The sequence below is a fragment of the Eubalaena glacialis genome, chromosome 2 (assembly GCF_028564815.1).
Source record: "Eubalaena glacialis isolate mEubGla1 chromosome 2, mEubGla1.1.hap2.+ XY, whole genome shotgun sequence".
Lineage (NCBI taxonomy): Eukaryota > Metazoa > Chordata > Mammalia > Artiodactyla > Balaenidae > Eubalaena > Eubalaena glacialis.
The window spans coordinates 120,406,297-120,473,120 of NC_083717.1; the positions used below are offsets into that span (position 1 = coordinate 120,406,297).

Sequence of the window (66,824 nt, forward strand, 5' to 3'; positions counted from 1 at the left end):
ATAGTAACATCGAAGATCACTGATCACAGATCACCATAACAAATAATAATGCCAAAGCTTGAAATATTTCAAGCATTACCAAAATGTGACACAAAGGCACAAAGAGAACAAATGCTGTTTGAAAATCTGGCACTGATAGACTTGCTCTGTGCAAGGTTGCTACAAACCTTCAATTTGTAAAAAATGCAATACCTGCAAAGCACAATAAAAGTATGTCTGTGAGTGATTAAAAACGAGGGAAGGAACCACGGATCTGGGTTTGCCACTTACTACTACCTACCTCACAAGGTTTTTGCGAGGATTATATTATACAATCTGTGGTGGTAGCTCTTATAAAAATGGAATCAGATCTTAGCTCCAATACCTCTTCCTCAAGAAAGCCTTATTAGACAGCCTACTCCAGATCAAGTTCCCATCATATGCTCACAAGCAGCACCTACTTCCCTTCCCAGCACTCATCTCAGCTGTAATATTACAGTAACGTGTATGATTATTTGATTATCATCATCTCTCTCTAGACTAGGAGCTCTATCTGAATAGGGACGTCTGCTCTGCTCTCCACACCGAATACAGTGCTTATCACATACAAGTTCTTCAATTTCGTTTGATAAATGAGAACTGAAACCCAAATTTTCTGATTCACTCTAAATTTGACTCTTAGGCTGGGGGAAATATGTTACAGTGATGCCAGAAGACAGAATGCGGTCACGTGGATGTTACTCAACTGATATAAAAGAATAAATTTCAAAGGACTAGAGACCGCTGCGGGGCAATGGGGGGGTGGGGGTGGGGGGAAACAGTTCAGAACGGTTAAGTCTGGGCGCACGCGACTTCCGCACGGTTGTAACCACCACTGAGAATGCATACGCTGAACGACCGTTCTCGCCCAAAAATCCCTGGAAGCAGTTTTGTCCCTCTTTTCCGTACGATGAGCCAAGATGGCGTGGCCCTTGATTGAAAACCAGATTCAAGATGGCGACTTCCGGCTTCCCGCGCAGCGTCGCGCGTGGCCACGAGGCCACGCCCACTTCCGGCTCCTACGCCTCAGCATGGCTGCTTTACGTTTAGTGCTCTCTAGTAAGCGGGTGTAGGTTCTGGGGGCTCGGGGGTTCGTGGAGGCGGGCCCGGGACGCCTGGGCTGGCTGCACGGCCTCTCTCCCAACTCTGCCCTGTTTTCCCAGCAGGTGTCCGGAGGCTGCACTGCGGCGCCGCGGCTCGGGCGGGCAGTCAGTGGCGACTCCAGTGAGTGCCGGTCTGGGGGGAACTGAGGGGCCAGAAGCTGGGCTGAGTCCTCACGGAACTGTTTTTCTCCACCCAGGCAGGGCCTTGCTGCCAACCCCTCCGACTACGGGCCCCTTACGGAGCTCCCAGACTGGTCTTACGCGGGTGAGCGCTGATCTGACAGTTAACTCTACTTCGGAGATTTTCACCCAGAGGGAACGCCCCTGGACGGAGTGGGGTGGGGGGGCGTGTCAAGGTGCGGGTTGTGTCTGAGCGGACGAAGTATTGAACTTTGTATTTGGAGTTGGGGGGAATAAATCCTATTGTTTATTTTATAAATTAAACTATGCCTATGGATAGTAAAGCTAGACAGGATCTTCTTGGCTTGTGGGGATAAGCAGAAGCTAACTCTGATGTGGGGCATCCCGCGGGAGGGACAAGACTTTATGTGTCTAAGAGGGACGTGGTTTTTTTAAAGTTACGAAGAACCGCCCTTCTGTGTGGTGAGTACATTGTTGAGAATTTGTTACCAAGTGCAGGTAGAGTTCTTTGAAAGGCTGCCTAAATGAGCGTCTCAGAGAGAGGCTTAGAAGAGTGAAGACAGAGGATGACGGGGCTCTCTTCAGAAAAGTTTCTTCCTTTACCTTAAAACAAGACAAAACAAAACGCCCTAGAAAGGAAGGACCTTAGAAAAGTTGAAGCCACTCCCCACTGCATTGGGACTCCAGTTCACAGGTGGTGAAATTGAGGCCTACAGAAGTAAATTGCTCAGGAGCACACAGCTGGATAATAGCAAAGCCAGGACTAGAACTGGGCAGAGGCCAGGCCCCCTTCAACAGCACAGAAACCTGAGTACTGGATTCTATAGAAGTATGAAGCTTCTTAATCAGATACTTGGTGGCTGAGGAGGATGGTGAAGATTTTTTTTCCTACTTGTTATTTACTGTAGGAAGCCTAGGAGCTCCTTGAAGTAGTATGGAATATTGGGAGGATTCTGGAACTGAATTTTTTTTAGTTTATTTTATTTTTACTTATTTATTTTTGGCTGCGTTGGGTCTTCGCTGCTGCGCACGGGCTTTCTTTAGTTGCCGCGAGCAGGGGCTACTCTTCATTGCGGTGCACGGGCTTATTGTGGTGGCTTCTCTTGTTGGGAGCACGGGCTCTAGGCACTTGGGCTTCAGTAGTTGTGGCACACATGCTCAGTAGTTGTGGCTCACAGGCTGTAGAGCGCAGGCTCAGTAGTTGTGGCGCACGGGCTTAGTCACTCCGTGGCATGTGGGATCTTCCCGGACCAGGGATTGAACCCGCGTCCCCTGCATTGGCAGGCGGATTCTTAACCACTGTGCCACCAGGGAAGCCCATGGAATTGATTCTTAATCCAGGCTTCTCTACTTGCTAACTTTGTGGTTAGCAAGTTACTTAATGGTATCTCTCAGTTTCCACATCTGTGAAAGAAGAATACCTATCTCCGATGGTTCTTGGAAGGATAAAATGAAACAACCAGTGTAAAGCACCTGATATACACAGTATTGGTTCCCTTTCCTGATGAATATTATCTCTTATTTGTCTTGCCTTCAAACTTTTGGACAGAGTTTTCACTGTTTCTTTCTTTCTTTGTAGAAAGTAAGTATCCTTTTAATCTCTGTTATAAACTACTTGAGATCAGATACTGCATTTTTCCAGCAAGTCAGCAGACATTTATAAGATTTTTATTATGGGCCTACACTATACTACAGTGAAAGTAAGGGATACAGTCCCTAATCCCAAGGAACTTAAAGTCTACCTGGAAAAACAAAGCATGGACATTTTAAAAATTAAGTAATAATATTTCAATGCACTGCCTCTTTCCAGAAGGATTTGAGGTGGCTAAATAAGGCTAAAAACAATCAGTAGTACAATAAATGTCCCCAGACAGAGAGATGAATATTAAATGATGGAGATGCATTTCTTTCAGAAGAGAGAGCTGACAGAGTTGAAGAGGTTAGAGAAGTATTTCTGGGACCAGTAGAGCTTGAGGTGGGCCTAAGAATGAGAATTTGGCTGGAAGGAAAGGAAAAGAGGGTGTTTCATTATAGAGTGAGACAGAACTCAGCAAGGACTCACTGGTAAGTAGAACAGTAATCAGATTGCTTGAGTGGAGGGTTTCTGAAGATAAAACAGGAGATTCAGCATTGCAAAGGACCTTGAATTCTAGGCTAATGAGGGAGGGGTAAGTAAAATAGAGTAGGAACATGCGTAGGAGCTTATTCTTGGTGGTTCTGGCATACCTCACCATTGAGGGAAGTGTTCTAGGGGAATTAAGCTACAGTGGGTGTGAAATGGAAAAGAGGAGCTCAAGATTTGTTCTTCCCTCTTTCCTATCACAGCCGCTTTCCCAGGGTCCTGCAGGCCATCTAACACTTGCCTTTTCTCTCACTTCTATCTGCAGATGGCCGCCCTGCTCCTCCAATGAAAGGCCAGCTTCGAAGAAAAGCCCAAAGGGAAAAGTTTGCAGTGAGTGGCCAGAGCCCACACAGAGCAAACTGTGTGTAATCAGGGGGAGGAAATTTAAATTGTAATTTGTCTTTAGTTGGCATCTAAGCTAACACGTACCCCTCACTCCGAGGTTTTATCCGCCAAAGGTTTTAACGGTACCGGGAGAAGGGAGGATAGAGTGGGGCACTCCTAGGGCAGGAACCAATAGTAGACACCCATTTTGCTGCCTTCCTCCTGCTTCCCAGCCCAGGACCTGGTTCCACCCCTTCCCCAGTCAGTGGTGTCATTTTCCAGCTGAAACCTCTGACTTTGATCTGTGAATGAAAGGATATATGGTGCAGAGCTCAAGCCCCAGATGTTATCCACACTGTTTTCCTGTCTGTTTCAGAGACGAGTTGTACTGCTGTCACAGGAAATGGATGCTGGATTACAGGCATGGCAGCTCAGGCAGCAAGAGAAGTTGCAGGAAGAAGAAAGGAAGCAGCAGAATGCTCTTAAACCCAAAGGGGCTCTACTGCAGAACCCACGACCAAGTCAATAAAAAGCAACTCTTGTCTCCCCCAGCCTGGCTCTGGCTTTCTTTTCTATCACCTAGATGTGTCATCCCAGCCAGAAGAAAGCCTTTATGTTCCCTATCTGTCTTCAGGGCAAAAGAGAATGGACACCAGGAAGAACAGGCTGTAAGATCACTGCCTGGAAGTGTTGGCACAGTGCCCTCACCCCAGCTCCATTACGGTTCAGCAGAATCTTGCTCAGGGGTATTGACCCCCTCTTTTGCAGGCCATAGGACTGGCCCAACTTTGCTGCTCTGCAAACATGAAAAAGAGGGCAACAGTTTTTCGTGGCTTTAGCCACACACTCAAGCCTTTAACAGCTCATACACAGTTCAGGCCTCATGCAGTTACGCATTAATAAATGTTTTGATGAAAAAGGCTTTCCAGCTGAGATCCACTTTTTGGCAAGCAACTGGTATCCGTTTTTGTAAACTTCAGATACATGGCCCTAGAGGATACTCCCACTGGGAAGGCTGACACAGGAACAGCAGACTTGGGTGTTGCATGTTCTGCTAAAGAGTGGGATCCTGAGGTTTCTGTGGTTCTGACTGAATTCCAGAGGTTGGTTGGAGAGAGGCCTGTACTTCCCAACCCCCACTTGTGTAGGGGAGCCCTGCTGTGCTCAGCCCCCAAACAGTGACCGTGGAATAGGTACCTAATAGCCACCATATACTTCCCACAGATCTGTTAGCTGCACAGGCCCCAGGGAAACCTTTCATTTTATTGATCATGGCTCCTCCCATGGATTCTGAGGGAAAAAGGACCTTTGCTCCCATTACAATACCGAGCACTGGGCTTTTCTTCCATTCTCCTGCCACAAATATGTGACAGTTCTTTTATCTCTAGGATTTCTGGAACTTCCTACCTGACATAATTTCTGTCCAGCCTCCTTTATTCCTTCCCTTGCTTTCTTTCCCTCCCTTCTTCTCCGCACCGCCCCCCCCCCCCCACCAACCTCCTTCCTCTCTTCGCTGACCAATGCAGTTCTTGGATCTTAGATTTCGCTGATGGTCGGGTTTTCTGTGTCCCACACTTTTCCTGCCTCTGTTGTGTTGCTTTTCCAGGTCTAGCCCTCAGCCTCTTATCTGTCTCCCTTTCCCACCATCAGCTCTAGCCTGCCCTCCCCCTTCCCTTCATACCTCCACCTTTTGTTCTCAGAGTCTAGTCAGCCCCTGAAGGAGGAGATTATACTCTTTAAGGGATTATCTCCTTTTCCGGTATAGAGCGGGAACTAAACCCCGTAGTCCTGACTCCCATTCTCTCTTTTCTGCAGTTTCACCAAACTTGATTTGCCTTTCCCAGGATTTCATGGCCTTGCACTCCTTTCCTCCCCAGCCAGTTCTAGTTAAAGGGGCAGCAGATTGCAAAGGACAGTAATAAAGGGGGCGCATTCATCTTTCTCCGGGGACAGGACCCCCAGATCCAGTGTGGTGGTGGGATTTGTCAGTGGGTAGTTGGGTTTTGGTATTGTTGCTTTTTTTCATTATTATTATTTTTTGTTAGGGGAGGGACAGAGGTGGCTGACAAGAATAAGGGACACAATTTTCAATACGGTTGAGCCACAGGCCCCAGCAGACAACCCCGCACACCGGGTCTCGGGGACACGGAAGATGCCCCCACCATCCCAGGCTCTGAGCTCCGTGTTTGCCCCAGGCGCTGAGCTTCCCAGTGCTTCCCACGGAGGTGAGATGAACGGTGGAAGCAGAGGAATCAAGCCACCCAAAATACGCTTAGAAGGAGAAAGTCTCCCACATCCCGTCCCTTGAGTCCCCCCAAGCCCCCCGCTCTCGGCTGTGGCCTCAACCCCTGCAGATGGCAGCCTCCACCACAGAAAGGCAACTTAGGGTTTTTTTTTTGTTTTTTTTTTTTTTACCCTGCTCTTGGCTGTAATTGGATTCAGACTGAAACAACCACGTCCGCACCGGGAAAGGAGGGCATTGGGGCGGGGGCGGAGGGAGCCTGTGGGAGAAGGGAGGGACCAGAGGAGAGAGCGAGAGAGGGCTCGCCATCCAGTTCGCAGACTAAGCAGAAGAAAGATCAAAAAACGGGAAAGTGGGGACGAGCAAACAGGCGCTTTCAAGAACAATCCCCTCATCTCCAAGCGGACAGCGCTCTAGGAATCCAAATTCAGTGCCTACGGAAGACAAAAGGCGCCCCGAGGGAGTGGCAGTGCGACCCCAGGGCTTGGGCCCCGCCGCGGAGCCCGCACGGCCCGGCTGCACGGACGGTCGCGGACCATGTCTCTCGCCCCACGACCCGCCCGCAGTCTGCTGCTCCCCCTGCTCGCGCTCGCCTCCGCGCTCGCCTCCCTCAGCTCTGCCCAAAGCAGCTTCAGCCCCGAAGTAAGTGAGCTCCTCCGGCCCTGCCCGGAGTCGCGCCCGCCGGGGAGGCGAGCCCAGGGGTCTCCGAGGGGACAGCCCCCATTCGGAGAGGAGGGCTCTCGGCGTCTCGGCTGCTCCGGCCTGCAGGGTCCCCCTTCCTTTCCTTTCCCTCCTCATCTCCAAACTTCAAAGTCGATCCAACTTTTGCCTCCTCCAACTACCACCCCCCCCACGCGCGCGCGCGCGCGCCGCCGACTTTCTTTCCCATTCCTTTCCTTGGAAGAACTTTCCAGCCGGGGCCCACTCCCCACCCCTCCCCAGTTCCCCTGGGCTCTGAGCTCAGCTCTGGAACCGGTCGGGAGCCTGATAAATATTTGGACTCCGCTCAGACCCCGTGCTGTCCTGGTTTCTTGTCATGTGCGAGAGTTTGTTGTTTCTTCGACTTTCCAGTTCGCAGGCGCTCTCCCGCCCGCGCTCGCCGGCGCTCTGCCGGCCGGGAGGGCTCCCGGGACGGCGCCCCTTGGCCCGGGCCCCCCACGCTGCGGCCGCCGCCTCGCTGGCGCTCCCGGCCCTCCTCGGACGCGTCGGCTGCCAGGTGCGGTCGGGGGTGGCCGGCGGAGTGGGCCCGACCCCCACCCCACCTCCCGCCTCCCCGAGAGGACCCTCTGTGTCCCGGCCCGGAGCTCTGGCGTCGAGGGTCGCGGCGCTGGCGCCCTGGCCCGCGTTTCCGGACACACAAAGGTCTCCTTGTGAGCCGGGGCCTCGGCCGGGCTGCCGCCTCCGCTCCCTGCTCCCCCTTCGGCGCCTTTAGGCTCTTTTTGTTAATTGCTTTTCTGTGTTAATTGCAGGGAGACTGGGGGCGTCGCACGGGGAGCGGGGTGAGGGCCTGGCCCTGGGCTCCCGCGCAGGTCTTGACTGACTCGGTTGCCCCCCACCCATTCCCCGACGCTGGCCCACCGGGCCCGGGAGGAAGCCGCGTGGGAGTTGTCTGAGGAAGTTTTTCCTCTCTCTCTCTTTTATTTTGGGGTGAAGGTGGGAGACGGATTTGATCAGCTTCTTATTTTGGGCCATCCCAACCCACTCAGCTCGGCCAGGGCCTGGGTGCGGTCGGGAGGGGCCGGGAAGGGCCCCTGAGCAGGGGGAAGGGATCAGGACTTGGCTTCCTCCCTCCTGGTCCCGGCCCTGGTCCCACCCCGGGAGGAAACATCTCCAGAAAGAACACACTCTCTCTGTCCTGAGACTGACAGGAAAAGTGTGGCCCTAGGAATGGAGGTGACCACGGAGAGTGAAAATCTGCCCAGAGGCTAAGCCTGACAAGGTCCAGGAGGAGGAGGAGGCATCCTCTTTCCAGGCCTGGAGTCTTCATCAGAGGCCTGAAGGGGAGAGCGCCTAACAAAAGGAGCCCGGGCATCTGGGGGCTTCCCGCTGCCAACTTCGCCTGCCCTGCCTTCCTTCCCTCCCCTGCCCCACTAGGTCCCCTTGGGGAGGGCCCTGGCTCTGTTTTAAGCGGGTCATGGGCAGTCCCAGTGCCAGAACCATCATTTGCTTCTGGGCCATGGAGGGGTGGGAGGCAGAGGGAGGGAGGAGCAGGCCCAGAGGCTGGGATCCAGGGCCTGCAGCAGAGCCAGAGATTCCCCCCAACCCCCTCCAGGACTCCTAGGCCGGTGAAGTGGGCCTACGAGTGGGAGGGGTTCCTTGTCCTTGACTTTCCGCTAGAGGAGTACCTTGTACCACTCAGTTTTCAGATAAAGCCAGCCGACTCAGTTCTCTGACCCTGCAGAGTTGCTCCCTCTCCAGGCAAATCTGGAGGGAGAGCTGGGGTGGCCCAGGCCTCAAACAGCCGGCCTCCTCCCACCACCTCCAGGGTCCTGCACCAGCTCCGGGACAGCCCTCTCCTCTCCTTGGCCAGTCTGGCACTTGGCCCTTCTCCCACTCAGCCGCAGACACAAGAGTCCTCTCTTCTGTGGTTCCGACCTCATAGTCTCCTCTGTGGTTCTTGCTTTGCTCGGAGCCTAGGCCTGGGAGGAGAAGAGGAATGGGGGCACTTCCTTTCCAGGACTTGTGGCTCTCTTGACTCCAGAGAAGTCCCTTTCTTGACTAAAAGTCTCCACTTTTCTCTACTGCATATGGGGTGGAGGTTGTGGGCGTGAATATTTAGACCTATCCACCTTCTTGAAAGACTCATCAGGAAGAGGGATGTACCCCAGAGCTCCCAGATGTGGATTCTCCCCATCTCTCTGCCACCCTCCCTCCTGTCATCCTGCCCTAGGAGCTTTGCCCCTAGGCAAAGGGTTGAGGGGGCCTGACCTCAGTCTTCCAGCTCCAGCAGTGGGCTGCTCCCATCCTTTCCCAAAGCTGAAGCAGCTGCTCCCCCACGAGAGGTCATAAGCCCGGGATGTGAGTACCCTACAGGTGAGGCCAGGGGCAAAGGGAGTTTCCTGCATACTTGGGCACAGGCCACAGCAGGCCTCCTGCAGGCACTAGCTGTGGCATCAGTTAGCTCAGGTCAGGGCAAGTTTAGAGCTCCCAGGAGAGCAGCCCAAGACCGGAGCCTCCTGCCCTGCTCCCCTCTGGTATAACAGAGGTTAAACTTCGCTCCCCGCCTTCTTCCCCTGAGGAGGGGCTCTCAGAGCGGGTGGTGCTAGGGTTGTTCTGGCCGGGCCTGTTGGCTGGGGAAAGGCTGTGTTGTTTACATCTCGGGCCCTAACTCCCATCATCAGCCGTAGGGGATCACTTCCCAGAACCATGTTGCAATTCTTGCCCCTGCGGGCTCAGGTCCCCAGTCAGCTGCTCCTGAATCACCCCCAGCCCCAGTGCAAGAGCACTGCACCACCGTCAAGGCCTGGGCCTTGAGGTGAAGGGCCACATGGAGAGCCATCCTAATGACCTGGAGTAAGGGATGCAGCACCACTCTGCACTCCAAGCTCCCGCCCTAGGCAACCTGCAGCGTCCTCTGGACTCCTTAAGAAGGCAAAGCTGGAGCAGGGACCAGAGCCATCCGGGTAGCATCTCCCCATAGGAGGATCTGAGCATGTTCATGTTCCGTATAAAACTTGGCTCATTTTACTTTTCAGGCTTTAGGAAAAGACTCCATTTTTCTCACAATAAAGGCTGACTTTTTCCTCAACAGGGCTTTGCAATGTGGGTACCTTTCAATCAAACAAACACCAAAAACCTAACTTTACTTTAAGGCAATATGCCAGCCTTTATATTATGAACAATTCACATCATACCTAAAATAAACTACAGTCACCAAAATACTACGTAAAATACTAACCCTAATCCTAACCACCATCCCAATCTCCCACTCCCTCTACTGAGAACCTTAAATGGGTCTTTAGGTCCCAAGCCCTAGGTCAGATGCTGCTTGGATGGCGACAGTGGCAGGATCCCGACTCTGTGACTGGATCACATCCGCACCACCTCCAAACGCCCCAGCTTCCCCTATCAGCAGCCAGCCGGAGCCCTAGCTCCTTTTCTACTCTCCTTTCTGAAAAGATCTCAGCTGTGTATACGCCGGAGGCACAGCATGCCTGTCCCAGGAGAGCCTCATGCCAGGCCCCAAAGTGGAGCCCCCTCAGCCTCTCCCCTCTCCATCCACCATGGGCACACCCCAGCCTCAGGTGGGACATGCTGTATTTACAAGAACACTTGACACAGAGGAGAAAAGCGCTAGAAGGAATCTCAGCTCTGAGAAGACATTCTAGAACTCAATTAAACCACCAGGGCTCCCATCAAAAGAGTTACAGCCAAAGCCCAGCACTGTGGCTCCCCACCCCTCCAAGAGGATCAGCCATACTAGGACCCGGGCCAGAGTTTGGGTCCAGCCTGGGAGTTCCTCCAGACCCACTGCCAGAGCCAGGCTGGGAGCTCACTGCCCTTTCCACACCAAGCCAAGGGTGCATTCCAGGTGCCGTGAGGAAACAGAGGCTCCCCTCGGGCCAGGTGGGGATGCTCCAAGCCACATCCCTTTCCCTACAGGCCTGGCTGCAGCAGTATGGCTACCTGCCCCCTGGGGACCTGCGTACCCACACACAGCGCTCGCCTCAGTCACTCTCAGCTGCCATCGCTGCCATGCAGAGGTTCTACGGTCTGCGAGTGACAGGCAAGGCTGATGCAGACACCATGAAGTAAGTGCTAGACCCTGGCAGGAATTCTGCCCAGCACCCACCGACACAACACTGAGTACCAGAGAGGCTGCCACCTGAATGCCCGATTCCACCCCCGTACCTCATCCCCACAAGCTGATCCCGACCCTCTCCTGTTCATCCAGACCTCATGACCTTGTCTCTTCCCCACACTCCCCCTGGGGCCGGACAGTCCCCCTCTCCTCTGAAGACCTTTCTCTTTCATACGCTCTCCTGACCACAATCCTCACACCCCAGGGCCATGAGGCGCCCCCGCTGTGGTGTTCCAGACAAGTTTGGGGCTGAGATCAAGGCCAATGTTCGAAGGAAGCGCTATGCCATCCAGGGCCTCAAATGGCAGCATAACGAGATCACTTTCTGGTGAGTCCAACAGGCAAATGGCCTTTCTCACATCAGGTCACCCTTCCCTAACAGTGGTGCTTAGAGACCCTGAGGCTCCCTTCGCTACTCACCCCTGTTCCTGAGAAGCATCCTCGGGGGTAGGGAGGAAAATGGCTCTCATCCTGGAGAGGGGTGCAGCCGGTGGAGGGTATATCCCAGGGCCAGAAAGCCCTCAGTTCTTGGGACAGAGGCATCGTGAGGCGGCAGGAAGAGCTGGGTCAGACAAAGGTGGCTGGACAGCTCAGTCAGACCTGGGAGAGTACAGGGAAGGAGTTCTGCCCCTTGTTGTCCTAACACACTCCCATCCTCTCCCCACGTGGCTGGACCTCAGCATCCAGAACTACACCCCCAAGGTGGGGGAGTATGCCACATTCGAGGCCATCCGCAAGGCATTCCGTGTGTGGGAGAGTGCCACGCCGCTGCGCTTCCGAGAGGTACCCTATGCCTACATCCGTGAGGGCCACGAGAAGCAGGCCGACATCATGATCTTCTTTGCTGAGGGTTTCCACGGTGACAGCACGCCTTTCGATGGCGAGGGCGGCTTCCTGGCCCATGCCTACTTCCCAGGCCCCAACATTGGAGGGGACACCCACTTTGACTCTGCTGAGCCCTGGACTGTCCGGAACGAGGATCTGAATGGTGAGCGAGGTAGCCTGGGGACTCTTATCCCTGGAAGAGTCAAGAGTCATTTGTATGAGGGTTCTCCAGCTTCCTCCCCAAGCCTCAGACCCCCAAATCTCAGGGCTTTGGGGGACCACAAACATCTCCCGGTCTGACTTCCAGTGAAAGCAGGAATCCTGTTTTGAGCTATTTACATCTGGTCCCTTCTCTCGCCCAATATTGACTTCCCAGTCAAAGGCTTCAAAGCATCTGCATCACTCACTTTTCCAGGCAAATGTCATGTCTGGCTCCTGGGAGAAACTGAGGCCCAGATAGGACCTCAGCTTCCCAATCCTTGCTGGGATTTGGATCCAGCCCCCAGAACAGTCTCTCGCCTCTACCCAGAAGAGTTGCTGGCCGGCTTTTGCCTCCTCTGCCAAATATGAGGCTGGAACTCAGGATTTGGTCACTTTGGGTGGAAAATATGGCAGGCGGGCTTCGTTGTGAACCTGAAGCTTCTGATGGGGAAGCAGGGAGTCTGAGGGAAGGGACCCAGGCTGCCATCATAATCATCCCCATCCCTCCAGGGAATGACATCTTTCTGGTGGCTGTGCACGAGCTGGGCCATGCCCTGGGCCTTGAGCATTCCAATGATCCCTCGGCCATCATGGCACCCTTTTACCAGTGGATGGACACAGAGAACTTTGTGCTGCCCGATGATGACCGCCGGGGCATCCAGCAACTTTATGGCAAGTAATCTATGCCCACATCTGCTCCTTCCTCTCTGCTCCTTATCCTCTCCTGTTCTCCCTGGCCTGTGCATTTTCCCCTCCCTCATGCCCTACAGTCTCCCCCCGCCCCCCACCTGGCCCTGCCTCCATCCGCTCCCACTTTTAAAAGACCCCACCTTTTCTGTCCTTCCCCAGCTGATTGCTTCAGCCTCCCGCAAAGGCCCAACCACACCTCTCCAAAGGTGTTATCTGCCCATATGTCTGTCCTTTCCTCCTACTCTGCCACCAAGTCTGAAGTGCCCCTCGTGTTCTCTGCCCCAGGGAGCGAGTCAGGGTCCCCCACCAAGATGCCCCCTCAACCCAGGACCACCTCCAGGCCCTCTGTCCCTGATAAGCCCAAAAACCCCACCTATGGGCCCAACATCTGTGATGGGAACTTTGACACCGTGGCCATGCTCCGAGGGGAGATGTTTGTCTTCAAGGTGAGAGGAAGAAGTGGGCTGGTGTGGGGGACAAAAGGGCTCCATGACCGGGAGGCTGGGTGGAAACAGCAGCAGGAGGACTAAATACTGAAACTGAGGCAGTGGGGGAGCTTTGGGGACTGAGCTGGAGGACAAAGCTGAAGATGTAATGAACTGCCTCCCAGGAGCGCTGGTTCTGGCGAGTGAGGAAAAACCAGGTGATGGATGGATACCCCATGCCCATCGGCCAATTCTGGCGGGGCCTGCCCGCATCCATCAACACTGCCTACGAGAGGAAGGATGGCAAGTTTGTCTTCTTCAAAGGTAACCGGACATTCTGCCACTGTCTTTGGGTGTGGGGAGGGTCTCCCTGGAGGAGCAAATTCCACCTGACTCCTCCAAAGACCGCAGAGCCCAGGTGGAATCAGATCCTGCCCTTCCCTCTCCTCCCCAGGAGACAAGCACTGGGTGTTTGACGAAGCTTCCCTGGAGCCTGGCTACCCCAAGCACATTAAGGAGCTGGGTCGAGGACTGCCTACCGACAAGATTGATGCTGCTCTCTTCTGGATGCCCAATGGAAAGACCTATTTCTTTCGGGGAAACAAGTAAGGCCTCAATCCCTGGGGCCCAGGCCTTCCTCCTCAGACACCACCACCAGGTTTCCTCAATTCTGGAGGAAGACCTACTTTCCCCCTGAAATGTTTCCCTGGAGAAGCTGGCTGAGCCTGTGCTGTTGCCTAGCAACGGGCAGCCTCCATGGGGTGCTGAGTGAGTGGGGTATGACCGGGTCACCATTTCAGACCTGCTCATTTGACGCCTCCTGCCCCCAGCCCTGTGCCACTGCCCCAGCTGCCAGGCACTGTCATTAAGGGCCGCTGGTGGCTCCTTGCAGCCTGGGCCCTCCCTCTCACCCCCACCTTCCACCGCTTTCAGCTGCAGGCCCTCATTACTCAAACCCCTGTCCCCCCACCCCCCGTCCACAGACACACTTTGCTCACCGGCGAATTCAGTCCCGGGTCCCACTCCCCTCGGAGGACATGCCCAGTGTCCAACCACTTCCCTTCCCTGCCTCTCCCCCAGGTACTACCGTTTCAACGAGGAGCTCAGAGCAGTGGACAGCGAGTACCCCAAAAACATCAAGGTCTGGGAAGGAATCCCTGAGTCTCCCAGAGGGTCATTCATGGGCAGCGATGAAGGTGAGAGGGGCACAGGAGGCGTCTGTGAGGGGAGGACCGGAACAGGGAGTTGAGAGAGAGCAGGAGGAAAGACGGAGAGGATCGGGGTTGAAAATAATGAGGAGGAGGACAGGGGAGCCCTTGCCCTGTGCCAGGCACTGAGTAAGTGCTTTCCACGCTTCAGACCCCTTAATCCCCACCACTCTCTCAACCTGGCGCTAGAGTTCCCTGGTTTGACAGCTGGGGAAACCGATGCTCAGGAAAGCGAAGCGATTCCCTCAGCTGGCGCGCACACTGACGGATTCTCTCCCGCTCTCCTTCTCTCTTTGGCTCGTCTCCGGACGCTGCCCGCACCTCTCATCTGCCGTGCCGCCTTCTTGCTGACCCTTGCAGTCTTCACTTACTTCTACAAGGGGAACAAATACTGGAAATTCAACAACCAGAAGCTGAAGGTCGAGCCGGGCTACCCCAAGTCAGCCCTGCGGGACTGGATGGGCTGCCCGTCGTCGGGGGGCCGGCCGGATGAGGGGACTGAGGAGGAGACGGAGGTGATCATCATCGAGGTGGACGAGGAAGGCAGCGGAGCAGTGAGCGCGGCCGCCGTGGTGCTGCCTGTGCTGCTGCTGCTGCTGGTGCTGGCGGTGGGCCTCGCCGTCTTCTTCTTCCGACGCCACGGGACCCCCAAGCGACTGCTCTATTGCCAGCGCTCCCTGCTGGACAAGGTCTGACCCCCACTGCCGCCCGCCCACTCCTCCCACGAGGACTTTGCCTCTGAAGGCCAGTGGCAGCAGGTGGTGGTGGGTGGGCTGCTCCCGCCGGTCCCGAGCCCCCTCCCCAGCCCCCCCCCACGTCCCTTCTTCTCTGTCCCATGACTGGCCTCTCCCCCCCTCCGCGCTGGCATTGCTTCTTCCCTAGATGGGTCCCCCGGAGGCTGAGCAGGGGCCGGCCTCCCAGCCCCTGCCCCTCAGGGGCCCCTGTGGCTTGGTGTGTGTTCAGCCCCATCTGAATGTCCGGGCTCTGCACTTGAAGGCAGGACCCTCAGACCTCGCTGGTAAAGGTCAAATGGGGTCATCTGCTCCTTTTCCATTCCCTGACATACCTTTAACCTCTGAACTCTGACCTCAGGGGTCTCTGGGCACGCTAGCCCCGCGAGCCCCCGGGGGTACCCAATTGGCAGCCTCCCACCACTCTTTCTGGCTGAAAGAAATCTAATCTTGTGAGGGGGAGACCCTGAGAGAGTGAGGGGGTGAGGGCCGCTCAGCTTCCCTAAGACCTTGGGAGGAAAGCTCAGAGAGGGTCAGTCCTCTCCACCGAGATCCGCCTCTGCCCCACCTGCCCCTGAGAACTTCCACGGAAGGAGCCTGAGCCATTAAGGACTAACCTGGGGCTGCAGAAACCCTTGACAGCCCTACCCTCCCAAACGTTAGCCTCGGATGGGGATGTCAAGGTTGGAAGAGCTGAGACCAGGGGGTGCAGCTACCGGGGTGGGCCCCAGGAGTCCTGGGGGTGAGCCTGGGGGCCACAGAGAAAGAACCTCACTCAAATGCAGGCAGCTGGGGTAGGGACCCAGGGGCAGAGCAGTCAGAGAGGACAGGACAGGACCAAAAGGCAAACCAGGGAGGTGCAGCAGGAGTGGACGGCCGGGGGCCGGGCAGGCCAGGCCGGCAGGGACGCCACAGGGTGGGCTGTGGTACCCGGGGGAGGGCACGTTTTATTGGAGCTCTCAGGAAGGGCCCGAGAAAGGCACACCTGCTCCCGTTTGGTGCCCTGGCTTCAATCAGACCGCACGGAGGGGAAGGCAGGGAGCCAGAGGAAGGAGCAGAGAGGGCACGCCTGGGGGACTGGCGACCCGGGACCTCGACGAGAGCAGCCACCTAGCTAGGGAGCCGAGGATCAGCCTGCCTCCGCCAGCCTCCGGGAACGGGCGGGCGCCTGGGCCTTTTGTCAGGTTAGCCCCTCACTTCCCGACGCCCCCCCCAAGCCCTTCCTACAGGTGTCCTGCCCTCCCCTCCCCACCCGGCCCACCCATTTGAGGTCTCCTTGGGCCGCCGAAGGTGGTCCTGGTACCCGGAGACCTGGGAGAGTGAGAGACCACGTGGGGGCAGTGAGCGGAGAGGGATGTCAGGGGTGGGAGGAGTGCGGTGAACGGTGCTGGCAGTTCGGCTAAAGTTGTCTTGTTTGGGTTTTTTGTTTTGTTTAATGTATATTTTTATTATAATTATTATATATGAATTCCCTTCAAATCGTTCCTTTTTGTTAACAAGGGGCATGGGGAGGGGTGGGGGTGGGGCAGAGGCGTCCGACCCCAGGAACCTGCAGGGCGGGGCTGGGTCAGTGCCCTCTAAGGACATTTTCGACCTTGTTCAACCTTTCCACAAAGAATAAACAGTGTTTCACGTTCTTGGTGTGGCTGCAGTTTGTGTGCCTGGGACGTGGCTGTGAGGGGCATGGGAAGCAGGAGGGCCGTGCGGTGTTTTCCGTGAGGTGGGGTTTGGGTATTTTTCATAATGGAATATGTTTATTCTCGGTGGACGAAAGGGATCCAGGGCCCAGAGATGGGGAGGAGGGCATACTCCACGGGGGCGGAGGAGTTGTCCGCAGAGCCCAGCCAGCTCCCCTCTCCCAACCTGGCCTAAGAGGCTACCTTTGAGGCCCAGGACTGCAAAAGCAAGAGGAAGTGGCTAAGCTGAAGCCACTCGGAAAATCTTCCTAAATTGCGTTACCCTGTCGTGTGATCCAGCCGCAGACCCTCTGTTTGCTCAGGCCTCGAGCGGCTGCTGGGGGATTCCCCCATCACAGTCAGCCTCGGGCTTGGGGGGGGAAGCGGGGGACAGGCCCTTCTCCCCAGCCCTCAGGATCTCAGCTTCTCCCAGGCCTGGGGCTCCCCTGCAGGGGCAGAAGGAACAGAGGGGAAAGAAAGAGGTTGCCCCGTGGCCAGTGAGGAGCAGCCTATCTCTGGCAAAACAGGGGTCTCACCCCAATTGCCCAGGAGAGGCAGGATGGTCGGGTTGGAAGGGCAGAATGACAGGGCTTTGTTTCCTCTTTCCTTAGAAACTGCTGCCCCAGACAGGGTTCCCAGGCTGTCGACCCACCCTTCCTCCAAACCAGCCTGGAGGGAGCAATCGCTCAGTTGCTGAGTCAGCTCAGCTGAAGGGAGCAGCCCTCTTTCTCCCCTCCTTCCCTTCCTGCCTCAGCCCGGCCCTCGCTACCTCCCGGGCTCCAGCCCAGGCCCCCTCCACGGCCTGCCTCCAAGAGCCCTGGCCCCGCCTAGGCCAGGCGTTTGATGCAGCTGCTAGTCAGAGCTGGCTGGTGTGATTGCTTTGGCAGAAGGGGTACCCCCCCTTCCTGCCAGCCAGGAACCCTGACCTTATGCCTGGCCTCCTGCGCCTCTCCTGCCCAACAGCTGTTTGGCAGGGCCTGTGTGTCTCAGTGGAGTTGGACACCACCTCCCCGCCACCCTCACCGGAGGGGATGGGGACCCTGAGAAGTCAGGGGCGTCTGGGGGTGGTAGGGCCCGAGCGTGTGGCAAGGAGCTCAGAATGAGCTCATGGCCCTTTTGTGTTTTTGTGGCCCACATCTGGAGGCAATTACAGATGTTATCCAGTGGGAGTTCTACAAAACACAGCTGGAGCCAGTGGAGGAGCATGGGGAGGGGGGACTGCCAGAGGGAAGAGGAGGGGGAGCCTAGGGCTCTGGCGTCTGGAGTGTGGTTTCCCCATCACGAGGAAATTGTTTGGCCCTGGTTCTGGAATCACAAGATTCTCTCTGAAGCCAAGGGGGAGAGATGGGAATGGAGGACCAGAGACAAAGGGGGAAGAGGTGGAAGAGGCTTCACAAGCTGGGAGAATTGCAGGGTGAAGGCTGCAAGGTCCCGTGCTTCTGACGTGCCTTGGGTCTGAGGGATCCAGCCCAGTGAGGCTGCCCCGGGGACCCCACCGGGCCCCAGCTGAGTGAACCACCAGGTCAGGCTGGGTGAGGGGAGAGCAGAAGGCCCCGGGAGACCTGCAAATATTGCTTTCACTGGCCCTACCCTGCTTTGTCCATTGGGCCTGACCCAGTTTCTATGGTTCCAAGTTCCTTTATTCGAAAGCAGCAAATGTGAGTTAGAGCAGCCAGGAGGGAGCCAAGGGGAATCTGCAAGGAGGTTTGGGCAGAACCCAGGGAAGCAGGCTCTCAGGAGATAGGACTGTACTCTGCCCATCACTGCACCCCACACGTTTGGGGGGAGCCATGGACGCCCTTGACATCGACTCCCTTTTCGGGGCTCCTGCCACCAGCTGGGCCCATGCCTGCAAGGCTGCCAGCCAGGTGCTGGGTCCACGGGATAGGAAGGGAGGGGAAGATCTAAGAGGAGCTGGACTCTCTACAGGAGAGGGGACTGAGCAGAGTGACCCCCACGTACAATCTGGCCAGCTCTGCTGGTCCTTCCCTGTCCTTCTCCCAGGCCCCATCTCCCCACAATCTGACAGCCTTCCCAGTCCTTTGTTTACCCTCTGTATTCCCACTTCCCTTTCCAGCTAAGGGGAGGTGGTGGGAAACCACAAACATTGCCCCATTTTACAGATGCAGAAACTGAGGCCCAGATAAGACTTGCTCAAGCTCACAGCTTGGTAGTCCAAAATTAAAACCCGGGTCTGTCTGACTTTTTTTCCTGTACAGGCAGATTCTGACCATGTCTCTTGGGTGTCTCTTCCATTGTGGACTCCATGTAGCTGGGTGTCTGCATGGCAGTGTGTGTTCTGTGGAATCTGTCAGCATGTGTGTGCTTGCCTGCTGTGCTGTGTCGCAGGAGCAGGAGCACAGGGGAGAAGGGCTCTTCCTCAGGAGTCCACTTTGCCAGGAGTCACCTTCCTTCTTGGGGGCAGGAACAGGTATTCTGAGGGGATGGAGGAGGCATAGGACTCAGAAGCCAGAGGAAGTGAATGGGACAAAGGCAGCAGCTGGGGGAGGGATGGGGGTGGTGAACGTCTGAGGCAGGGGCCTGGTGGGAGGGGGAGGCTTTCAGGGCAGTTCCCATTCCTTAAGGCCCCGGGGAACCCCAGGTGAGGTTGCTCCATTGTTCTGCAGTCCCTGTACCCCCATCCAACCCACCGCCCAAACCTGAATTCACCTCCTTTAGGAGAGCAACTCCCGTCAGTCACCTAGCCTGTGGGTCTCTGCCTTCCTCACTCAGACAGTCTTGGGAGACTGGGGAGACCCAGAGGCAGCCTTCTTCGAGGGGGCTGGGCAGCCAAGGCCTGGAAAGGAGGCAGGCCTGACTGGCCAGAAGCCACCTTCCAAATGAGCTCACACACATACTTTCCACCCTGGCCCTGGGCCGCGGCTGGGTGCCTTCCAGGCCAGCCTTCCCCAGCCAGGCCCAGCCCCCTCTGTCCTCCCCTGTCCCTCAGCAGGCCTGGACCCCGGGGTTCCACGACAGGATCAATTGGGCACCCCAGGCCAGGGCTGTCACCACACCCCAAGGGAGCAGCTTTCCCTGCCTCCAGGCTGAGACCAGGTCTCCGCAGGGTCCCTTATTCCTCCAATGGGCCTTCATGGCTTAGAGGAGGAGGAGACCAGTTTCCTGCACCCAAAGACCCACACCTGGATAGGGAGGGGCAGTAGAGGGGAAAGCAGAGGTGTCCACATTGTAGTGACTTGGAGGAAGCACTTCCTCAGAGAGCCTGAAGTAGCTCATTGACTCAGGGACTGGGCCAGGTCTGGGAGCTGCCTCACCATGGGTCACATCCTGCCCACTCACTTGATTTCCCGCTAGGGGCACTTCCCCGATTTGGGGTAGGATGGGGTCTGGGTGGGGCAAGGCCAGGCTGACCACAAAGCGGGGGAAAGACGGGTGCCTCTGAAGGGCCCAGCGGATTCACACACACGTGACTGGCTTCAGCTCATTTTGATCCAGCCTGTGGTCAAAGACTTCACCCTTCGCCCAGCTTCCAGAGACATGTAGCACCAGGCCAGAGAGCAAGATCAATTCCCCAAAACGCTCTCCTTGGCCACTCTGTGCCTGGCTCTGTGCTAGGAGCGAGGCTGCCCTGACCCAACATCCTGGATCCAATGATATCTTCCTGAGGTTCCATGAGTTTGTATATTCAGACACATCAGACAATTGCTCCCATTTTGGATTCCAAAAATATGGGCACTGCAGGTAGATCACACAGGCAGCCGTTGCCCTCCAAGTCACGGGTGGTATAGTTCTGTCGAAGAATGACTATGATTCATAATACCACTGACCCCATCACAGCCACCAGCCGAACGTTCTGTCCTCACTTCCTTACAAAAGAGTAGGATGGTGCTAGGCACACAGGAGCCCCTTAATAAATGTTCACTGACTTGAATTGCCAGTGAGAGCTGTGATATACATACATTAACAGCTGTAGTTGTGAATACAGAAGTATTCTATACACGTGTAATAAGTATGCGTATACATAGTAAATTTATAGGTTAAAAAAATCACTGAGCTGTACACTTAAGTTTAGTACATTTTTTGAATTTTACTTTATATTTCACCTCAATCTTTAAAAGGTTCAAAGAAGAATGAAAATATGTCGAGGGAAGAGGTTCACAACTCCAGAACAATGGCTTTGTCCCTACAGACCTCCTCCTTATGTGCCAGCCCTATCCCAGAGCCTGCCCTTAATCAGGGAATGGTTGGTATTGGGTTGTGTTGGCCTACCTCTTCTGGAAATACCAATCCTCCAGGCTGCACTCCCAGGACAGCATGCACCTGGACCCTGGAGCACCCAGCAGGAAGGTCTCTCTCCCTTCACTCCTCTAAGCTCCATGCCAGGTGTCCCCAGAGTCTCTCCTCCACTCTACTGGTCTGTGCTCCAGAGGTCCCCCCCACCCCACCCCATGCCTGCACAAAACTGCACATAAGTTCTGGGTGGAGGAAAGCTGGAGAAGGGGCCCAGAGCAACGCCCACCCCATCCTCTCTGTCTGGGCGCAGCCCCTTCTGCAGCAGAGACCGCTGGGGAGGGTTTGCAGGGTGGTAGCGCCCCCTCGTGCTCGGTGTTGGCACTGCAAGCCAAGCCCGGAGAACCGAGAGGTAGCGGCAAAGCCAGCAACGCTCAGGGCCAAGCACACCGCCGGCCTGTCCCTTCCCCCTTTCCACTTTCCACGCTTCCACCCAGGACACCTGTACTTAAAGGGGTGGGACTATGGGCGCGACAGGATGAAAAGCCTTAGTCTTCCAGCTGCAGAGAGGGAGAAGTCAGTTTCCGTCGTCTGTGCCTGTGCTGGGGGTTGGCGAACAGTCCTCGAATAACTCCAGGAAGGAAGTGGGAGTGGAAGGGGTGCAGGACAGAGGGTCTGCGGGAGGAAGTAAAGGGGGAACTGGAGTCCTGTCCTCTGAGTTGCCACACTGCCCTCCGGTGGACGCCTCAGACACTGATCGCTCCAGGATGCCTGTCCCCTGGGCTTGTCCAGGTGGGTCTGCACATCCTGGACCTCAGAATGCTAGAACAGAGCTCCCTCTGGCCAAGGCAAGCGGGCCTCTGCGACTCCTGTATCTAAGAATGGGACATTTCTGTGCCACTTCTCTGAGGCCTTTGTAGGTCATGCCCAAGCCTCCTGGGGGGACTCTCACTTGCACCCATCCTCCTAAAGTCATCTGCACCGTGGGGCCGGGAGCCTCCTTTAATCCCAGTCTTACATTTATAAAATTCTTAAATTTTGTAGTTCATAAAAATGCCTGTAGGTGTTTTGTGACTATCACTATATTATTGCCTATTTATGCTAAAAGTTTTCATTTGTTAAATATAAACACTTAAAATACACCAAGTTGGGCGACTTCCCACGTGGCGCAGTGGTTAAGAATCCGCCTGCCAACGCAGGGCACACGGGTTCGAGCCCTGGTCCAGGAAGATCCCACACGCCGCGGAGCAACTAAGCCCGTGCACCACAACTACTGAGCTTGTGCTCTAAGAGAGCCTGTGCTCCGCAACAAAAGAAGCCACCGCAATGAGAAGCCCACGCACCGCAACAAGAAAAGTAGCCCCCGCTTGCCGCAACTAGAGAAAGCCCAGTGCGCAGCAACAAAGACCCAACGCAGCCAAAAATAAAAAGATAAACAAATAAGTTAATTAATTAATTTTTTAAAAATACACCAAATTGGGACTTCCCTGGTGGTCCAGTGGGTAAGACTCTGCACTCCCAATGCAGGGGGCCCAGGTTGGATCCCTGGTCGGGGAATCCCGCGTGCATGCCGCAGTACCGTAACCATGAGCCTGCGTACCACAGCTAAGACCTGGTGCAGCCAAAATAAACAAATAAATATTTTTAAAAATAAATAAATAAATAATAAATAAAATACACCAAATATTTTCAAAACAGTCTTAGTATTTAATTTTTTAATACGCGAGAGGCCCCCAAAATGGACATGATTGAGGTGGCTCTCAAACCTCCAAGGGGTGTCCCTGACCCGGCATCTCATTCTTTCCAAAGCACAAGGAAACTTACTCCCGTCAACATATGGTAGAGTCTTCAATCCCCATTCCCTTCAAACACAGAGGTTTCCCCATCCTGAAAAGCTCTCCTGGATTCTGCTGCAATCTTGAATGATTTTTCTCATTTTCCCCTTTTCTCTCAAGCCAAGGTTTTCCAAAAGCTGTCTGTATTCCTTCCCCAGTCGTTTCTTTTTAACCCAACCTGTATGTCTGCATCCCAACCAGGCATTTACTGAAACTTCTCCCTAAAAGGCCCTCATGACCCCTTTCTTCCCACCCCAGGCCTCCTCTCTGCTTTCACTTTCTTTGGCCTTGTATTAGCATCTAACACAACTTGCTTTGAGAAGCTCCTTTGCCCTTGTCTTCCCGGAAGTTCTGCCATCCGACAATCCACAAGTCAGAGTTTTCAAGGAGCCCTGAAAGCCCAGGACTGGTATCCCTCTGCATCAACCCTACCTGTGCCTTCAGCTCCTGTACCCTGAGCAGGGACTATCTTTATTTGTTCCGTTAATTCCAGTTTCTGCCCTTCAGACTGTACAGAATAAATAATTCTTGTTCCACGCTACAGCTCTTCAAATATTTGGATCTAGTTTTCATATATACAAACGCTCACTACAGTTAAGCTTTTTTTAGGTGAAAAGCCTTTCTTGTTCCATAAACAGCTTTCATACGGAGCAGCTTAGAGACCCCTCACTATTCCCATCACCCTCCTCTGGATTAAATCATTTTGTCAGTCTTTTAAAATGTAGCTTCCCAGAGAAGCAGTACCACACAGTGGTTAGGACAAGGACTCTGGAGTTACACAATCTGGGTTTGGATCCAGCCTTTATGACTTATTGGTAGGGTGACCTTCAGCAACCTGTGTATCCTCCCAGAGCTTCAATTTTCTCGTCTTTAAAATGGGCTAGGGCTTCCCTGGTGGCGCAGTGGTTGAGATTCCGCCTGCCAATGCAGGGGACACGGGTTCGAGCCCTGGTCTGGGAGGATCCCACATGCCGCGGAGCAACTAGGCCCGTGAGCCACAACTACTGAGTCTGCACGTCTTGAGCCTGTGCCCCGCAACAAGAGAGGCCGTGATAGTGAAAGGCCCGCGCACCGCGATGAAGAGTGGCCCCCGCTTGCCGCAACTAGAGAAAGCCCTCGCACGAAACGAAGACCCAACACAGCCAAAAATAAATAAATAAATAAATAAAAAATCTTTCCCTCTACTTAAAAAAAAAAAAATGCATATTAAATATTTTTTTTAAAAAAAAAGGGCTAATAATTCAAAGGGTAGTTGAGTGGATTAAAAGACATAATCCACGTGATGCCTATGATTGGCAGTCACTGATTCATTCATTCATTCATTCAACAAATATTTATTTATTGTCTACTTTATGCCAGACATTGCTTTTGGCACTGGGGATTCACCAGTGAAAGAATAGATCCTTGCCCCTATGGAACTTATATTCCTGTGTGTGGTGCAGGGAATAAACATGATAAATGAGTAAAATATAGTATGTTAGATAGTGGTAAGAATTTTCCAAATTTTTAAGTTGTGCATCCTTTTTGATGAACAATTCCACCTTTGAATCATTTTTATCTTTTACTACAAGCATCCGAGAGAAACCAGGCTGCTTCTTCAACACTTTGCTTAGAAATTTCCTCAGCCAAATATCCAATTTCATTCCTCACAAGTTCTACCGTCCACGGAACACTAGGACATGAACACAATTCAACCAAGTTCTTTGCCCCTTTATAACAAAGATCGCCTTTCCTCCAGTTTCCAGCAATGTCTTCCTCATCTCCGTCTAAGACCTCATCAGAATAACCTTTACCATCCATATTTCCACCAACATCCTGTTCACTTAGGTATTCTCTGAGAGATTGAGTCTCTCTCTGTAGCTCTCTTCTTCTGAGCCCTCATAAGAACCACCCTTAACAGTCCATTCACAGCAATGCAGGCTTTCTCTAGCATGCACCTCCAGTCTTCCAGCCTCTGCCCATCACCCGGTTCTAAAGCTGCTTTCACATTCTTATGTGCTTGTTACAACAGCACCCCAACTTCTCAGTACCAAGTTTCCATCTTAGTCCATTCAGGCCACTACAACAAAATACAACCAATTGGGTAGCTTATAAACAAGGGAAATTTATTGCTCACAGTTCTGGAGGCTGGGAAGCCCAAGATCAAGGTGCCAGCATAGTCACCTTCTGGTGAGGGCCCTCTTCCTGGTTCACAGCCAGTGTTTTCTATGTTCTCACATGGTGGAAAGGGCTAGGGATCTCTCCAGAGCCTTTTTTACTAGTCCCATTCTGAGGGCTCCACCTCATGACCAAAGCATCTCCCAAAGGCCCACTTCCTAGTACTATCATCTTTGGAGGTTAGGAAGTCAAGAGATGAATTGGGGGTGGGGGGAGGGACACAAACATTCAGACCAGAGCACCTTGGCTGCTGCACATGCTAGTAGTTTGATCTTGAGCAAGTTATCTAACTTATCTGTGACTCAGTTTCCTCAATTATAAAATGAGGACAAAAATAACACCTACTTCCTGGAGGTGTGGTGAGGATTAAATGAGATGATATACGTGCAGTGCTGAGAAGAGCGCCAAACATATGGTGAGTACTCTATCAAAGTTAGATATTGGCATTTTGAAAACCAAATATCTGCCCATTTTCCAGTACTTCCACTATTTTTCACAATTTCTCAGAGTTCCAAGAACATCTCCACAGACCCATTTCTAAATGTACTTGGTCTACAGTGTGATTTATATGGGCTTGGACACTTAAAGTCACTAAACGAATTAAAGCTTAAACTAATTATAGGTTCTCTTTCATTTCTTCCTATTTTCTTTTGGCTCAAATTCACTCTTTTTTTTGCCTGCGTTGGGTCTTTATTGCTGTGCACGGGCTTTCTCTAGTTGCAGCGAGCAGGAGCTATTCTTCGTTGCGGTGCACGGGCTTCTCATTGTGGTGGCTTCTCTTGTTGCAGAGCACAGACTCTAGGCTCGTGGGCTTCAGTAGTTGTGGCACGTGGGCTCAGTAGTTGTGGCTCGAGGGTTCTAGAGCGCAGGCTCAGTAGTTGTGGCACATGGGCCTAGTTGCTCCGCGGCATGTGGGATCTTCCCGGACCAGGGCTCGAACCCGTGTCCCCTGCATTGGGAGACGGATTCTTAACCACTGCGCCACCAGGGAAGTCCCCAGCCTAGATCTTGATTTTTTTTTTTTTTTTTTTTTTTTCAAATCTTAGTTTATTCAGCATTCCAGACCATGGGCTCTCTTCCTCCTCCTCCTGCCCCTTACAACTCTTCCCATCTCACCACCACTTTTCCTGTTTTATTTCTAAATTCATTTCTAAACTCCCCACAAGCCACTCCCAAGTACTCCCCATGGCTGTCTGACTTTTTAAATTTACATATCTGACCTCTCTTCCCAACTATTCTGTAAGCTCCTTGAAGTTAAAGTGAAATCTTACAAGTTCCAGGCATCTGCTAAGTACCCAGCATAGAGAACACAGCCTGCACTCAACTAAAACTTCCATGATCGCTTTCAGGACTTAAGTATTTTTAATTTCCCCAACCTCTTTGCCCTGCTTCCCTTTATTCAACATCCTCCTCCCACATTTAGGGTTCTATTTCACCCCTCATTAATCCCAAGGGCTATAGTAGGGAACATAGAGAGACCAAGGAACCAAGTTCCCTTGGCATGGGACCAAGATCCAAGTGGCAGAAGGACTTCTTATGGCCAAGTCTATGGCTTCAGGCCCTGCTGAGGTCTCAGTTTTGAACACATCAAAACTGATGTCAACAACAAATGTCATGAACAGAAAACTGTTTGTACCATTTGTAGAGAGGAGAGAGTAGTAAGATTCTGAATGTACACTCTGTCCAAAGCCAGATGGCCTAGGTTCAAACCCTTGTTTCAGCATTTACTAGATCCATGATCTTGGGCAATACTAAACCTCTCTGTACCAGAGTTTCCTTACCTGTAACGTGGGAGTAACAATAATAACTACCTCACAAGATTGTGGAGAGGATTAAAAGAGCAAATACTTGAAAAGTGCTTCGATCTGTGCCTGAAATGTGAAAAAAAGCTCAAAAACTATTTGCTATTGTTATTGTTTACTATTATTACCTATAAGTGTCACAAGAAATCTGCAACCCCAAGCCCACATAAATTAGAAATACCTCTTGTGACTAATAATAATAATTGCTAGCAGGTATGAAACACTCTCTAGATACTCAACTTGTATTATCTCCCTAAATGTTGACAATAACCTTAAGAGGGAATTGTACATTATTAACCCCATTTTACAATTGAGAAGCACAGAGAGGTTAAACAATTTTCTCAACGTCACATAGCCAGCAAGAAGCGAAGGCACATTTATTCCTTTATTGAATTACTGTGTCTCAGCAGGAGAGAAGCCTTGTGGGTATAAAGGTAAACAGTCTAGGCCCCAGCCTACGGGAAGTTTCAGTTTCCACAGCAGGGGAGGGGCAGGGGCGGGAAAGAGTAAATAAATAGTTACAACACCGTGTGGTAATTGCTATAATAGAGGCTCACCAAAAAAAAGTGCTACCGCATCCCAGACACTGGGACAAGGAAAGTACTGAGAGCTTAAGGATCCAAAGGAAAGACATGATAGTTACGGAATAAGTAGTTGCCCTTTGACAGACGTGTCCTGTAACTAACGTTACACGGAAAGGACTAAACAAAGCAGAGTTAAAAGTGGAAGCTGAGCGCCTTCAAAGCCCAAGTGACAAGACACTGCACGACCGGAAAGGGGTTAAGACGGGCGGGTGGGCGGAGAGCGCGTTGATTGGCAGGGGTGGGGCCAGGCTCGTCACCCGCCCCCTCCTCCGCCGGGGCTCCTCCAACCCCTGGGCTGGCGGGGGTACAGTCTGGGCGAGGGACTGGGCGCTGTGCCGAGCCGCCTGTCCACCTCCTCCGCTCCCCTGCAGCGTTCCGCGGGCTGGACGCGCTGGAGAAGTTGAGCAGCGCCCGGGCCGGCCCTGGGGGCTGACAGTCGGTAAAGTTTGGCCCGAAGAGGAAGTGGCCTCAAGCCCCAGCAGGTGGCGGCCAGGCCTGGACCGGGGCGCTCGCGGCCTGCGGGCCGGCTCTAGGCGAGGGCGCGCCCCAGCGCCGGTCTTCCAGCCGATTTCCGGGGCTTCGGGGGCCGGCCTCGGGAGAGAGCGCGGCGGCGGCCAGGGAAAACAACTCCGAAGTTGGCGAGAGGCACCGCCCCTGCGCTCGGGCCGCCTCCGCCCCCCACCCGCCCCCAGCCCTGGCCTCCAGAGCACCGGTCGAGGAGCCCGGGCCATGGAGGCCCCTCGGGGAGGCGGCACTGAGAGGCCAGGACGCCCGGAGCGGCGCCGCCTCCCCACTGGGTAGACCACCGAAGCTCCGGGACTCTTCCTGCACCTCCGGACGGCTCACGATGCTGTCGGCCATCCTTCTCCTCCTCCTGGGTAAGAAACTGAAAACGAGACTACTCGCCCGGCAACCCGCTCCCAGGGCTGTCACCGGGCCCAGGGGCTCTAGCTCCCTTCCTCCTACGTGGCCCCTCACCTTACCCTGCCCGCCCGTGCCCGGCACTGCCTGCCCCAATCCGCGGGAACTCTCTAGCCGCTCTCCTCAGCCCGCAGCCTCCCTCTGGCTTCCGTAGATCACCGTACGCACCCCATAGGCCGTGCTGCCGGACCTTCCTTCGAGGTCACGCACCGCTGCCTTCCTCTGCTCCACCACCCTTTCCTGTAAACTACCCGGAAGCCGCAGATGGCTCCCTTTCCTACTTGAGTCGCTCAGGTAAAGAAAACTCAGAAGCGTGACTCTTGCTCTTTTTCGCTCTTCCTCTAGGAGGCGCCGTGGCCCACCCAGACAGGATCATTTTCCCAAATCCTGGTGAGTAGAGGATGCCCCTGGGGTCCCATGGGCTTGGTAATGAGGGAGGACCCAAGAGAAAGACTCTCTCTTCCTTGAATTCCTCTAGTACCTACCATAGTTTTAGAGTGGAGGTCATCCACCCTTTATTTTACAGATGGGGAAACTGAGACCCAGCATAAGCCCTCAGCCGGTAGTTATGTATTTTTTCCCAAATGTCCATCCTTGAACTGCCTAGCCAAAATGTAGTCTCCGCGAGGATAGAAACAGTATTTCCGGTTCCTCCTGGCCCAGTGGCTGGCACAAAGCAGACCTCATATTGTTTGTGGTGTTGATACTTAAGGTGGAACTATGATGAGTGTGGAGAGACAGGGGCCCGCTGAAGGCTATGCCTCTAGAGTGTGTGTCGCTGGGGCAGGGGAGTTTCTGTGCTCCTTCTTGAAAAACCCATGCCCTTGGAGGAGGCGTGGCATGGTAAGAGGCTCTCAACCGATGTCCCTACCTTCCTCTCTCTCTCCAGCCTGTGAGGACCCCCCGGCAGTGCTCTTGGAAGTGCAGGGCACCTTACAGAGGCCTGTGGGCCGGGACAGCCGCAGCTCCCCTGCCAACTGTACCTGGCTCATCCTGGGCAGCAAGGAGCAGACGGTAACGGTCAGGTGAGAAGCAGAGCAATACCCTATTCCTTTCCCCCACCCCTCCTCCTCTACCATGGAAAAGACTTCAGGGATCATTTCTCCGTGGAACTTCCATCCCTGTCAACAGGGGGAAGAGTAGAATTAGATTTGGCCTAGTCTGCCCTAAAAGCCTGGCTTGTTCCATGGTGAACTGGAACTGCCTGGAGTGGACATCTAGCTTGGGTCTTGTCATCTCTGAAGGATAATAGTCACTCTAGAAACAGTCCTTGCGCTCCGATATGACTGCTTTGAGGAGTCCTTCAATCCATTGCACATGGGATTGCCTGGGATTCAAAGCTATTCCTTCATCAGCTTAGAACCTTCCTCAGCCTCCCCAGATCTTTTTTTTTATTTTTAATATTTATTTATTTTATTTTGGCTGCACTGGGTCTTAGTTGCGGCACGTGGGATCTTCGTTGGGGCATGAGAGATCTTTAGTTGCGGCACACAGGCTCTTAGTTGCGGCACGTGGGCTTCTTCGTTGTGGCATGCAGGATCTACTTCCCCGACCAGGGATTGAACCCACGCTCCCTGCATTGGGAGCACAGAGTCTTACTCACTGGACCACCAACGAAGTCCCTCCCCAGATCTTTTAAACAGTCCAGGTCTCCCTGGGCTCCTCCAACCGTGGGCCGTGGGGTTGGGGCCCATGTTGAGTACCTGGCTATTTGCTTCCCACAGCTCACTTGCCATGAATTTACCCAGAAAAGGGTAGGTGAAGGGAGAGGGCAATCTGGGGAGAGGTTGCTGGGGCAGAGGGATCAGAATGGCATGGTGATCTCAGGTCTCACCACTGGGCACTGGGAGGGGATGATGAGTTCTGGTTAATTAAGCTGTATGGTAATTGCCGGTTACTGCTAGCACCAAACTCGGGTGACAGTGCTGAAACAACAGGAAAGCAACGAATCAGTTCTAACTCAGTCCAGAACACGAGGCAGTTTTTCCAAAAGGCTCTAGGATGTACTCATGGTCTCATGGTGCTATAGGCCTCTGTTGGGGCTGTTGCCTTGATTACAAAGGAATTTGGCTAACTGCATTTTCATTTGGCTGTTTGGATTGTGGATAAGCAGGTGTTCGTGCTTCTTGGAGTAGAACGGGCCTGACAGCACTGGGGGAGGAAGAAGCCAGCAGTGGTCAAGAATATCTTACGTCCTGCTCTCCTTCACCCCTGTAGGTTCCAAAAACTGCGTCTGGCCTGTGGCTCAGAGCGCTTAATTCTGCGCTCCCCCATCCAGCCACAGATCTCCCTGTGCGAGGCACCTGCCAGCCCTCTGCAGCTGCCTGGAGGCAACGTCACCATCACCTACAGCTATGCTGGGGCCAGAGCACCCATGGGCCAGGGCTTCCTGCTCTCCTACAGCCAAGGTGGGCTGGACAGGGCTGTCTGTGGTGCTACTAGAACAGGCAGTGGAAGCCTGAGGGAGGAGGGGAGGATCCTGCCAGCTCCAGTGCTTCACAGCCCCTCTCCATGGTGCCTCTGCAGATTGGCTGATGTGCCTGCAGGAAGAGTTCCAGTGCCTGAACCACCGCTGTGTGCCCTTGGTCCAGCGCTGTGACGGGGTCGATGCCTGTGGCGATGGCTCTGACGAGGCAGGTTGCAGTTCAGACCCCTTCCCCAAACTGACGCCGGCCCCTGTCCCCACCCCACCCTGCAATCACACCTTGGAAGACTTCTATGGGGTCTTCTCCTCCCTCGGATACTCACACCTGGCCTCAGTCTCCCATCCCCAGTCCTGCCTCTGGCTGTTGGACCCCCATGATGGCCGGCGCCTGGCAGTGCGCTTCACGGCCCTGGACCTGGGCTATGGAGATGCAGTGCACGTGTATGATGGCGCCGGGCCCCCCGAGACCCTCCGGCTGCTGCGCAGCCTCACCCACTTCAGCAACGGCAAGGCTGTCACCGTGGAGACACTGTCCGGCCAGGCCACCGTGGACTACCACACAGTCGCTTGGAGCAGTGGTCGGGGCTTCAATGCCACCTACCACGTGCGGGGCTACTGCTTGCCTTGGGACCGACCCTGTGGCTTAGGCTCTGGCTTGGGGGCTAGCGAGGGCCTAGGCGAGCGCTGCTACAGCGAGGCGCAGCGCTGCGACGGCTCATGGGACTGCGCCGACGGCACGGACGAGGAGAACTGCCCCAGCTGTCCACCTGGACACTACCCCTGTGGGGCCGCTGGCACCCCCGGTGCCACAGCCTGCTACCTGCCTGCTGACCGCTGCAACTACCAGACCTTCTGTGCTGATGGAGCAGACGAGAGACGCTGTCGGCACTGCCAGCCTGGCAACTTCCGGTGCCGAGACGAGAAGTGCGTGTACGAGACGTGGGTGTGCGACGGGCAGCCAGACTGTGCTGATGGCAGCGACGAGTGGGACTGCTCCTATGCCCTGCCCCGCAAGGTCATTACCGCCGCGGTCATAGGCAGCCTCGTGTGCGGCTTGCTGCTGGTCATTGCCCTGGGCTGCACCTGCAAGCTCTATGCCATTCGTACCCAGGAGTACAGGTCAGTGGGAATGCAGCTGGCGGTAGAGGCGTGGGGACTGAGGGCGGGACAGGGCCTGTGCAGCCACAGAAGACCAGAGGGTGCCCACATTGGGGACAGGTTCTGGTGACCAGCTTCTGGGTTGGCTCCTAGGGTTGTCTAGCTTGGCAGATGTGCTCTTCTGAGGAGGGGACAGGTCTAGATCCTGAAAGCCATCTCAAGGAAGGAGGGGGATGTCAGATGACTTTGGAAAGCCGTGGCCTAGCTCCGGGTGCCCCGGCCTGGGTGCGGAGGAAAGAGGCCTGTCCAGGCTGGGGCAGGCGGCTCTGGTGAGCAGCACCTGTGACCGAGCCGTCCTCGTCCCTTCCAGCATCTTTGCCCCCCTCTCCCGGACAGAGGCCGAGATTGTGCAACAGCAGGCGCCTCCCTCCTACGGGCAGCTCATTGCCCAGGGCGCCATCCCACCTGTAGAGGACTTCCCTACAGAGAACCCGAATGACGTAAGTCACCCTCCCCAGCCGGACCACCTCCCACTCCCGGCCCTTCCTTCTTTCAGGCTTCTGGCCGTCCCCACCCCCTCTGACTCTGGTGTTTTCATCCTCTCCTTGCAGAACTCCGTGCTGGGCAACCTGCGTTCTCTGCTACAGATCTTGCGCCAGGACATGACTCCAGGGGGCGCCTCGGGCACCCGCCGCCGCCAGCGGGGCCGCTCTATGCGCCGCCTGGTGCGCCGTCTCCGCCGCTGGGGCCTGCTTCCGCGAACCAGTCCCCCAGCCCGGACCTCTGAGACCAGATCCCAGGTCACACCTTCTGCTGCTCCCCCTGAGACCTTAGATGGCAGCACAGGTCCAGCCCGTGAGGGCGGGGCGGTGGGTGGGCAGGATGGGGAACAGGCACCCCCGCTGCCTGTAAAGGCTCCACTGCCACCTGCCAGCACGTCTCCAGCCTTCCCCACTGTCCCCGAGGCCCCAGGGCCACTACCTGCGGCGCCCCTGGAGCCATCACTGCTGTCTGGAGTGGTACAGGCCCTGCGAGTCCGCCTCCTGCCCAGCCTGCGGCCGCCAGGACCAACCCGGGCCCCACCTGGACCCCACACAACAGTCCTGTCCCCAGAGGACGAGGACGATGTGCTGCTGGTGCCACTGGCTGAGCCCGGGGTCTGGGTGGTTGAAGCAGAAGATGAGCCACTGCTGGCCTGAGGTGACCTGGCTCCCCTGGGTGCTCTATTCACAGTGACAGCAACCCTTTAGAGGGCAGCTCAGCTTCCCATCCACTACTTCCCTCCCTGTCCCTCAGTGTGAGGGCACTTGATGGGACTCTCATGGATCCCATGTAGCTGCTATAAAGTTAGGTGTCCCTCAGGCAGGGAGAGGGCTCACACAGAGCCCCCTCTCTGCGCATGGCCAGAGACCACAGTCCTCCACCAACCTCTCCCCACACCACCACCATTTGGGTAGCTGTTTTTAAAAAGTAAAGTTCTTAAAGGGTCATAGGCCTGGACACTCCATCCTTGCCAAACCCACCCAAAAGTGGCCTTAAGCACCAGAATGCCAATTGGCTGGAGACTTCCAGCCCCCAAGGGGAGGATTTGGGCAGGCCCTGGGGTTTTGCCAATGGTGGTCCCTCCTACAAGGCCTGGATCATAAAAAGAGCACAGCAAATGCTTTTGTTCCATAGCCAGGCCATTGTCCAGGAAGCCAAGGTTGAAAATAAAGGAATCAGAAATTTAAGATTTTTGTAAATGAGCTGTGAGCACGAGCCCCGCCTCTCTGCCCATCTCAGCTTATGCTCCCCTCACCTTACTCCTCCCTATGAAGGTCTTTGCCCTCCACCTCCTGGCCTTTTCCTATTTATCTTCCAACCACCCATCCTTGGTTTTTATACCACTCAGAGGGTAAGAAAATTCTGGGAACCCTAAGACTAACCCTCTCCACCTGCACTCACTGCCTGGGGCCCAGCTCTACAGTGACTGACACCAGCAGTGAGCACCAAGCCTCCTTACTCACCGCCAGGCTGGAAGTCGTGAGCCCGCTGGGCCCTGCAGCTGAGAAACTTCCCATTTATGGAGTACTCACAGAGCACTAGTCACAGAAGCAGACTGTCCCTGGTGAAACACTTCTGCCCTCCATCCTCCACCCTACCAGGCATTTTCAGTCTGTCCTAGGCAAGACAGATGAACTCTCAGCCAGGATGCCTCAAAGCGGGCAAAGATGCGTCCAGAGAAAAATCATAATCATTCAGGGTGTGAAGATGCTAGCATCACCTTGGCCAGATCCAAGAGGTCTTCCTGGAAGAGGGCCCAAACTAGATCCTAAAGAATGCTGTCAGTAGCTGGTATAGAATTGTGAATTTTAGGCGGGGTGAGAGTCCATACGATAAGCAAACTAAGGAGACAGTGAGGGCTAGGGCTGTAAGAGGGACCCTAGACTTCCTGAGAAAGGGACTCAGGGGCACAAGCAATAGCCAGAGCCAAAGAGCTGGAGAGGGTAATGGAGGAGGGAATGATCTGTGAGAAATGTTGGGACCCAGCCTGTGGTAAGCAAGCTGACAGAGCTGTCCCAGAGTTTAAAAGGAAAATCAGCCGGGACAAAGGATTTAGAAAGAGCCTATGGGAGTGGGTGTGATGCCCACAGGAGCAGAGCTGAGGCATTCCCTAACAGAATCAGTCCCCGGGAAAGGGCTCCCCCTTAGGCTCCCTTACCCTTCCTGCCTGGCCCGGCCTATCCCCACCTCCCTGGTGGAGGGGCCCTGTTGATTACACACTGCCAGCATCCTCACACCCAGCACTAACTGCATACCGTTCCCTCTCGCAGCGAGCAGGAGCCTAGGGAAGTGGCTGAGGGGATATGGTACAGTCCTGGGACACTGGCATCTTGGCTTGGAGAAGACTCAAGCACCTTTCACTCCACGCCCTCTCCAGAGATTGGGGAAGGGGCTCCAGAGATTCTCATCCTTGCTTGCTGTTCTCCCTCCAGGCCTGCCTTCCCCAGTGTAAACAATCACTGGGTCCCACCCGCGTCAGGCCCAGTGAAAACAGGCAGGGAATGTTGATTTCCCCTCCCATGCCTCTCCATCACCTGGCCTCTGCCTCTCCCTGCTCCTCTCCTTCTCCATAGCCACCTCGAAACCTTCAGCCTGATATCCTCATCCTTGTCCTGCTCCAGACCTTTTACCTCCTAGGGGTATTTGAAACTTGAAAATGGACAAAGATTTAAGGTAGAACAATGTTCCTCGTGGTGGAATGCTTCAGAATGCTGGAGGGAGGACTTGAAGATAGAGTTCACTAGGAAGCCCTGTGCATGTAGATTTATGGGCCTGAAAGAAGATTCGTCTAGGTGCTGGGTGTGTAATCTAGGAGGTGCAAGCAGTAACACCATTTTTGTCAGCCACAGTGAAGCCCCAGGTGGCGGGGAGAGGGGACTGACATTGTACAGGCAGAATGGGGAAACTAAGATAGAGGGTCTTACCCAGGCAAGAGTGGGGCACTAGGAGGCTGTCACCCAAGTTATTTTCACCATGGCCCAAGGAAAAAGAAGTGAGGTGACTTCAGATCGTATCAGGATAGACACCACTGTCCAAGGTGCCCAGTATCGGGGGTGTGGGACTCATGCAAAGGCCCTTGGTGGGGAGGAGGGAGGTGATCTCAGTTATGAGATGGGGATCAGGCTGAAAATCTGAGATAAATGTGAGCAGATACCAGAATTTGGTCCTTAAGGAGCAGAATCTGGGCCTGAACCAAGCTCCAGGCCACGCTGGGAGGGGAAAGGGACCCCCAGCCACACAGCCTGAGACTGGGGGAGCACCAAATTGTTGGGCAACCTGCTGAGTGCCAAACCCTTTATCACACGTAGCTAACCCTCACAACAAGGCTGTGCCATGGGCATCACAGCCCCAATTCACAGGCTCATGAGCAGCTTCAGAGGAATTAAGACTGCTCCAGTCTCTACTGAGAGGCAGACTTAAATCTGGATCAGCTCGGTTCCAAATCTCAGTCTGTCCCACTATTACACAGGACCTCCAATTCCTGAGGGAGCCTTGACCTGCGCTGGGCAAGTGCCCCTGCGCTGGGCAAGTGCACAGCCTCTTACCAGTGGGACAAGAGAGATGGTGGTTCAAGATGAAACTCAGCATGCGTCTGTGGCCTAAGGCTGGATTGAGGGCAGGCAGAAGTCATGGTCAAGAATCCTCGCTGGGGTCTCCAGCCCCTGACACTCTTATCTAGTATCATAGAAATGAATTCTACCACCTAAATGAGTTTTCCAGAAACATAAAGCTCACCCCTTTACAATTTAAAACTTTTTAAAAACTCATTCTGGAAGGAAATCACTCTAAAACATTACACTCGTCTTCAGCCCATCTGCACTATAATATAAATCCTTCTGGATAGCTGAGGATCATTCATAGACACCAAAAACCTCTGCAGCAATGTTTTCAGAAGCTGTAACAGCGTCAGAAAAGCTATTTGCCTTAATGCCAGATGACCTTGGACCACTTTTTAAATACTTATGACTGCTTTAAAAGTTTTCTGTGGGGACTTCCCTGGTGGTGCAGTGGTTAAGAATCCGCTTGCCAATGCAGGGGACACAGGTTCGAGCCCTGGTGCGGGAAGATCCCACATGCTGCGGAGCAACTAAGCCCGTGTGCCACCACTACTGAGCCTGCGCTCCAGAGCCCGCGAGCCACAACTACTGAGCCCACAGGGCAGAACTACTGAAGCCCGCGCACCTAGAGCCCGTGCTCCGCAACAAGAGAAGCCACCGCAATGAGAAGCCCGCACACTGCAACAAAGAGTAGCCCCCACTCGCCGCAACTAGAGAAAGCCCACGCACAGCAACGAAGACCCAACACAGCCAAAAATAAATAAATAAATTTTAAAAATTTAAAAAGTAAAAGTTTTCTGTGATACTGCTTCCCTTGCTACCAAGCCATCAGGGGTCACTAGCTGCTATAAATGTGCTTCTAATCTTTGAGCACAGGAACACACATGGACACATTAAAATTGTGAATAAAGTAAGAACAAGTAGGCTGTGATTGAGGACTGTAGAGTCTGTCCAGTGAGTGAAGCACATGAAGACTGTAGCTGCTTAAGAGTTCTTTCTGCTCCCTCTAGACCCCACAATGTTACCCTGTAGTTGACCTCCACATAAGTGAAGCGTCACTGCACTAGTAATCCCGAGATCACTATTCGCTTCTTCAATTGGAAAAGTCCACTGAAGATCGCAATATAGATTGTCCCCAATAATAGGAGACAGTTGGAATATTTAAGACAAGGAAGGCAGCATAGCATAGAGACGAAAAACAGTCTTTGGCATTGGAAAGATCTGGGTGGGAATCCTGGTGTCCCCATTTTCCAGCTGCATGATTGATTTGGGGGACAGGCCACTCACCCACCACTCTGAGCCTCAGGGTCATGAGGATGAAAGGAGAGAATGCAGGAAGGTGCTTAGCACAGCATCTGGCAAAAATGGGGTGAGAAGGGGCCAGGAAATCGGAATGTGTGTTTGGGTCCTTGGGGGCATCAGGAAGACAAGAGTGGGAGCCTGAAGGGAAAGGGACCGGGCAGAAAAGGAGCAGTAAAGGAGCCCCGCTATCCTGGCTTCCCCCCCAAGAGGTAGGTGTCATTGTGTGTCTGCCCTGTGTAGCCCAGAAGGCCTGGGGCTGCCCCAGAGAGCACTGAGAGGGGGGCTGGCACCCGCACTGGGGATTGGGAACTTCTTCTAGAGGGCTGTCTCTCCCCTTTTTCCTGCTCTGATTAACACGAGGTTGGTGGGCCGGGCAGGGAGGGAGAGATGGGGAAGGAGTCCCCACAATGGTTTGTACCCACCTGAACCTAGTAAAAAAATGAAGCTGCCAAACAAAGCAGCCATGTCTCCTTCCTCAAAGCCCCCATCTGCCTAGGGGCCAGGCTGGGAAATGGGTACTGCTGTGGGCCTTAGCCCAGAAGGGGTAATATGGGGAAGAGGGGGTGGCAGAGAAGCTTGGTGGCGGGGTGGCTGTCCTCCTGTCCCTGCGTCTTTTTTGGTTTCTTCCTTTAGCCCCTCCATTTAGCTACTGAGCACCCACTCCGGGCTGAACACTGGGCTAAGGGGCTGGGATACGGAGACAAATGACGCATAGTCCTGGCTCCTGGAGAAAGACCACCCAGGCCCTGGGTCCTTACCTCCTCCCATCCTCAGCTCCCTTGCCCACTGACCCCTCACCCCACTTCTCTGAACCCGTCTCTTCTGCCCCTCTGACTTTGTTCTGTTCATGTCTTAACCAGACTCCGCAGTGTGTGTGCTCCCAGAGGGAAGCGATGCAAAGGGGGCTGCGGGGGGGGGGGGGGCAGAAAGGAGGGAATCCCGCTGACATCACGGCTCATTAGCATATGTGACCTCATCAGGGGGTGGGACTGTTTCCCCAGGTGTCTAGGGGGAGGGCATGGGGGGTGGTATTTAAAGGGAAAAGCTGACAGTGCTGCTGAGTGAGGGAGCGGGTGCTGCGAGCCGCCAGGCTGCACACGCACACGCACACCGATGCACACAGACCTCGACACCGACATGGACACGGACACAGAAACCACAGCACTCTGCCCCGCCGGCAGCCACCGGGCCTCCCCGCCAGGGACGCCCACACCAGGTGAGGGCTGAGCTGGCAGGTGCTGGCTGCAACCATGGGGGTGGGAGCTGAAGCTTTGGTGGGGAGGTCAGAACTAGGGGTTGAAGGAGCTCGAACCCAAACAGCAAGAGGAGAAGAGCAACTCAGGAAGTGGGGAAGCCTCCTGCCCACACCAGGACTGGGGCTCGGCTGAGGTGGGGGGCTAGGGGGCAGAGGTGGGCTGCCTAAATGTCACCTCACCCATCACCGGGGGCTTCCCTGGGGAAACTGGTACTTAGCCCCTAGGTCTGCCTCATTCCCAAGAGGTTGGGACGGGCAGGAGGGAAGGGGGAAAGACAAGGGGCAGCCCACAAGCCTGGGAATCACGGGCAGGGGGCTACCCTGGGGAACTGTTTTGAGGGTTTCTCTGGCTCCTGGAGGCCCTGGCTGCCAGCCAAGTATTGATCCTGGGCTATTTCCAGCCTCTCTCTATCCCCCTTTGTTATGTCTGTGGTTCCTCCTCCAGTTACCCTGACCCGTGCATTGTCACTCTCCCTGCTCCTGCTCTCTCGCTATTTCTCCTCCTCCCTCCCTCTCTCTCCCTCCCTCAGCCTCACGATGAACACAATATTCTGTCGGACTCACAGGGACAGCCAGGGGTGCAGAAGGATTCTCACATACAGACATGCATTGGGGGATGCTTACCTACAGGGCCATGGGAAGAGGCAGCCCCTTTAACACACCCATGGAGACCCAACACACACATCTCAGTGAGCAAAGGCCCTTCCCTGGGAACAGGCTCCCCACAAAGTTTTTGACTCTATCAGTACCCAACCCCAGAACCTGGGCAGCAGCTTCAGTTTATCCCCTGTGTGGGGATCATCAGTGCAGGAAGCAGGAGGGGGCAGGGCCTCCCGGTGGAAGGAGGGGCAGCCCCCGGCCAGAGGCCTAGTCTGGGGGTGTGCCTGTGTGTCAGTGTGAAGTGTGAGTGGGTGTGCAAGCCTGCACACAGGTGCCTCCCTTGCATGGGGCATGTTTTGAACGGGTTGTGGCTGGAACCACACTGGGCAAGCCTTCAGGTCAGCCCCTGGGAGCCCCACCAGTTCAGGCTTCTGGTGGAGTTCAGTGGAAGAGGTCGGACCAAAGATTCTCAGCTCCTTCTGGGTCACGGTCATCGACTGGGCCTTTGAGGCTGGAGCAGCCAGGACTGAGTCCTCTGCAGGTGTCTAGGCCTACCCCACTCATAGCTTCCTTCTCTTTGCCGCCCCAGAAGCAGATGCTACACTGCTGAAGAAGCCAGAGAAACTGTTGGCAGGGTTGGACCGGGGCGGGCCACCCCCTGCCCCGGGGGCCCCCAGACGAAGAGGCAGTATGCCTGTCCCCTACAAGCACCAGCTGCGGCGGGCCCAGGCTGTAGATGAACTTGACTGGCCACCTCAAACCTCATCCCCTGGCTCCTCTGACTCCCTGGGCTCAGAAGAGGCAGCCCCCACCCAAAAGGATGGCATCTTCAAGGTCATGCTGGTGGGGGAGAGCGGCGTGGGCAAGAGCACCCTAGCAGGCACTTTCGGTGGTCTCCAGGGAGACAGTGCTCACGAGCCGGAGAACCCAGGTATTTGGGGGAGCCCTGCAAGGATTGAGGGTGCCTCTGGAGCCCTAGTCAGGGATGTAAGAGCTCAAGGCATGAACAGTCCTGGAGGCCAGAACCTAAGAGAAACTGTTTCAATGCTTTCTGTGGCAACCTCCCTGGAGGGGGTCCCTGGTGCTGGGATCTAAGGCATCCCTGGTTACCAGGTCTTACAGGTGTTGGGGAGCCTCCTAATGGGCTCTATTCCCTATCCCTATTTCCCAACAGAGGACACCTATGAGAGACGCATCATGGTGGATAAGGAGGAAGTGACTCTAGTTGTTTATGACATCTGGGAACAGGTGAGAACTAAGATGTGGCTGCAAGCAGGTGATGAAACCTGGGAGAGCTGAGGAGGGGCCAAGTATGGCTGAAGGCTGAAGGCTGGTGGGACTACAGCCCCTGGTTTTAACATGTAGTGGAACCTGACCTTTCATATATATTGTCTCAGAGAGCAAAGGCTCACACCTATGCACATACCATGGCATTGAGAGCTGCTGTCTGGTTTCCAGGATCTTCTGACCCAGAGGAAAGTTAGGATCTGGATTTGACAAACCCTGCAACTGCAAGCCAGGCTGAACACCCTGAAACTGACCCCCTCTGTACATTTTTCAGCCTAGAAGATCCTGATCTGAGAGGACAGAAGCTCAGGGCTCTGTAATGTCAGGGAAGGGGAAAAAAGTGAGGACTTGTGAATATTTGGACATAAATGATTACTATGCAGAAACGAGAGGCCAGATTACACACACTTGAATAGCATTCATTTTTTAAGAGCTTAAGCATAAGAAAGTAGGATGGGCTACCCTAGTCTAGGATCCTATGTCCCCCATTCGCCCATGTGGGGCTCACATTACAAACTTCTCCCTCCTCCACAAACACACTCTGAGTATGGAGATTCTGCCATTAACTAGCTCTGTGTCCTAAGCAGGTGGCTTCTCCCTCACATCCTGGCTCCTCATCCTTGAGGTGTAGGTGCTGGGCAGGTTCTCCCATGCCTCCAGCCCTGACGTTCCACGACTCTCTGCCCATCTGCAGGGGGATGCAGGGGGGTGGCTGCAGGACCACTGCCTTCAGACGGGGGATGCCTTTCTCATCGTCTTCTCAGTCACCGACCGACAAAGCTTCTCCAAAGTTCCAGAGACCCTACTACGGCTCAGGGCTGGGAGGCCCCACCATGACCTGCCTGTCATCCTCGTTGGAAACAAGAGTGACCTGGCCCGCTCCCGGGAGGTCTCACTGGAGGGTGAGTACCCTGAACCTCATCCATGTTTGCAATCTCAGGGAACCCTCTCCCTTCCAGGACACCTCTTCTCCATAAGGCCCTTTTACCCTCCTGGGTGCACAAAATTGCAGTTAGCCCCAGGCTAAGGGCAGACTCTCAATGCCCACGCCTAGGGCCCCGAGACTCCCTTCTCTTCCCCCTCACCTCTTCTCAAGGCCCCTTTCTCCCTCCCCCTCCACACCACCACCGCCCTCCACTTAATCCCTGCTTGTTCCATCAGTTGCAAGAGATCCATTTGCCCCAATCCCTTTCCACTGCACGCCCTGGACCCCCCAGACCCAGCCTCGCCCGGCCCCGGGCCCAGCGCAGCCCCATGGGCGGGCGGGCGCCTGAACACGTCCCTTCCTGCAGAGGGCCGCCATCTGGCAGGGACACTGAGCTGCAAGCACATCGAGACGTCGGCCGCGCTGCACCACAACACGCGGGAGCTCTTCGAGGGAGCGGTGCGCCAGATCCGGCTGCGGCGGGGCTCGAACCGCGCTGGGGGCCCGCAGCCCGAGTGGGGCAGGCCCGAGGGCCCCGCGCCGCCCACGCGCCGCGAGAGCCTCACCAAGAAGGCCAAGCGCTTCCTTGCCAACCTGGTGCCGCGCAACACCAAGTTCTTCAAGCAGCGCTCCAGGTCGTGTCACGACCTCTCCGTGCTCTGAGCCGCGGTCGCTATGGTCACCGTGGTCGCCATGGTCACCGCGGTCGCCATGGTCACCGCGCCCTCCGCTCGCCCCCTCGCCCCGCCCCGCTCCGGCTTCCTCTGTGAAGACAGTCTAGGAAACCAGAAACTCCCGGGACGCCCCGGTGTGACTATGGGAGTCGGGCCCCCCGCCCCCAGACCCCGGCGGGCGTCGCCCCACCCGCTCCGCGCGCCCCCCGGTTACCTCCCGGCCTCGGGGCTCCTGGAAGGCGAGGACGCTGACCCGCGGGGGTCGCGCAGCGACTGTTGGGCGGGGCGGCTTCCGGCGGGCGGGGAGGGAAGTAGTTCTGCAAGGTATTTTGTTTTTTTATTAATTCACGCTTGACCACCTCTCCCGTAAAGAGATGCTAAAAGCAAGAACTGGAAAAGTGCTTTGTAAACTCCTCTACAGTTTTCCACCTTTGTACTCAGCGCGAATATGCCTCAACTTTAAGAGATTCTTAAAGGTAAAGACACGGAGCCGCTTCTTTGAGACTTTCCTAAAGCGTCCTGGCTCTGATCTGCTGCACTTGTCCACTTTGCCTTTAAGAAGTTCTTAAAGGCAAGGGCCTGGAAGCGCTGTTCTTCTGAATTGATTGTGATTTACCATTACACCACGGCACTTCCCCTTTAAGGTTGTTAAGGGGAAGGTGTGCAGAGACTTTTGCCTGAAGAGCTGAGCGGTGGCAACCCGCCTTTAGCCAGGTCCCAGGAGGCACCAGCAAGGGGGCCACCCTTCCCTTTTCAATAAAGAATTTTTCTACTGCACTTGCTCACTTTTGACTCTCTGTTCTCAAAGCCCCCCCACGGAAGGGATGGGTGTATTTAGGTTCCTTGTTCCTCTGAGCCTGAGTTTTCTTGTCTGTAACGGTTCTTGGGAGACTCCGGATCTGACTTAGTTCTGGAGTAGTCATAACAAGGGGCAAAAGGCCCCTAAAGTTTACGGAGTCCAGCTTGTCCCTTTGCCAATGAAAAAATAGGCCTGGAGAGGAGCAGGGACCCGTTAGAATTAATTTGGTAACTCAGTGACCAAGTCCCCATCACCTTACCCCTTATCCGGCAAGGAGCAAGCTGGAGGCTACATTTTGCACCCAGAACTACACTCAGCTGTGACCTGGGCTGATTCAAGGTGGGGCCCACATCCAACAGGGAGGCCCATCAGCTGGGGCGTGATAGGGTTGGCCTGCACCTCCCCAGCTGTCACCTGCAAGGTCCCTGTGAGAGCTGAAGCTGTCACTGCCTCCCCTGGGGACGCCCACGCCTGCTGCTGCCTGAGCTGAGTCTGAACAAAGAGAGCAGAGGCAGCAGTTCCCCTCACCCCTAGACATACAATACAGCTACCCGAGCACCTGAGGGCCAGGCCTCCACTCCACCCCACCCAGGTTCCCAGAACTCGATGGAAAGAGGGATGAGATGTCTCCTGAGTCCTTGCAGCTGGGGAGGAGCCAAGGGGGACCAGCCCAGCACAGGTGGTGAGATGATGATATGAATAATGACACTATCCTTAGGACTTAATTTACTTTATCTCAATTCTTTAATGACTATATGAGGTGTCACTACCTCTTCTACTGTGGAAGAAACAGAAAGTAACTTGCCTGAGGTCAATAAGCAATAGAGCTGGGATTGCACTCTCGTCTGCTTGATACTTAATGGTGATTGTATCCAGCCTTGCATCTGAGGTTCCCCTTCAGTGAGGATGAGGGGAAGAGGGAGAGGGACAGTAGAAAGAATGCAGGGGACACTATGGGCAGAGCCATGGGCAGTGGCTGTGGTAAAAGGGCCAGAGAAATTACAAGGCTATAGTGGCGTAAGCCAGCTCTAAACTCGGGGGACCAGGAACAGCGGCAGTGCAAATTGTAAACTGCAGGAAAACACACTGGGCCCATTAAGGGACCAAATGGTCCTACAGTTGCGTTGAAACCTCAGGGACATGAAGAGGAGGGCTAAGAGATGAGCACCGAAAAGAAGTTTGGGAGCCCTATTGCAAAGGACCTTAAATGCCAGGCAAAGGAGTTTGTGCCCAACTCTGTAGGCAGTGAGAGTCACTGAAGGGTTTTGAGTGTGTAAGCGATATGATGGGGCTGGTCCTTTGGGAAGAGGAGGCAAGGAGATGGACTGGAGCAGCAGAGGCAAGGCCTGAAGAGATTAGTTTAGGGGACAATCACAGTAATACACATGGAAGGTAATGAAGGACCACGCTGAGGGAGATGGCAGTGGGAAAGGAGAGGCGGCATGGAACTTAGAGTCAGAATCTGTGGGACTTGACAACTGAGTGGCTGGGTATAAAGACAGGGAGAAGTTGCAGCTGATGGGAGGATGGTGAGGAACTGGGAGTTAGGGGGCAGGGGAGGTAGCCGGTAAATGGCTCCATTTTGGAGACTCTTGAGTTTGAGATGCTCAGAAATACATCCCTGGACAGCTGAGTCTGAAATTCAAAACAAGTTAGGGCAAGAGACACAGATAGGAGAATAATTGCCATACCAATGGTAGTAAAGCCAGAGGAAAGGATGAGATGCAGGGCAGTCACACAGGGCCCCATGCTTAGTTTAATGCTCTGCTGTCGCTTGAACAAGGCTCCTTGAAGAAGGAACCCTGCATTTTCATTTTGCACCAGGGACCCACTAAGGGAGAGGCTAAGAGGATGCAGTACAGGCTGGAATCCTTAGCCTCAAACCACACATGGGCTTTAGGGGTCTGTGATTCTTGTGAAATGGTACAATCCGATGCGTTTGTGCAGTCACGCATTTGTCTGAGAATAGGTTCACGAATTTCATCAGATTTCCAAAGGGGTCTATGACCCAACAAATCACGAGCCGGGATGGTACTGACTGCTGCTGAGAAGGGGAACTGGGTGGGTGGACAACAGGTGTAGGAGGTTTACTTTTCATTGTATGCCTTTCTTCTACCTTTTGGGTTTTTAACTATGGCTAAATAAATAATTTTTTTAAAATAAATTATTTATTTTTGGCTGCATTGGGTCTTTGTTGCTGCACGCGGGCTTTCTCTAGTTGCAGAGAGCGAGGACTACTCTTTGTTGCGGTGGGCGGGCTTCTCATTGTGGTGGCTTCTCATGGGCTCTAGGCATGCGGGCTTCAGTAGTTGTGGCATGAGGGCTCAGTAGTTGTGGCTCACAGCCTCAGTAGTTGTGGTGCACGGGCTTAGTTGCTCCGCAGCATGTGGGATTTTCCCGGACCAGGGATCGAACCCATGTCCCCTGCATTGGCAGGCGGATTGTTAACCGCTGCGCCACCAGGGAAGTCCCTAAACTAAATAATTTAAAACAAAACAAAGCTTTGGTGTTCCAGAGAAAGAAGAGGGACCAAAGAGAGAGTCCTGGGGACAGGCAGATGAAGAAGGTGGGATGCAGCTGCCAAAGAAGTGGTGGAGGAACTAGGGTTGAGCAGGTAGTGGCTACTGCCCAGGGAGAAGGGTTTTCTAGAGGAAGAGTACCACCACTGGTCAAATGTGGCAGGAGCAGAGGATGAGGAACCAGAAGGCCCAGTGCCTTTCATGTGGCAGAAGTCTAAAGATGATGACGGCAGGACCTCCCCCATGAGGGGAGCCACACACACCACAAGCTTCCCTCCCCCCAACTCAGCCAGTTCCATCAGCCCGACCCATCTGTGTGTTCCCTCCAGACGCCTACAGGAAAGAGCTCAGAACAGACAGAAGCTGAAGCCCGCTCCTGCTAGACTTGGGAGAGGTGGGGTCTTCTCTGAGAGCCTGGCCACTCTTCTCCCTCCCTCTGATCAAGGCAAAGTAAGCCCAGGCTGCTGATCTGGACTGGCATGAGACCAGCAAAGGGGCCCGACGCTGAGCTGCCTGTGCCAGGTAAGATCCTCTCTGCCCTCATGCGCCCTTTTTTTAAAAAAATTAATTTATTTATTTATTATTTATTTTTGGCTGCGTTGGGTCTTTGTTGCTGCGCGCGGCTTTCTCTAGTTGCAAAGAGCAGGGGCTACTCTTTGTTGCGGTGCGCGGGCTTCTCATTGCGGTGGCCTCTCCTGTTGCGGAGCACGGGCTCTAGGCGCACGGGCTCCAGTAGTTGTGGCACGTGGGCTTAGTTGCTCCGGGCATGTGGGATCTTCCCGGACCAGGGATCGAACCCGGGTCCCCTGCATTGGCAGGCGGATTCTTAACCACTGCGCCACCAGGTAAGCCCCGTACTCCTCTTAACCACTCCTATTTTGACTTGGGGTCTGTGCTCCCCTATCAGCTCAGTCCCTGCCCAACCTCTACTAACCCCATGCCGCCTGGCCCACAAGGCCGCCTCATTGGCCAAGAGCATAGACTGGGTGTTCTCTCCCTTGAGAGGCCAGAGGTGAGGCCAGTCCTGTCTTAGAAGTTATCCCTCTGCTCTGGGCCTCTGCTTACAATTGGGCCTTTGTGCCCTGCTGCATCTAACCCTCTTTAGAGACTGGAACAGGGGCTCTCCTCTTCTGAAGGACTGCCGGAGTCATGGAAGGACACTCTGCAAGTCTTCTGGGTTAAATCCTCACTCCCAGAAAGTCCACCCATACATACATCTTTTTATTAATCTAATCTAATTGTTCCAATCCACATCAGTCTAAGTAAAATCTTCCTGGACGTTTTAATCTTTCATCTACAAATGCTTGTTGCTCTGCTCAAGTATTGCCATATGCCAGTCACTGTGCTGGGCCCTAAAGAGAAAACAAATACAGATAAGGCACTATCCCTGCCCTCAAGTAGCTTACAATTGAGCTGGAGAGACAGGGCAAGTTGGAGGTAGCACTACCATGGCCAAAACAGCAGCAAACTATACCACATTCTGACTAACTGCAAGCTATATCACGTGCTCTAAGAAGTCTGAATGGAAGAGACAGAACATTTGGAAGACATATTTTAGGAACTGGGCCTTGAAGGTTATACATAGGCTGTAGATAGATGGGGGAAAGAAGGAAAAGAAATGTCTTGCGGCAAAACCACATGAGCAAATAAATGTACAGGAGAAATGGTGGGCAGCCTGCCACATGATGAGGTAAAGACCCTCCCTGTACAGAAGGAAGCAAAATTTGGGAGGATGTCAAAGGGTCCCAAAACCAGACAAGAGCATTCTGCTTCTTAGTCCTTTATCACCTGGTGGCTCTCTGATGGAAATACTCAAGGAATTTGAATCTTGATGTCATGACTCTACAGCTCGGTGGCCTTGTAAAGTCAAGGCGTGAATATAAATTCAATGGGGCTGTGCAAGCCTTTTACCTGGCACTCAGGCTATTTTCTGGATGGAAGTCTATGGAGAAAGTCACTCTTAACCTCTCTTGTCTTTCTGAACCTCAGCTCTTCCCAATCATAAAATGAGGATAAAGGCTTCCCTGGTGGTCCAGTGGTTAGGACTCTGCGCTTCCTGTGGGAACTAAGATCCTGCCTGCCACAAGGCGTGGCCAATAAATAAATAAATAAATAAAACGAGGATAATAATACCTATCTTGTAGGATAATCATGAGGACTAGATAAAAATGCAAATATCTTCATGATTATACAAATCAGCAGTGAAGTAATGCTTTTTACAGAAATTCTTTATTATTCTTCTTTTTTTAAAAATTTTTATTGGAGTATAGTTGATTTAGAAGCAATGTTTTTTTGCAACCTGTGTCTGGTCCCTTATTCAGGCAACCATGCAACATGCTAATCTCTCAAAGCATGGCACCACTCTGGAGATACAAATTTAAGTTGTGGTCCACAAAGTCCAACAGCCTCCCGCAAGACTCACAGGTAACCCATTATCGGATTTCTTGTTTGGGGAGTTTTGGGGGGAAGACTGGCAACTGAAGCCTAAGGATGGTATTATACTACACAGTTTCCCATTTTTCTGTTCAAATTACAACTTTAGGCAGAGGACCTGTGCTGATTTAAAATACTTATTCTGAAAGGAAACTGCCAGAGTAGGTAGGGCTAGGCTCTGGAGACCACAAAGACAGGTGCTATAGGAATGCTTGGGGGAGATTAGGAGGGATGCTTGCAAAGAACTATAACAGAGACTGCTCTGGGATTCTCCCCAGCCATACCAAGCAAAGGGCACTAGGTATCCTGAAGGTACTTGAGGGGCCCACCTTGATTTTCCAAAGCCATCTGGTTGTAACCTGATTAGAGTTTCAAGTATAAAGAGATTCGACCAGTGGGATTTGTTTTCCTGAAATGTAGCCTGTGTGTGACCTAGGACCTTGTAAGCCTGGGACTTTAGCCCAGGAACAATGAAGGTTTATTTTCACCATTGCCCCACCATCAGTTCCGCCCCTGTAAATCTCGAGCATTCTCAAAGTTGGGGAGGAGAATTAGGTCAGGTAGAAAGTCAAGTATGTAGGCATCCAGAGGAATGGGAAGCTATCAAGTTCTAAGGCCTCTACAGGTTATCATTTCATTGCATCCTCACAACATCCCCGAGACAGGTACTACTGTTATCATTTCCTGTCTAAAAGAGAGGAGTCTGAGTTAGAGAAGTAACACCTAAACTTACTCAGCTGGTTTGTGGCAGAAGAGAGATCTGAACCACATGGTGGTGTTCCAGAGTATGATCTTTCTGCTACAGGGTGGAGGTTCCCTGGCTTGGTTGGGCCCAGGAAGTGGGAGAAGGAGGCTAATTCTCAGCACCATTCATTTTAAACAAGTAGGCTTCAGGATGCTTGAAAGCTGACTGAAGTTCCCATCCTTTCTGGAATATTGGCAAGAGTCTGACAAGTCTCTGATTTCCAAGGTCATTGTTTCCCTCTTCTTGCAATCCAGCACTGACTGGCTCTTTTCCAATCTTCAGGCACCTCATCCACCCACTGCCCTCAAAAATAACTGCTTAATGGGTCTCCAGTAACTCCACCCAACTCCTTAAGGGCTCTTGAGAGCAGATCATCTGGGAGAGCCAAGAGAACTCATCCAACTTTTAAAAATATTTTATTTATTTACGGCTGCATTGGGTCTTCATCGTTGGGTCTTTGTTGCTGCATGCGGGCTTTCTCTAGTTGTGGCGAGCAGGGGCTACTCTTCGATGCGGTGCACGGGCTTCTCATTGCAGTGGCTTCTCTTGTTGCGGAGCACTGCCTCTAGGCACAAGGGCTTCAGTAATTGTGGCATGCGGGCTCAGAAGTTGTGGTGCAAGGGCTTAGTTGCTCCACAGCATGTGGGATCTCCCAGGACCAGGGATCGAACCTGTGTCCCCTGCATTGGCAGGCAGATTCTTAACCTCTGGGCCACCAGGGAAGTCCCTCATCCAACTTTTAAAAGTGATCTTTGATCATCTCTTTCCTTGCCTCCATCTTCCCACATGATCTAAGTTGACTGGTCTGCTTCACCTCACACAGAGCTCTCTCAACCAAGAACACACTTTGAGGGACTTCCCTGGTGGTGCAGTGGTTAAGAATCCGCCTGCCAATGCAGGGGACACGGGTTCGAGCCCTGGTCTGGGAAGATCCCACATGCCATGGAGCAACTAAGCCCATGCACCACAACTACTAAGCCTGCACTCTAGAGCCCGCGAGCCACAACTACTGAGCCCGCGTGCCGCAACTGCAAAGGTCTGTGCGCCTAGAACCTGTGCTCCGCAATGAGAAGCCCTCGCACCGCAACGATGACCCAATGCAGCCAAAAAAAAAAAAAAAAAAAAAAGAATACACTTTGCGAGCAATCAGTTCTGGATATAGAGTGCAAAAGTTGGAAGGGAAGGGGGTGATATCTGAAGCCAAAAGATTCAGACACACAGCTTCAGACCAGAACTCCTTTCCTGCATTCAGCTCATGACTACTGACTTCACCTGGTTGCCATGGGAACATCAGTCTCTGGGGTGGCAAGCATCACTTTAGACAGAAAGCTTCACAGGCTACCATGGTAACACCAAAAAGAGTAAAGCTGCCTCCTCTCTTGGAGCAGTGAGGAAGAAATGGACGAGACTGCTAGGAAAAGCAGGCTAGAAGGGACAGCCTCTGGAAAGCCTGGCTCTGACTTGAACTGAGAGGGAATTAATTCAACTCAACAGATACAAAATGGTGCAAACAAAACAGTAATGAAAAAGACACATCTATGACTGGCTTCATCAATCTATAACCATCTAGTAACAGAGTTTACAAAGAACTGTAAATAAAGTCAGAATAAGACCTACATAGGACCAAGAATACTGAAAAGGAAAATCAACTTCAACTAGGAAATCATCAGTCTTAAAGGACAGGATTTTGACCAGCAGAGAGGGGCAGAAAGAGAGAACAAGACAGTAGACATGGAAGTGGAAGAATTCAGCATATACTGAGAACTATGAGTATAGAGACAGAAAAAGTGACACTTCCCCATGACTCCAAGGCTTTGGCTTCCACAGTGATGCTGAGGCAGGTTAAGATTAAGATCAAGGGATCTGAAGCTAGACTGGACTGAAATCCCAAACTTGCTAACTGCATAATCGGGGGACAAGTTAGTTAACCTTTTGGGTATCAGTTTCCTCATTAACAAAGTAAAGATAATAAAAGAATCTACTTCAGAGGGTCGTTGTGAGGATTAAACAATTCAATACATATAAAATGATTCGGGGCTTCCCTGGTGGCGCAGTGGTTGAGAATCCGCCTGCCAATGCAGGGGACACGGGTTCGAGCCCTGGTCTGGGAGGATCCCACATGCCCCCGAGCGACTAGGCCCGTGAGCCACAATTGCTGAGCCTGCGCGTCTGGAGCCTGTGCTCCGCAACAAGAGAGGCCGCGATAGTGAGAGGCCCGTGCACCGCGATGAAGAGTGGCCCCCACTTGCCGCAACTAGAGAGAGCCCTCGCACAGAAACGAAGACCCAACACAGCCATAAATAAATAAATAAATAAATTAAATTAAAAAAAAAAATAAAGCAAATAATTTAAAAAAATAAATAAAAAATAAATAAAATGATTCGAACAATGCCTAACCCACACCAAATCCTGCATAAATGTAAATTCTCATTAACTGTTAACCACCCCACTTTTTGGTGCCAGGAGAGCCTCTTCTGACTGTCCAAGTAATACTCCCCCCCACTCCTTTTTTTTCCAGTTGCAGCACGCGAACTTCTTGGTTGCGGCATGCATGTGGGATCTAGTTCCCCGACCAGGGATCGAACCTGGGCCCCCCTGCATTGGGAGCGTGGAGTCTTACCCACCGGACCACCAGGGAAGTCCCTGTCCAGGTAATACTTCCTGATTCGCACCAGACTCTTTAAGAGAAAGGAGGGGCTGTGACAGAATATCTCCAAGTTTTTAGCTCATTTCCCTTCCTTACAAGCACCAAGACTAAAGGTTCATAGGTCACAGCCCTGCTTCCACTGGTAGCCCACAGAGCCTAAGAAAGAAGTAAGGTGAATCCCAATCCAGCAGCATTTAAAGAACAGGGAGGAATGCCACTGCCTTAGAGAAGAGAGAAGTGGAGGCTGTAAGCCGAAAGCCAGGTGAAAAATCCCATTCAGAATTGAGGACTGGTGGGAAAATTCTAACTGCGCTGGGAACAGACCTGGGCAAGTCTCATCTCTACTCCCACCTTAGCCACCGTGCTCAGGCAGGAGGTTGAGGGAGGCTCCTTTACATCAGGTTGGGCCCAGAGGCTGTTCACTGCCCCTTCTCTCCACTCCAACCACCCCCTATAGAGGGATGAGTAACAAGAAGGCACTGAGTCACACACAGTGACACCGGCTGTTACCCACTAGACATTGTCACCTTATGTGGGTTAAGACTAGAACAGAAGTTGTCTTAGACATTCCCTTACTTCCACCCTTGTCTCTCTCCCAGCAAAAAGCTATGCAAGGCTCTAAGAACAAGGAGCAAGGAAGAACTGAGGTGGAAGGACCCAAAGTGCAGGAAGGCCAAAGCAGCTAGGAATGGGAGTATAAGGAAACTGAGCAGTGGTGGGGGCCCACCTGAGGGCAGGAAGCAAGGCCTGGGGGTACCTACAGTTTGAAGATGTTCAAGACTGCCATGAGGAGGCCTGGCCCATAGCCTCAGGAGGATGCATAAAAATGGTCTGCACTGAGGTCAGGATGCCTTAGCAGCCGCATCAATAACTGCAAGGGACTGGGCCTTAGCCAGCTGCTCCTACCTAAAAATAACGCGGCCTCCTTCCCTTCTCCCAGGTCCAGAGAGCAAATTAGTACAGGGAAGGGGTAGGGGTGACAGTGGGTGAGACTGCAGCAGCCTGGAAGTCCCTCCAGAGTCCCAGTGGCCTTTTATGCCACAAGTAGGTTTCAGGTACTTAACACTGCAGTGTAAAGAGCAACGTCATAAGCTAACCACTAAAAAACCATCACTCTGCTTAGAAGCCTTAACTGACAAGTTAAAACCTAGCAGCAATTATCCAAATTTTTAGCGTGACAATAAACTCTCAACATTCTGTTGCATAGAGACCAGTAAAGAATGGAGGAAGCCCACAGAGCCCTGTCCCTGAACCTCAGACCTTCTCCTTTTGGTTGGTCCCTAGTTGGCGAGCCAGGCTCTGCGCTGGCCCCTTGTTCTAAGCCTTACAAAGCAAGCAAAGGAAGGTGTGCCCTCACCTTTGGAAGGGCCATGCCTGGAATACTCAGCTCCCTGGAATTCATCGATCGGTCTCAGGCCTGTATTATCAGAGCCATATGGGAATAGTTGGGGGGACTGAAAGGACGAACAACTGCAGACTTAAGGCCTGGGGAGCCCTGATGTATAATGCCCAAACCCCTTTGGATACTGGACTGGATGTCCACTACAGAAAGGTCCAAAGGCGGGTACAGAGTTCAACAAGGTAAGAATGGTGAGCTTAGGAGGCTTCTCTGGTACTTAAGCTCCTCAGGATCACGAAACACCCTTCGAGCAAGGTGCAGAACGTGCTACCGTCACACTGCCATCTGGTGGAAAGACAAGATCTGTCCCCAGGCAGAGAGAGGGAGCCCAGAGGTCTGTCCACTAGGCAGGGAGGTTTGGAGATCATCAAGATAAAGACAGAAGGAGACCACGGGGCATAAAGACCACGGGAGTATAAAGCAGATACAGATGGCGTGTGTGCCTTTTGTCTGTTTTTCTTTCTAAAAATTAGATTTTTAAAAAATTAAAATAAAGGAAAGAAAACTCAATGGCATTACAAATGTTTTATATCCCTAGAACCATTCGTGGTTTTGGCTCAGGATAAGTTAACGTCAGACAGACACACCACTGGACCGAGACCACACACATGGGCAGCTGCCGCCACAACCGTGGGACCTGCCTTTTGTACAAAGTTTATATATATATATTTATATTTATGTACACAGATACAAGGGTATAAAATAGAGTGAGAAGGACTCACGTGTGCCCAGATGGGCTTGAGCCCACAGTCTCCAGAGGCACATGGAAGTGGTGGAGAGAAGCAGCCTCCCCTCCATCCTCCCACTCTGGGCCAAAGGAAGGACAACTACACAAAGGAAGATGGAAGATAACAGAAAGGTACTCCACCTTTCACTGAACTCCCGAATGCCCCTAAGACATCCAAAATGGCTGGCAGGAGAGATCATTCCCACACCTCCCAGCAAGATGTTGAGCCCACAGTAGCAGTTCTGGCCCCCAAGCTAAGGTTTAAGGCAGGCTTCCCAACGCACATGTCCGTGCTATCTTCCAGGGCCCTTGTAGCAGCAAGCCAGCACTTTCAAGGTTCACTCCCTCAAACCCCAAAGTCCTCACAGACCAGAGGTCTTAAAAGTTTTCTGTGACAGATTGTAGGGTAAAGGTACAGGCAGGCAGAGAGCAGTTAGGTCCTTCAGTTAATGCCCTATGGCCTTCCCAATGGGGGAGGAATCAAGGAATCAGTAAGAGGTGGTTGGAAAGGGCAAGGAAGGTCATCCCAGGAGACGATAAACACAGAGAAACAGATGTTCAATGCAAGTGCAGATTCTGTTCTCTTCAACTGGCAGCTTTGCTCACCAGGGTCCATTCCCACTGCGGCTGCGGTGGGCAGGAGCTCTCCTTGGTGTCCGAGGGGGTCCCAGTTCCCCCACCGTCAATGTTCACACCCTCAGGATGGTTTGGTCCACAGAATGGAGAGAAGGGGCCATGGAAGGGTAGACGTGGAGAAGGGAGTGGCAGGACCCAGAGGCACAGGGAGGCAGTGGACTGCGCCACTCATTACCTATGGCATGGAGAAGATGTAAACGGGAAGCCGGAGGAAAGAAAGTAACTGTGAACACTGAAATGAGCTGGGCCTTGAGACTCACATGGTTTGGGGGGTAAAGAGGCTGGAAAGCTGGAAGCACTGGGAGGCGATTGCCTGGGAGGCGAGGTTCAGGGCCGGACTCAGAGCTGGAACAAAGAGAGACAAGGGAGTTAGCACAGAGCATTCATGCTTTCCAGGCCCGACCCTTCTCTCCCTTTCCCAAGTCCAAGTCTACCAGTCAAAGCCGCTGGGTTCAGGGCCCCCAAAGGAACTGCTCCATTCAGTTGCAAGGCAGCAGCTTGGGCAGCAGCAGCGGTGGTCGGCAGCTGGATTCCAGAGCCTCAGAGGGAAAGACGAGGTGGGGTTAAGTCCTAACCCTTGATGTAAAATTCAACGCCATGTTCTTCACTCTGCAGAGAAGCCCTACCTTCTGCCAATTTGGCCATGAGCTGCAAACGTCCACCCGCTGATCCCAGATCCAGCTCCTGGTCTCCGTCAGGAAAAGTGATGTCTGTGCCACCATCCAGTCGCTCGGTCACATGGCCAACCCTCATAGGCCGACCAGCAAGCTCAAAGCCATTCAACTGTTCCAGGGCCCGGCGGGCACACTCAGAGTCAGAGAACTACAAGGAACCCAGGCCATATCAGGTACCTCCTGGCCACAGACATGCTCTCAAAGCCCCACTAATACTCTCTCGTCCTACTGTCCCATGAAAATTGCATGCTCACTGTGGCTCAAACTTTTCTTTCCCAGGGAATGTGACCTAAGATCCCCATGCCCCCAAATGGTTCTCTAAAAAAGACCTTTTCCAGCTGACTCAAGGGCAATCGCTTTTCAATCTTCCAGCTCCACTGAGAACCTAACAGCGCATCATCTGTAGGGAGCCCAGTCTGACAGGCTGTTTCACAAATGGGCATATCAAATGGAAGTAAGACAGGCTGAGAGCCAAGGCTCCTGAGCTTTAATTTCAGCCCTCAGAACTAGTAAGTTTCAGTCCTTAGTCAAGAACCAGGAACGTGGAACTCCAGAGCCCAGCCTCAGGAAGGCGCACACCCTGGTACTGAGAGCGAGACTGCACCCCCACTCCCACCCCGCCCCAGTGCTGCTGACTCTGGCCCACTGGCCAGAAGGTCTCTACTCTCTCGTCCCTTTCAGCAGCAGCACTAGCAGCAGCCTGGCATGAAAAGGATTCCCAGTCTGCTGTTTATGTGTCAAGGGTGTTGACCTAAAAGGCAGCAACACAAGGGCAAAAAGGCCCCACAGAAGCCTTTCTGCATCTGAGTCACACAGGGAGCTAGAAAAGGTACTTGCCACCATGAACATCACAGCTAGCTTTATTTACTCTGGTATTACCTGTCCTAGGGCCTGGCACGTGGTACTGACAGTTCCTAGGCAGGTGGTGTAGGTGGCGTGCTTTTACCAGATACTTCTGAGATAAGCAATTCCCATGGTAGAACACAACCTACCTCCCCTCTGCCCTGCAGGCAACTGGGGGGGTGTATGCTGCCTGGATTGAGCCCAGAAAATATCAGCTTCTATCAGACTTTGTGGCTGGCAGCCAGTCCTAGCCTGGAGTCACATGGGGCTGGAAGAACCAGTTATGGGAATTGGAAACAATTTTGTTGGAGTGTCAGGAAAAGGTGAGACTTGCCCACTATTAGGTGGCCTCACTGTTTTCCCTATAGTGGTATTTAAATATAAAGATATTTCTCAATGGGGAAACTGTTTCAAACTGGGTAGGACAAGAGAGAAGTATATACCTTCTTATTCCCACCGCATCATGAAAATATACCAATTCTATAAAGCACATCTATAAAGGCCCGTACCTAACCTCTCTCATGCCCCCAACCTCTTAGCTGCAGCCTGGAATCGTTACTATTACCCAGAGAACAAGCTGTAGCACCAGGGAAGCTGGTTGACCTCCTGGACACCCCATACCAGTGCCACTGACAGAGTGTAGGAGCAAAGCCATGATCTCAAGCAATGCACTCATCTCAAGGGGCAGAAGGCTAGTCCAAGCTTCAGGCACCAGGGTTTATGGGTCATTTAGACAGTTCCTATGGGAGGAGGATGAAGCTAAGCTGCAAAATCAGACAAGTGGACAAACCTAAACTAAAATTAAAAAGTTGAAGACTAGAGACTCACCGTAATAAAACCATAACCTTTAGAGCGGCCTGTATCTGAGTCCTTCATCAGGACAATATTATCAATCTGCAGAATAGAGAAAAATAATCAATAATCTTTTGGCTAAGCCATACCTTTGATCTTTCCTACCCAGACTGTTCTTTTTTTTTTTTTTGGCCATGCGCAGCATGTGGCATGTGGGATCTTAGTTTCCCAACCAGGGATCGAACCTGCGCCCCCTGCAGTGGAAGCACGGAGTCTTAACCACTGGACCGCCAAGGAAGTCCCTTACCCCGATTGTTCTAAATACCTCTAACTTTCTAACCAACCCATTACATCTCTCCAAATCATTTTAAAAAAGAGACAAAGCCCATCTCTTTCCCAAACACTTTTTCTGACTCATCTTACTTCATCTGGACCCCATTATTTGATTTCATGGTGCCAAATTTGTCTCCTGAGCAGTATGAATACAGATGGAGCCCAACTTTCCCAGCATGGACCCACATGGCCATCGTGAAACACGCAGTGGGTTAATCATGGTCAGACAGAACGAGGAGGTACACTTGCCCTCCCCACTTTTTCCGATTCCCTTCAGAGGTTTCCCTTTCTACTCACTTTGCCAAAGGGCTCAAAGATGCCCCGGAGCATGTCCTCGGTGATATTGAAGTGCAGGGAGCCCACGAAGAGGCGCATTGGTCCACCACTGCCCTTCTGCAGGTTGTTAGCCATGGCTGCCAGTCGGTTTTTCTCAGCCTGCGGAAGGACGAAATGATGGGTCATGCCCCACACCTACCACCATCAACTCCATCTTCTCGTGTCCATTTCTCAGGCTGCTCACCTGTGAGGCCTGTACAATGATAGGCACTCCCAGCAGCTGCTGCCCGGTCAGCCCAATGGCCAGCGGCACAGACTGGATCTCACAGAATTCCACATAGGCAATGCCCTTAGAACGACGTGAGTTCCGATCTGAGATGATACGTACATCTCGAACCTATCCAGGGCAAAAAGGAAATCCTGAGTTGGGCATAAAGGGGGATGGATAGAAGACAGGCTTCTCAGAGACAACTAAGAGGGGGAAGAGGGTTACCTTGCCAACAGCCGAGAAAAAGTCCTCCAGGTCTCGAGGCCGAATGCGGGCAGCTAACTGCATACAGAACACTGTGCGGGCATCCCGCTCCTCAGGACTCAGATTATCAACTGGCTCCCTAAAGAGTGAGCAAAATCGTCGAGACCCTCCCTCCCAGTACTTGGTCATCATTCTTCAGGTACCCTCAAGTACTAAACATTCCTGTGGTTTGGCTCAAACCGCTTTTTATTCATAACTCACAATCCCTAAAAGAGTGCTCATTGTCAACTCACCTGACTGGGCTCTTCTCTCGGAAATGAGGACTCTTACTGTGTCCATACCTACGCCTACGGAACAGAGAACAACCAAACTGAAAACCGGGTCACCCACCTTTATCCACACTGGCCCAGTGCTGGGTCTTCCACCATGAGAAAACCAGATTACAGCACCTCATCGCACATGCGAATTCTGAGTATCACCCCTCCAGTAACTGGGTCTCCTGCCTATCCCAAAATACGATACAAAGATGATCTTATAAGCAAAAGGTGATACCCAGTGGCAAGCGGTGGACTCCTGTAGCGCACACGATCCTCACGACGTCGGTCTCGACTTCGTGACTCACTATGTCGACGATCCCAGCTACGGCTGCGGTGACGACGCTGCCGATCTCGACTCCGGCTCCGACTGCTTCTCCGCCTATGACGGTCTCGACTACGACTGTGGACGGCAATGACTATTAAGCTCCTTAAAAAACAAACCAACCTTTCTGGCCTTTAAATGTACAGCTTTCCCTGGTATCTTTCCATTTATAATTCTCAAAACCCAAGCGGCCCCAGAATGACTGACCTGCGTTTTCTATCCCTGCTTTTACTATGGCTCCGACTCCTCTTCTTCCTGTGAAAGAGAGCATAAACTCTTATTACTGAGGTTTCACTATCTCTCCCAAGGATAAGAAATGACACTAAAGCAAGGGTGAAACAGAAAGCAGTGAAAGACCAAAGTCTAGAAGACAATATGGCAGAAGTTCACAACAATGGCATGACATCAGTTTACACAGAGCCCTGAATGCTGTCAAGCATCTGAAATGGCCATTTTCCCCCACAAAACCAAGCAAAAGCTCATGTTTCCAAATCAGAGATCCTCTTGCTATTTTATTCAAGTGAAATACTACATCAACGCCTGGACTGATCCACAAGTCTATCCACAAATCTACACTGGCAAGCAAAGACTAGAAGATCATTAACCCAGGTCACCATCATTCCCATGACCCAGTGGAGCCATTACTAAAAGTCAGAAGTCTTACCAGCAACCACCTCCCTGTTCTGGCTGTCTCTATAACGGACACAGTTGCTTCCCTTCCTCAAGTTGCCAACCCATTTTCCTCAGGCCACACTCACTTGCTTGCCTCCCCACTGGCGCTGCTCCCACTGGTGCCACTGCCACTGCTGCCGGTACGGCTGGTGCTGTTGGTGGTGTTACTAGGGCTCTCCTTTTCAACCTCGTTAGTTTGCTGCTCATCCTGAGGGGTTCGCCAGGAAAATGACACAAGGTACCAGGTGGCAGACACACAGATTCCATTGGGCAAAGAAAGAAGTGGACAAGGAAGAAAGCTCATGAAATCGAAGCTCTCAATCATCTAAACAGTTTCTAAGCACCTGGACCTCCTAACAAAAAGAATAAGAGAAGAAGGAAGGAAACTACCCAAAAAGAAGAAATCAGATTTTGAAGTCAAACCTTTAGCTACCCCAACATCTGTTCCACTAACACCCATTTCCCTGGAGAGTGAGAAATGAGAGTTATGCCTGAGATACACTGACCTTCTACTGTGTCAATGAGAGCTGTGAGCAAAGCACTGGTTCCCACTGCAACTTCATGTCCCCCCGACCCCCAGTTTCTGGGGCCCTTTCTGTAAGCATGGCCCTTGAGTATCGGCCTCCAGCAGAGCTTACTAAAAGATTATGCCTTTTATGAAAACCACTGCACATAATAAACGAACAGGGAAAGAAGATTCACAAAACGTTGAAACTGATGATCCACAAGTGCTTTTTCTTACCAGCCCAATTCCAAGAGTGAGATGGGGAATCTTACCTCCTCTTTTTTATAGGGAGCCTCCAGCATGGCCTCAATCACTATATCAAAGTCATCGGACGCCATTGTAGCAGATCTGAGGAGAGGACATCAATACATAAGAACCTCATTTATATTTTTCCTCCCCTTCCAGCACCCCACATTCCCTCCCCCCTGCAAGAAACAGATTTCAGGATATACAGTTCTGTTTCTTGAACTCCAAAGGTACCTTACCCGCTGTTGCTTACCCTAAGTTTATTTTTGCACCTTACTGATCTGAACTAGTTCTGCTTTATGGCTTAGAAAAGGTCAGGGGTCTAGAAAAATATTGAATATCTAGGTAGAAACAAAATACAATATAGACCCCGTCCTGTGAAGAGAAAATGTTGGTACTCAAAATTACTATTTACTTTACAACAGACATTCAGCCTCCATTCTACTGTTCAAAATTCTGAATAATTAGTTTAAACTTAAATCGGCACATATTTCCAATAAAAAGGTAAGAACGCATGACTAAAAATTAGGAGCAAGACAAAGCAATACCAGAATAATGCAGATTTGTCCTGAGCTTTTCCCCACACCACCGCCCAACATAAATAATGAGGGGATTCATCATTAAGCATTTTCTGTACAATACCAACCAGAGTTTGGGTAACTCAGAAAGACCATGATTAAGACAGGCTTAACCAGTCCCACTTTGAAGCCTTTCTGTCTAGGAAGGTACAGTAGGACTTCTCGCCTACCCCAAGCTTTCACATCTAGCAATGGTCTTTCCCAAGTCTGTCCACGACAGGTCTATCAAATAAAAAAAAACAGAAGACACCAAACAAAATCAATAGGATAAATTATTCAGAAATTACTGGTCTGAAATTATCAATATACATAACATGGATGACTCTCAAAATAATTATGCTGAGTGGAAGGAAACAGGTAAAAAAAAGAATACATACTGTATGATTTCATTTACATAAAATTCTAGAAAATGCAAACTAACCTGTAGTGACAGAAAGCAGACCAGTGGTTACCTAAGGATAAGAATAGGTGGGAAGGAGCTAGGATGAAAGGATTATAAAAGGGCGTTTTGGAATTTGGGGGGTGATGGTTTCATGGGTGTTAACACATATCAAAACACATCAAAACCCATCAAACTGTACACTTTAATGTGTACAGTTTTATTTTATGTCAATTATATCTTAATAAAGCTGAAAAAAAACCTAATCTAAATACTTTCTATGCAAGGAGGTTAATCATAATTAGACTTTCCATATCCTCAAGAGCTTTGTCCTCTTTAAAGCAGCTAATGCATCATCCAATCATGCTGTCTTGGTTACCCTCAGAGTCCATAGCCTATTTTGATGACTTAATAAGAGTAATCATTATATCAATATCTATCATTTATAGTACCTAATATTGCTAGGCACTATGCTAAACATGTTACAGAGATAAAATTCTTGGAAAGAGCCAACCAATAAAACTTACTTGGAGCCAAATTTAAGGCTTAAAATGGAAACCAAACCAAAATCAAATAGCTGTGTCTAAAAACCAGTGAACTCAATCTCTTATACTAACACCTTACATTTATTTAACAATCAATGGTAACATATGCTACAGGCAACTATTGGATCTAATGCACAGATGACGGACTTCCCTGGTGGTCCAGTGGGTAAGACTCCGTGCTCCCAATGCAGGGGGCCCGGGCTCGATCCCTGGTCAAGGAACTAGATCCCACATGCATGCTGCAAGTAAAAAGCCCATATGCCGCAACTAAAGATCCCACGTGCCTGAACTAAGACGCGGCACAGCAGAAAGGAAGGGAGGGAGGGAGGGAGGAAGGGAGGAAGGAAAGAAGGAAGAAAGAAAGATTTTAAAAATGCACAGATGAAAAAACTGAGGTTCTGTGAACTGCCCAAAGTCACAAAGCTCAAATGGAGGAGCTGACCCTTGATCATAAGTCTTCCGACTCTTAAGTCTAATATTCTAACAGGTTACTGCTCTCTCATGTGGTTTATAACTTAAACCCTAAAGGAAATTTAAAAAAGAAAAGTACACAGCTTACCAAGATGTCTATTTTTAAATATATACTGACCTGAAGAATATTCTGATACGTATATCAAAAGAATCAGTCCCATTAGTCACACCTATTGTGCGGCTTACAGATATTCAGCGTGTAACAGTATATGCTACAAAATATTAGAAACCAGGCTGATTTTAATATATGCTATCTGATTTTAATATATGCCAGCATATATCTTAATACATGCTACTGTGGGAAAACATGGTTCTAAAAGTAAGTTTTTGATCTACAAGTTCTGTTCCTTTCATTCATTTTGGCTGCCAAATCCATACAATTTTTCTAAGTGTCATAACGCTTCTCTTTTTTACAGTCTGCCTTTAACTCTCCAAATGAAATGCTTCAAGAACTGCTCTTTGTGAGTGCTAGTACAGCATAGGGATAACTTAACACCAAAAAAAAAACTTTCATGTAAGTTGACAAATGAACCCCTTCCTATGGAATAAAGTTTTCAGACTTCAGAAACAAATGAATGAATCTATTTAAGCACAGACATATATAACACCAGCACACTTTGAAACTTGCAATCTTGCTGGGTTTAGTCTATCTTTCTAGATGTCCTAAAAACAGAATGTCCCAAACACTGTGTGCTTTCACGTTGGGAGTTTTCAAACTCTTTGAGTCCTAATTTATGGGTCAAAGTCCACTCAGTCCCATACATTAAAATATTATAGTGCTTTCTTCCAACCCTGCTCCAAAAACTATGTTAGAGGCCCATAATCACGGCACTACGTGGACCTTGTCATAGCACAGACAAGAAACAAGCCAGCACTTAGGCCCCACTGCCGCGGGGGCAAAGGAGAGTGAAGAACCACTGTCAGCCCTGATCAGGCAGAATTCACCAAACGCTGGAGTCCCAGGGGTGATGGTAGCGCCATCTCCTGGGTCCGGTAACTGAGCTGGGCACAAACATCTCCAAACTGAAGACAGCTTAATTAAGAACAGAAACAATGAGAAAGATAAAATCATTCCCCATGTTGTGTAACAAGCCAAGGCCACGCTTCAAAAAATGGTCCTACAAGTTACCGACTGGCAGCATCTCTGCGAGGACCAGTGTCCCGATTCTAAAGCCTCGTATGTGGCCCCACTATGCTCCTCTACCGCCACAGGATGTGTGGGCAGAGTGGCCAACATACTGAACATGAGTCTTTGAGAGACTGAAGATTGAGGAAGAAGCCTCAATTCCCTCATCTCTCTCTGACTGGTGGCACTAGGGGCTGAAAACGGATCCCACATGTCCTCTCAGACCGTGGTGGGTCGATGCTCCCTCCACAGTGTGGGACGCCCTAAATGTCAGGCCTGCGGGGACCTGGAAAGAGATCAGTCACTGGGACCCTTGAAACAGCATCTTCATCGCTAAAGGATGTAGCCACGAGGGTGCCGATGGATTACAGTTAGGTAGCGAACACTTCCAGATCAAAGTAAACAAAAAATTTTTTTTAATTTTAAAAGTTTGCCCCCTCAAAAAATAAATAAATAAAAAGTTTGCCCAATTCTGCTCTTGACGCCATTTTCTGCCTGTGACGTCAGGGGGAGGCGCCGTGCGACAACGTCACGCATAGGTGACGTTTCGGGGGGGACCCGGTTTCGGGGTTTCTTACCAGTTCCGGGTCCCCGCAGGGGGGGGTCCCGGTTCCCTCCGTTCCTTTGGGTGTGTCGGGGGACGCGAAGCACGGCTCCCTTCCAGAGACTCAGCAGTAAGAGCCCCACTACAATCGGAGCCGCTCCTCTTCCCGCAAAATGGCGGCAGCTCCGCTGTCTTCCAGAACGTTCCCCAATCTGCGCAGGCGCCGAAACATTCAGGCGGCGGAATTAATCTCACTGGTATCGCGGCAACACTCCAAAGTACAGATTTTCATTGGCTAAAATCCTGAGCATGGGTGGAGCCAAGCTCAAAGGTCTCTCAGCAACCATCAAGTTCCCACTGATTGGCTAATCCTTCCGAGACTGAGGGAAAGCAGAAGCGTCCTTAGGTAGTCGCCTACCGCTCTCTCATTGGTTAAATGACTTGCGGAAGGCGGGGCAACCGGGCAGAGCACCGGAGAGAAGGATTCTCCGGCTCGTTCCCGGCTCTCCTGTAGACTAGGCGAACACCGCGGAGGAGCCTATTGACGTCCTTGGCCGTCCCCACTCAGATTTGCCGAGGAGCTCACGTCAGGCTTCTCTGGGACAGCTTTCTGCAGAGCAACTGTATTTGCTTCCCGTGGGGAGGGATGCTGGGCTGCACATCCCCATTCTGTCATACAACCCTCCCAACCGCTGCCTCGTTTCCTCAGCGCTTGGATCTCACGAGACTGTCACAGATTTGTCTTCTTCCGCATTCTGCCTGGTCCTACAGCTCACATACCTTCAGTTCAAATCAGTGCCCCACACACCTCCCACCGCAAGGGTAAACTTGAGGCAGTTTCTCAGGTGACTCGGTGCAGCAGTACTCAGCCCTCTAACCAGAAAGAGAAGGAACTGATGTCCACCCTCACGTTGCAACGTCTTCCAGAACCCCCAGAGCCTTCAGCTGCCTAATACAGCTGCCAGAAAGATAGCTGGTTATGACATGGAGAGGGCCATGGAGTCACAGGAACCGTGTTGAGTCCTGATTTGAATACTAACTTTATATCATTGTACCAATTCAAATTCCTTTTCTGTAAAATGTAGAATTAGACTAGATTATCTCTTAGGACTTCAAACTCTAATCCTATGATTTTATTCAAACAAAATAAGTGGCTTCTTGCTGGCGAAGCCTGGATGACTTCCAGTTTCTCTCCCAAGAGGTAACAGAGGAGCTGGCAGTACAGCAGCTCAGGAAGGTGGAAGGGAAGCTGGCTTCACTCACTACCCTATCTTTCTCCATGGCAACAAACACTATGCCTCCTCCCCCAGACAAGAGCCTACTCACAGGTCCTAACGGACAAGACCTCTCTGTAGCTGGTCAGAAAGGCCTATAATTGGGAGTCCAAGAGTCACCACTAAGCTTCTTAAATAGGAAATAAAGCTAGGCCCCTTCAAGTCTTGGATAAGAGCATAGATCTGAATATGTGTAAGTAATGGGTGGAGAAGCAGAGGCAGGGGGCAGCAGAGTTGGAGCAGGAAGGGCCATAACCTCACTTTATTTGTATTTCCTCCTTACACAAAATCATCAAAATAGGAACAGAGATGGGCAGAGAAAAGGGCTGAAAAGTTGTTCAATCCACATGTTCTCAGGGCCATCCCAGGGAGCACTTGAGGCTGAGTGCCTGTTGGAGTAGCCGCAGATCCAACATGAATTCCTCATGCCCTGGCCTGAAGTCTTCACAGATTGGTGGCGTGAGCCCTGCAATTCTCATCCTTTGCCCATCTTGACGTAAGGCAGGAAAGTGGACTGAAATGCTCCTCTCTGATGGGCAAGGCAAATCAGAGCCCATGGTGTACTGCACCTTCTGTGCTACAGGAGCAGAACCTGAAGCTGCTTCCAAGGCTCTAGACACCTGCAGGCAGGGCTAGAGGCCAATGGTGTAAGAGCGGCCTGTGGGGTTGTGAATAGCAGAACAGACTGGTGCTGTCACAGCCCACTCATACCACACCTTCTTGGAATTGCTGCATCGCCAGAAACGCACACAGATGGTCTGGCCTTCACGCACGGTAATGGGCTGCTGTAAGAAGAAAGACATGGAGGTTCAGGGTGGAGCTAATGAATTTTATGTGGCAATGTACTAAGCTAGGTGTGGAGATAAAATGATCAAACGATGTTCCAACCCTCATGAGGTTTATTTGAAGTCTATCAGAACAAATAATCAGAAATGAACAATCAGACACTGAACAAATAATCAAAAGTGGGATGAACACTGTGAACAGGGATAGGGTGCTATGAAAACACCTATGAAAGGTAACACTAACCTAGTCTACAAGGTCAGGGAAAATTATCTGACAATAAGAATGTTTAATGAGACTTGGAAGATAAGTCAGCTGAGTCAAGAAATGAGCCAAGAACTTTACAGGCAGAGGACAAAGGTGTGAAACCCCGAGGCAGGAAAGAACATGGGGCATTAGAGAAACCAAAAGAAGGTCCATAGGACTGAAGCAATGTAATCCAAGGACAGTGGCTGAAAAGACAGGCGAAAACTAGATCACACCAAGTCTAACAAAGATTTAAGACCTTATCGTAGGGCAGTGGAAAGACATTGAAGGGTTTTAAAAGCAGGAGAGAGATAGGATCAGATTCAGGTTTTTAAAAGATGACTCTTGCTCCAGGTAGAGAATGGACAGAAGAATAGCCAGAGTAGATGTGGGAAGCCAGGTGGAAGGCCCCTGCACATATCCCAACATCTACAACAGGATCCAAGAGCACGTGAGAGCGGTAGAACATGGGTCACAGACAAGCATCATCCTGGAAGAAGGGAAGGGGCAGAACACCAATGACAAAAGTTACTCTTTAACCCAAGGAGCCTTAAAGGTGATTCCTACCTTAATGGGGAAGAGGATGGGAAACCATGAAAACATCCCAGGAGAGTGAGTCTCTGGACGGATACCTAAGTGGACAAAGTAATTTAAAAAACTGAGTATAACTGGTTCACTTTGCTGTACACCTGAAACTAACACAACATTGGAAAACAACTATACTCCAATAAAAATTTTAAAAATTAAAAATTAAAAAAAAATTGAGGTCTCCATGACTCTGCTTTTTGCCTAGATTGAGGAGCATCTCTTCTGTGAACACAGAAGCAAGTAATCAAAGATCCCCATTCACTGATTCCTGGGTTCCCTGTGACTCTAAATGAAACATGTACATAGGATGCCCGAAACATGTACGTATGCTGCCCAGGTAGCATGCTCTTATACTCCCCATCTACTGCCCCAAACACTCACTCAGAGTGATGTCCTGATAAAGCACAGTCTCAAAGTAGCCTGCAAAGCCATGCAGCACTGTGTTCACCTCCACGGGAAACTCCAAGGTGCAGTAGCGGTTGTTGTCAATCATAGGATCTGTCAGGGAAGAGCGGTGTGGGTGATGAGCGGCCAGAAACCCTAGACAACTTGGTAAGGCATGAGCAGGAACCAGGAGAGGAAGGCTTGATAGAGACCAGATAGAGCAGACTCAGGACAGCAAGGGAGGAAACCAGGAGGGTGAGCTCTCTCCCAACCAGTCAGAGCACAGCCATGCAGGAACCCACCTCTGTTGGGATGGCTGAAGGTAAAACAGGGCTGGGGCGCAGACAGCTGGTGGAAATTGTGCAGCCGTACCACATAAGGCATTTCAAACTGGGCCTGTCCCGAGAGAGAACAAGATCTGGAGAAGACAGGTGAGAGCGACCTAATTCCCCAGGGAATGCAGCTCAAGCTTTAGGGACACAGATAAAGATAAAAACACAGGGACTTCCCTGATGGTCCAGTGCCTAAGACTGCGCTCCCAATGCAGGGGGCCCGGGTTCCATCCCTGGTCAGGGAACTAGATCCCACATGCCTCAACTGAAGATCCCAGCACGCGGCAACGAAGATACCATGTGCCGCAACTAAGACCCGACGCAGCCAAATAAATAAATATTAAAAAAAAAAAAAAAAAAGAAAAAGAAAAAGATAAAAACATAGTTTCACTTCAATCGCTTTCCCACATCCCCAACTCCTTCACCTCTTCATCTTCTCCAGTGGAAGAAAACACTTATGCTGACAGAGAAAAAGAAAAGGACTAAAGAGAAAAGAGTCCTCCAGAAGAGAGTAGCTCTTTACCTCAGGGTCGCGGTCCTTTTCCCGACAGGCT

The 66,824-nt window shown here is 52.1% G+C and overlaps 6 protein-coding genes across 18 annotated transcripts in view; 4 read left to right on the forward strand and 2 right to left on the reverse strand.

The window, feature by feature from the left end:
• The first annotated feature begins 1,018 nt into the window (after positions 1-1,018).
• Positions 1,019-4,259, forward strand: MRPL52 (mitochondrial ribosomal protein L52). 4 transcript variants are annotated; one of them, XM_061182350.1, is made up of 5 exons: positions 1,019-1,077; positions 1,182-1,242; positions 1,319-1,386; positions 3,650-3,714; positions 4,085-4,259. In XM_061182350.1, exons 1-5 carry the CDS (start codon positions 1,050-1,052, stop codon positions 4,235-4,237), a joined length of 375 nt encoding a protein of 124 aa, XP_061038333.1. In that variant the 5' UTR covers positions 1,019-1,049; the 3' UTR covers positions 4,238-4,259. The 4 variants fall into 4 exon arrangements, with proteins under 4 accessions (XP_061038333.1, XP_061038337.1, XP_061038334.1 ...); XM_061182351.1 differs by having other exon boundaries at positions 1,043-1,077; positions 1,185-1,242; XM_061182353.1 differs by having other exon boundaries at positions 1,043-1,077; positions 1,185-1,242; positions 3,650-3,721; positions 4,085-4,194.
• A 1,944-nt stretch (positions 4,260-6,203) lies between these two features.
• Positions 6,204-16,053, forward strand: MMP14 (matrix metallopeptidase 14). Its single transcript, XM_061180621.1, has 10 exons — positions 6,204-6,592; positions 10,553-10,701; positions 10,957-11,079; positions 11,432-11,739; positions 12,288-12,453; positions 12,757-12,913; positions 13,078-13,216; positions 13,347-13,497; positions 13,973-14,088; positions 14,461-16,053. The coding sequence occupies exons 1-10, from the start codon at positions 6,488-6,490 to the stop codon at positions 14,793-14,795; spliced, it is 1,749 nt and encodes a 582-aa protein (XP_061036604.1). The 5' UTR covers positions 6,204-6,487; the 3' UTR covers positions 14,796-16,053.
• Positions 16,054-27,345: 11,292 nt separating this feature from the next.
• LRP10 (LDL receptor related protein 10) lies at positions 27,346-33,250 on the forward strand. Its single transcript, XM_061180622.1, has 7 exons — positions 27,346-27,954; positions 28,343-28,387; positions 28,887-29,022; positions 30,215-30,405; positions 30,524-31,541; positions 31,891-32,020; positions 32,132-33,250. The coding sequence occupies exons 1-7, from the start codon at positions 27,924-27,926 to the stop codon at positions 32,717-32,719; spliced, it is 2,139 nt and encodes a 712-aa protein (XP_061036605.1). The 5' UTR covers positions 27,346-27,923; the 3' UTR covers positions 32,720-33,250.
• Positions 33,251-38,035: 4,785 nt separating this feature from the next.
• On the forward strand, positions 38,036-41,652 carry REM2 (RRAD and GEM like GTPase 2). The gene is made up of 5 exons (XM_061182355.1): positions 38,036-38,138; positions 39,367-39,708; positions 39,952-40,025; positions 40,759-40,966; positions 41,357-41,652. Exons 1-5 carry the CDS (start codon positions 38,036-38,038, stop codon positions 41,650-41,652), a joined length of 1,023 nt encoding a protein of 340 aa, XP_061038338.1.
• An 11,063-nt stretch (positions 41,653-52,715) lies between these two features.
• Positions 52,716-62,889, reverse strand: RBM23 (RNA binding motif protein 23). 7 transcript variants are annotated; one of them, XM_061180630.1, is made up of 15 exons: positions 62,698-62,889; positions 59,769-59,820; positions 59,047-59,122; positions 58,356-58,477; positions 57,805-57,852; positions 57,511-57,675; positions 57,252-57,305; positions 56,980-57,097; positions 56,731-56,883; positions 56,508-56,645; positions 55,914-55,979; positions 54,195-54,390; positions 54,003-54,107; positions 53,829-53,913; positions 52,716-53,743 (listed from the first exon to the last, which is right to left on the reverse strand). In XM_061180630.1, exons 3-15 carry the CDS (start codon positions 59,110-59,112, stop codon positions 53,740-53,742), a joined length of 1,320 nt encoding a protein of 439 aa, XP_061036613.1. In that variant the 5' UTR covers positions 59,113-59,122; positions 59,769-59,820; positions 62,698-62,889; the 3' UTR covers positions 52,716-53,739. The 7 variants fall into 7 exon arrangements, with proteins under 7 accessions (XP_061036613.1, XP_061036606.1, XP_061036610.1 ...); XM_061180623.1 differs by lacking the exon at positions 62,698-62,889 and adding an exon at positions 61,939-62,047; XM_061180627.1 differs by lacking the exon at positions 59,769-59,820 and having other exon boundaries at positions 62,698-62,888.
• A 1,282-nt stretch (positions 62,890-64,171) lies between these two features.
• PRMT5 (protein arginine methyltransferase 5) overlaps positions 64,172-66,824 on the reverse strand; it is a 7,899-nt gene continuing 5,246 nt past the window's right edge. For 2 of the 4 annotated variants that reach the window (XM_061182356.1, XM_061182357.1), the window contains exons 13-18: positions 66,794-66,824; positions 66,241-66,334; positions 65,936-66,052; positions 65,534-65,598; positions 64,654-64,722; positions 64,172-64,569 (exon numbers count right to left, since the gene is read on the reverse strand). The exon at positions 66,794-66,824 is cut by the window's right edge and continues 79 nt beyond it. In XM_061182356.1, coding sequence (XP_061038339.1) covers positions 64,291-64,569; positions 64,654-64,722; positions 65,534-65,598; positions 65,936-66,052; positions 66,241-66,334; positions 66,794-66,824 — 655 coding nt within the window. In that variant the 3' untranslated portion in view covers positions 64,172-64,290. Of the gene's footprint in view, positions 64,723-65,533; positions 65,599-65,935; positions 66,053-66,240; positions 66,335-66,793 lie in introns of all 4 variants that reach the window. The other 2 variants (XM_061182358.1, XM_061182359.1) reach the window with 1 other exon arrangement.

What these genes read in the sequence shown, in the direction of transcription:
- MRPL52 (XM_061182350.1), top strand. Translation starts at nt 1,050, where the DNA reads ATGGCTGCTTTACGTTTAGTGCTCTCTA. An exon ending in TTTACGTTTAGTGCTCTCTA is followed by an intron (nt 1,078 to 1,181) that starts GTAAGCGGGTGT and finishes CTGTTTTCCCAG; the next exon opens with CAGGTGTCCGGAGGCTGCAC. An exon ending in GGCAGTCAGTGGCGACTCCA is followed by an intron (nt 1,243 to 1,318) that starts GTGAGTGCCGGT and finishes TTCTCCACCCAG; the next exon opens with GCAGGGCCTTGCTGCCAACC.
- MMP14 (XM_061180621.1), top strand. Translation starts at nt 6,488, where the DNA reads ATGTCTCTCGCCCCACGACCCGCCCGCAGTCTGCTGCTCCCCCTGCTC. An exon ending in CATAACGAGATCACTTTCTG is followed by an intron (nt 11,080 to 11,431) that starts GTGAGTCCAACA and finishes GCTGGACCTCAG; the next exon opens with CATCCAGAACTACACCCCCA. An exon ending in GGGAGATGTTTGTCTTCAAG is followed by an intron (nt 12,914 to 13,077) that starts GTGAGAGGAAGA and finishes ACTGCCTCCCAG; the next exon opens with GAGCGCTGGTTCTGGCGAGT.
- LRP10 (XM_061180622.1), top strand. Translation starts at nt 27,924, where the DNA reads ATGCTGTCGGCCATCCTTCTCCTCCTCCTGG. An exon ending in GATCATTTTCCCAAATCCTG is followed by an intron (nt 28,388 to 28,886) that starts GTGAGTAGAGGA and finishes CTCTCTCTCCAG; the next exon opens with CCTGTGAGGACCCCCCGGCA. An exon ending in CCTGCTCTCCTACAGCCAAG is followed by an intron (nt 30,406 to 30,523) that starts GTGGGCTGGACA and finishes GTGCCTCTGCAG; the next exon opens with ATTGGCTGATGTGCCTGCAG.
- REM2 (XM_061182355.1), top strand. Translation starts at nt 38,036, where the DNA reads ATGCACACAGACCTCGACACCGACATGGACACGGACACAGAAACCACA. An exon ending in GCCAGGGACGCCCACACCAG is followed by an intron (nt 38,139 to 39,366) that starts GTGAGGGCTGAG and finishes TTGCCGCCCCAG; the next exon opens with AAGCAGATGCTACACTGCTG. An exon ending in TCACGAGCCGGAGAACCCAG is followed by an intron (nt 39,709 to 39,951) that starts GTATTTGGGGGA and finishes ATTTCCCAACAG; the next exon opens with AGGACACCTATGAGAGACGC.
- RBM23 (XM_061180624.1), bottom strand. Translation starts at nt 62,065, where the DNA reads ATGATTTTATCTTTCTCATTGTTTCTGTTCTTAATTAAGCTGTCTTCA. An exon ending in TCTTTGAGCCCTTTGGCAAA is followed by an intron (nt 55,980 to 56,507) that starts GTGAGTAGAAAG and finishes TCTATTCTGCAG; the next exon opens with ATTGATAATATTGTCCTGAT. An exon ending in AAGGTTATGGTTTTATTACG is followed by an intron (nt 54,391 to 55,913) that starts GTGAGTCTCTAG and finishes GGTTCCTTGTAG; the next exon opens with TTCTCTGACTCTGAGTGTGC.